The sequence below is a fragment of the Cervus canadensis genome, chromosome 31 (assembly GCF_019320065.1).
Source record: "Cervus canadensis isolate Bull #8, Minnesota chromosome 31, ASM1932006v1, whole genome shotgun sequence".
In the NCBI taxonomy this organism is placed as follows: domain Eukaryota; kingdom Metazoa; phylum Chordata; class Mammalia; order Artiodactyla; family Cervidae; genus Cervus; species Cervus canadensis.
Genome location: NC_057416.1, coordinates 42,189,555 through 42,261,643, shown reverse-complemented (window position 1 = coordinate 42,261,643; position 72,089 = coordinate 42,189,555). Strand labels below are relative to the sequence as shown.

General features: G+C 41.7%; 2 long non-coding RNA genes across 2 annotated transcripts; one reads left to right on the top strand and one right to left on the bottom strand.

Annotated features, from left to right (window-relative positions):
- Positions 1 to 27,639: 27,639 nt before the first annotated feature.
- Positions 27,640 to 39,233, bottom strand: LOC122432559. The gene is made up of 5 exons (XR_006266876.1): positions 39,030 to 39,233; positions 36,026 to 36,110; positions 30,952 to 31,142; positions 29,443 to 29,552; positions 27,640 to 28,361 (listed from the first exon to the last, which is right to left on the bottom strand). It is a non-coding gene; the product is annotated as an uncharacterized LOC122432559 (long non-coding RNA).
- Positions 39,234 to 41,008: 1,775 nt separating this feature from the next.
- Positions 41,009 to 61,944, top strand: LOC122432618. Its single transcript, XR_006266902.1, has 3 exons — positions 41,009 to 41,116; positions 43,733 to 43,914; positions 59,807 to 61,944. It is a non-coding gene; the product is annotated as an uncharacterized LOC122432618 (long non-coding RNA).
- The last annotated feature ends 10,145 nt before the right edge of the window (positions 61,945 to 72,089 follow it).

Here is a 72,089-nt window from a genome sequence, read left to right as displayed (position 1 = left end):
TTTCATTTGAGACTCTGGGGCTAGTTAGCAATTCAGATATGCTTTTCAAAAACTGGTAGTGTCTCTTTGATGTGCCTGAAATGGAACAAGCTCTGTTCCTAGATGGTGTCACCTGTTTATTGCCACAATTCAGTATTTGAATTATGCAATGGAAAAAAAAATCCAGAAATTGCACAAAAAGAAAACAACCAACCAGAGAATCCCAATAATGAACATACATGATGACTCAGACTCTCTCTCTACCTTTGCCTAATTCCATTTCTTAACCTTATTTCTTGGGTAAAGTTATTTTTACATCACTATCAAATTAATACTTGGTATGGGTGATTGTAAAAAAAATAGGTTCCTGCTTTGGAAGAGGATTCTAATGAGCTGGAGTGATTACTCTGGGGTCTGTGAATATTTCGGTGATGATGGAGAATCTGTTAACTTGAAAGTTAGTTGGCAAATGCTGAGCTACAGAAATATTCACACTGACTTCATGATGAATGATTAACATCCCAAAGGTTCAACAAGCCAAGATGTTCCCTCCTAAAAGTTTTTTCCAACAGTTCCTATACAGGCAAAATCCTTTCTGAAACCACTGCCCATCACCAATATAAGCCAACTCTTTTTCCTATCAGGTTATCACTGACAATGTTGCCTTCCTTGATGTGTAGTTCAGATAGCTTTTAGAAGACAATGTCCTTGTGGCTGATGCTTTTACAATATTTTTTCTTCTGATTTCTGTATGGACACTTGAAAAGTCCTCTCTCTGCGTTCACTCCCCTTCCAGCCCCCTCCACTTTCTGACTTCAACCATTGGTGAACATCCTTAAGGTTTCTAAAAGATCATTATTTTTGTTCACAGAGGAGTCAAATCATAGGTGCTTTAGTCTTAAATTCAAGTCTATGTGTTATAAAAGAGAAAGCAAGCACTATAATGAGTGTAAATATAAAACATATTAAAAATAAATAATAACACAAGTGGAAATTCCAGCCATGGATTCATGCCTGGGGAGTGAGTCTGAGTGGGGCAAATGAATCACGCTCTTAGCTGTATCTTCCCTGATTTCTCTCAGAATGAGAACAATAAAGGCTGAATAAGATGATACTTTCAGGCAAAACCTTCGAAAAGGGTGTATGAATGATTTTAAAGTATTCAGTACTATTAAAAACAAACAAAAAGCAACCCCACATGTTTTAGTTTAGCCAGGAAAGTGGGTAGATCATTGAAGAAACTTATGAAATAAGATTCCAAGAGAAATCTAAGTGAACAAAGAATTGAGATTATTGGCATAATTGTATAGGTGAAGTCATGCTGAGTAGTTGCAATAATTTATTTTACAGCAATATATACTAAAGCCTGGCTTTCAAAATTTTGCCTACTATAATCTAACCCATGCCTCTCACTTCAAACTCATCTGAAACACTAAGTTACTTCTCTTTTATCTCAAAGATACCAGATTTTAAAAACAAAACTACAGTAAAATTGATCACAATATTATGTTAGTTTCAGCTGTACAACATACTGCTTCAGTATTTTTATGCATTAAATAATGATCACCATAATAAATCTAGTTACCATCTCTCACCACTCAAAGTTATTCCAATATTATGGACTATATTCCCTTTGCAGTACATTACATCACTGACTTATTTATTTTATAACTGGAAGTGTGTGCCTCTTAATATTTCCCTCACCCATCCCACCCTTCTGGCAACCATAGTTCACACTCTGCATCTATGAATCTGTGTCTGTTTTGTTGTATTTGCTCATTTGTTTTGTTTTTTAGACCCCCATATATAAGTGAAATAATATAGGTTTTGTCTTTCTCTGTCTGAGTTACTGCACTAGTATAATACCCTCTGGGCTTCCCAAGTGGTGAAGGAGGTAAAGAGCCTGCCTGCCAATGCAGTGAGACATATGAGATGTGGGTTCAATCCCTGGGTGGGGAAGATCCCCTGGAGAAGGGCATGGTGACCCACTCCAGTATCCATGCCTGGAGAATCCCATGGACAGAGGAGTCTGGTGGGCTACAGTCCACTGGGTCACAAAGAGCCGGACACGCCTGAAGCAACTTATCGTGCATACACACGCAATACCCCAGGTCCATCTATGCTATCTTAAATGGCAAGGTTGCATTGTTTTTCATGGCTGAGTGACATTCCATTGTGTGTGTATGCATGTATATTCCATATTCACAGTATCCCATTGTGTATACATCCATGTATACATTGTGTGCTCTGCATAGTGTGGTTTTTTATAATAAGAATAATTCTTTCAATCCATGAGCATTGTGTATCTTTCCATTTGTCTGTCCTCTCTTCAGTTTCTTTCATCAGTATCTTATAGTTTTTAAACAGATTGTTTACCTCCTTGTTTAGATTTATTGTAAATGAGATTGTTTTGTTAATTTCTCTTTCTGATAGTTTGTTGTTATTATATAGCAACACAACAGATGTCTGTATATTAATTTTTTCTAACAAACCTGAATTTTTACTCCCCCATTTAGTAGTATTTAGAAGTCATATTTCACATTATTTTGTTTTGTGTATCTTTTAGCTACTTATTGTGGATATAGCTGTTTTGACTACTTTTGTCTTTTAAACTTCTTACGAGACTTTTAAGTGGTTGATCTGCTACCTTTCTTGTATGTTTGCATTCATGAATGAGATTTTTTTGTTTGTTTTAAATTTTCCTATTTTTTAGTTGTGATCTTTTCGATCTTTTCTTTTCTACTTAGAGAAGTCCCTCTACATTTTTTTTTTTTTTTTTTTGTAAAGCCACATCAGTGGTATTGAGCTCTTTTCACTTTTGCTTGTCTGTAAGACTCTTTACTTCTCTTTCAAATCTGAATGACAGCTTTGCTGGTTAAGGTATTGTTTGCAGGTTGTTGTTTTTTTTTTTTCATCACTTTGAAATCATGGCAATCCCTTTTGGTCTTCAAAGTTTCTACTGAAATGCCAGCTGATTGTCTTATGGGAGTTCCCTGGTATGTAAGTAGTTGCTTTTTTGTTGCTGTTTTTAAGATCTTCCTCTGTCTTTAGTTTTTGCTGTTTAAGGACAGTGTGCATTGATATGGTTCTCTTTCAGTTTGTTCTGTTTGGGACTCTCTGTGCGTCCTAGACCTGCACGTGAGTGCCTCATTACCCAGGTCAGGGAAGTTTTCAGCTATTATTTCTTTAAGTAAGCTTTTGCCTCTCTCTGTCTTCTCCTGGGAACTCCACAGTAGAATCTTTAGCCTGCTTGATGTTATCTTACAAGCCTCTTAAACTATTTCTATTTTTTAAATTATTTCCTTTCTGTTCAACTTGGGTGATTGACACGACTGTCTTCCGGTTTACTGGCCTGCTTCCTGAGTCACCTGATCTAGCCCCTTTCTTCCCTAAGGCATGTTTTATTTCAGTTATTGTTTCTTCACCCCTGTCTTCCGGCCTGCTGGTGGCTGGCCCGGTGAGTCCCAGGGATGGCGTTGGCCCGCTGGTGGGAGGGCCCAGTCCCAGGGTAGCTGTCTGTAGTTCTGGCCTGTTGTGGGCAGTAAGCCCCTGGCACTGATAGGTTAAGGGCATGACTCTAGAATTGCACTTGTCAACACCAGTGTCCCTGTAGGAAACAAGCTCCCAGAAATGGCTGCCACCAGTCCATGTCCCCAGGGTGAGCTCCAGTCACCTACTGCCTCTCTGGGAGGCTCTATGAACCATCAGGTGGGTCTGACCCAGGCTCCTTTTAAATGACTGCCTCTTCCCCAGTCCCAGAGTGTGTGAAATTTTGCACTCACCTTTTAAGAGTAAAGTCTCTATTCCCCATAGCCCTCTGGCTGTCTTGAAAGTAAATCCTATTAGCCTTTAAAATAAAACATTCTTGGGGCTCGTCTTCACAGTGCAAGGCCCCTGGGCTGGGGGGTCCAATGTGAGGTTCGAACCCCATGCTCCTTGGGGAGACCTACGCTGCTGTGATTACCTTCCTGCTGTGGATCATGTAGCTGGGGGTATGGGTGTTGATTATACCACGTCTCCACTGCTCCCTCCAAGGCCACACTGTTGTGGCTTCTGCTTTATATCTTTAATTGTGGAAAACAGCTTCTGCTAGTATTCAGGTAGTTCTAATAGATAGTTGCTCTGTAGTGATAGTGAAGTCGTTCAATCATGTCTGACTCTTTGCGACCCCATGGACTATAGATTTCCAGGCTCCTCTGTCCATGGGACTCTCCAGGCAAGAATACTGGAGTGGGTTGTCATTTCCTTCTCCAGGGGATCTTCCTGACCGAGGGATCAAAGCCACGTCTTCCATGTTGCAGGGAGACTCTTTGCCATCTGAGTCCCCAACAGTTGCTCTGTAAACGGCTGTGATTTTGGTGTGTCTGAGGGAGGAGTAGGGCTCACAGTCTTCCTCCTCCACCCCCAGCCACACAGCTCCAGATTTCATACTTAATGTTCAAAAATTAACTCATAGTTTACTCTTTTTCCCTGTACTGCCCTTACACACACATACACATTCTTGTTCACAATTCAGATTACAGTCTATAGATCGCATTTTCAAGGTGGCTCAGTGGTTAAAGAATCCACCTACAGTCCAGGAGATGTAGGAGACACCAGTTTGATCTCTGGGTCGGGAAGATGCCCTGGAGGAGGGAGGGTAACCCACTCCAGTGTCCTTGCCTGGAGAGTCCCACGGACAGAGGAGCCTGGTGGGGTCGCAAAGACTCAGATATGACTGAAGTTCTGAGCATGCATACGCACCCCGAAGGTAGCCGGGGTGCCTCATAGCTCTCTCAGCACGCTGCACGTTCCTCTTACAGCACTTCCACAGTTACTGGCATCGGCTTTTGGTGACATATTTCCTCTCCAGGTGGCAGTGAGTTCCACAAGGGCACCATCACAATGGTCTCCATCACCTAGTGCAGTCCTGCAGTGTTGTAGGTTCTTTGTAGGTCTAAGTGAAAAAATAAATGCTTCAAAAATATTTTCTGAGTAAATGTATACTCTTCTGTTTAAAGGTAAACGTATACTCTTCTGTTTAAAAATAAATGTTTTATCTTCTGAAAATGGATTTTCAGTGCTAAACAAATCCATTGTGCTATGAATTGTGTGGTCTGTAGAATCAAAAATTAAACAACTGTCAGTGTATCTACTACTTTTTTCATCCAAAAGAAATTGGAGGCTCTATTATATTAATTGCTAAATAAAGAAAACTGGAAAGATGTGTTTTTCTGATGGGGGATGAGAGAGTAGTCATCAGTGTTAATAAAAGCTACTTTTTCTTTTTTACTCTTAAAGTAAAAGATAAGTATGTTAGACTATTAATGTGCAAGAAAATGAGTGCCTTAGGGGTTTATTTAGTGCCAAATAGTGAGCAGATATTAATAAAATAAAAAATGTGGTCTTTCAAACTCTGCAAAATAATGAAGGAAATCTAGTCTTGACTGTCAACCTATGCGCTAACTCTGTGTTTTGGGGCAAGTCACTTGTTTTCCTGTCCTCCGTTCATTTATGCCCAGACTGTGAAGACTGTGTTTAGTGATGCCTGAAGTAGTCACAGATGAAGCGTTGAGGCATGGGTGGTCTGGCGTATCTGCCCCTAATGGAGGCTGACGTGAGCATGCAGATTCCTAGGCCCTTGCACAGACCCAGCAAAGCAAAGTGAAGGGTGAGGAGTGGGGTGGAGTTCAGAAATCTTTTTGCTTTTGGTGGAAGGGATGAGATATCTTTTTATTTTTTAATCTATTTTTCATTGGAGTATAGTTGCTTTACAATGTTGTGTTAGGTTCACCTGTATAGTGAAGTGCATAAGCTATATGTATACATATATCCATTATTTTTTAGATTTCTGTCCCATTTAGGTCACTACAACTCATTCAGAAGAGTTCCCGGAGCTATATAGTAGGTTCTCATTATTATCTATTTTATACATAGTATCACCATTTGGTGATGTCCATAACCTTTTCGTGATGGATATAACCAAATGGTCATGGACAAGGAGATCAAACCAGTCCATCCTTAAGGAAATCAACCCTGAATATTCATTGGAAGGACTGATGTTGAAGCTAATGCTCCAGTACTTTGGTCACCTGATGCGAAGAACTGACTCTTTAGAAAAGACCCTGATGCTGGGAAAGATTGAAGGCGGGAGGAGAAGGGGACGACAGAGGATGAGATGGTTAAATAGCATGACCGACTCAATGGACGTGAGCTTGAATAAACTCCAGGGGATGGTGAAGGACAGGGAAGCCTGCTGTGCTGCAGTCCATGGGTTTGCAAAGTTGGACAAGACCGAGCAACTGAACACCACCACCGTACATAGCATCAGCGTTGATGTGTACCAATCCCAATTCACCCCACCCTCCTCTCCCCTTGGTCACCATACGTTTGTTTTCCACATTTGTGGCTGTATTTCTGCTTTTCAAATAAGTTCATCTGTACCATTTTTTCTAGATTCTACATATAGGTGATATTATAAATAAACAAAAACAAACCCCATCTTCAGGTAAATCATAAGAACATTTATGCTGAGGAATGATTTCTCATGTTTTCAGGACTTCCCAATATTAGATATGAGGATATTTAATTTTTTGGTAGACTTGGGAAATGTTAAACTAAGGAACTTCCAACACTTTTAAAATACTAGGGGCAGGAGAAACTTGACTCATTTGTCTGACCTCCTTTCTTCAGCACTCAAGTTGAAATATTAGAGACACAACTTTCTTCACATAATTTTTGTCAAGTTCAGGTCTTACAGCATTAAGGTCTTACAGTCATTCAGTCAACACCAAAACCTGCAGAGGGAATAGCCTGTGGAGACATACTCTCACACCCGCACCACTGTGTGGATTTGGGCTCCTCTGTCTCATCCTGTCAGGTATGATGGGAAGCAGAGTGGTGACTAAGCCCGGCAGTGACTGTGTTCTTGGTGTGAAAAATATGTCATTACAGTAGCCATAATGCAAGGAGATCCAACCAGTCCATCCTGAAAGAGCTCAGTCCTGGGTGTTCACTGGAAGGACCGATGCTGAAGCTGAAGCTCCAATACTTTGACCACCTGATGCAAAGAGCTGACTCACTGGAAAAGACCCTGATGCTGGGAAAGATTGAAGGCGGGAGGAGAAGGGGACGACAGAGGATGAGATGGTTGTATGGCATCACTGACTCATTGGACATGAGTTTGAGTAAGCTCCTGGAGTTGGTGATGGACAGGGAGGCCTGGTGTGCTGCAGTCCATGGGGTTGCAAAGAGTTGGACATGACTGAGATACTGAACTGAACTGAAATAGATATTCACCCACATAACTATCAGGTAAAGACACTTGGACTGCCTCTCACATCTCCAATGTCATTCCTGGGGTGCTCTCAGCATTAATTTTTATCTTCTTTATGGGCATAAGATATGTGCTAGGAAAGTTGAATGATCCAGAGTTCTGCTTTGCCAGGAGAATTCCCTGCAAACCACTTTCATACAGAAAGTACTTTGAGTTGATGTCATCTAAACATGTCCATAAGATGGACAGCACAGCCACTGCATCTCCATTTGACCAATGAAGAATTTCCATAACTATAGGCTTTTCCAATTTGATGTAGAACTGAACCAAAAAAAATTTTTTTCAAGTTTTTCAGCTCTGAAATCAGCACTCTATCTTCCACACCCTATTCATACCACAGTTCTGAGGTTTTGCCATATTTTTTTAACTTCAGTCTTGTAATCAAAACCATCTGCGTATCCTTGCAGTAAAGGAAGTAGAGTTATCATGCTGACTTTATTGATAATTTATTCATGCCTCCCCATATTGATGGCTACCGAGCTGACCCCACGGTGTGAAATCACTAGTAGAAAGTCGACTCCCGCAGAAATGAGGCTTTAGCAAGTCCATTAAGGAGATCCCAGGGAGAGAGAATGGCATAACGAGATCTCTATTTGCTTAGGAAGAAGCCAGTGTTCCTTTTAAAGTCAAAAGAGCCTGTCGGTCTGTTCTCTGGCCTCCATTCCTTCTGCCACTGCTTCAGTCTGGGGGCTGTTCGACTTATCTGACACCCAGTAGGCACCAGAAAACAAACATTTCTTGAACGAAGGAATGACTGAACTATATAGCAAATGCCTCTGAATTGGTTTTAGCCTCCTTTCTTTCTGAAAAATGCTTGGAAGTCACAACACCAAGACTGTAACCACGGTTAGAGGGGTTCAGGGTACAAGTTCCCAGCACTATGCTCTGCTCACTGAGTTCCCAGATCACTGGTCCCCTTGTGGTGTACATAACAGACTTGCAGGACGTGGTTGTTTCAGCACCAGCAAAGACTTTCGTACGCTTTAGATTTATAATTGTAAAATTCAACTTCCTACAACTTACCTGGTGGCTTAGAGGGTAGAGCGTCTGCCCGTAGTGCAGGAGACCCGGGTTCAATCCCTGAGTCGGGAAGATCCTCTGGAGAAGGAAATGGCAACCCACTCCAGTACTCTTGCCTGGAAAATCCCATGGATGGAGGAGCCCATGGGGTCGCAAAGAGTCGGACACGACTGAGCGACTTTACTTACTTTACAACCTCCGTAGTACATTTGACTACCATACTGGAATTTCCTAGGCAAGAACATTACCATAGTCCACGTGGTTTTTAGTCAGATTTCTGGTATTTTTTGAATATTTAGCAGCTGCTTCTTTTATTGTTTAGATCTTGAGCTCTTAAAGAGGAATCATTAAGAATTGAAGATTCAGTTCTGTGAGGAGCCTGGCACAGCCCTGGATGCAGCTTGATATGCCCACCTGCTGTCTGCCTGGGGCACTTTCAAAGCTCTTCCATCACTCTTTCGGGGAAACAAGGGCCATTTTATGTTCCTGTAAAACCCGCAGCCCTCTCTGCAGGAGAGTGACCCCATGGAGCCCAAGGGAAAGCAGGGCCGGCCGAGCTTCCTTTGGCTGCCTTGCTTCAGCTGGTCACTCACAGCCATGCCTGGGAGGGACGCTGGGTAAGGATAACAGGTCCCTATAGGCCATGTGCGTTAACATTAATTACAGGCACTAGTATTCCACGGACATTTTGCTGACCACCAGCCACCCCCCCGCCATGACTCTGACTTTGAAAAGGGCTCAAAGTCATTTGGATTTGGAAAACACCACTTTCAGTTATATGGATAGAGTATAGATATGATATATATTCTATATTTGTATATCATATATGTGTATATTGTATACCTCTGTTTATGTTGGTGTGTTAATTGCTTGGTCATGTCTGCCTCTTTGCGACCTGGTGGACTGTAGCCCACCAGGCTCTTCTGTCCATGGAATTCTCCAGGCCAGAATACTGGAGTGAGTTGCCATTGCCTTCTCCAGGGGATCTTCCCGACTCAGGGATTGAACCCGGGTCTCCTGCACTGCAGGCAGACTCTTTACCATCTGAGTCACCAGGGAAACCCCTACATCTATGTATAAATCCCTTTAATAAGAATATGATATTGTGTGAGGGTTTCCAGATTAATACAACTTAATCAAAGAAAGAGAGACCTACTCTGAAAGTGCTTTTTTTTTTTCTTTTTCTTTATGTCACATTTGTTTTTTGGGCAATATAAGCCTCAGCATTGCCCAAAACCACCCAGCTGGAGACTCCTTGTGCCCTGCTGTGGCCCTTCATTAAAGTCTGGCTAGTGAGTTCTGAGTATAAGTAACACAGGCAACTAGCTCACCACATCTCTAAAACGGAAGTAGGTAAGGCAGGTAGCCCTGCGTTCTCTTTTTCACTGTCTGGTCTCAGCTCCATCGATGGTGCTGAGGAGTTGGCTACAGCCTGGAGGAGGAAGCCAGCACTTTAAAGTATATGTGTCTAACGTGCACCCGATGTTCATCTCAGCACTGTTTACGATAGCCAGGACATGGAAGCAACCTAGATGCCCATCAGCAGACAAATGGATAAGGAAGCTATGGTACATATACACAATGGAATATTACTCAGCCATTAAAAATAATACATTTGAATCAGTTCTAATGAGGTGAATGAAAGTAGAGCCTATTATACAGAGTGAAGTAAGCTGGAAAGAAAAACACCAATATAGTATACTAATGCATATATATGGAATTTAGAAAGATGGTAATGATAACCCTGTATGTGAGACAGCAAAAGAGACACAGATGTATAGAAGAGTCTTTTGGACCCTGTGGGAGAGGGCGAGGGTGGGATGATATGGGAGAATGGCATTGAAGCATATATATTACCATATGTGAAACGAATCACCAGCCCAGGTTCAATGCATGAGTCAGGGTGCTCGGGGCTGGTGCACTGGGATGACCCAGAGGGATGGGATGGGGAGGGAGGTGGGAGGGGGGTTCAGGATGGGGAACACATGGACACCCGTGGTAGATTCATGTCAATGTATGGCAAAACCAATACAGTATTGTAAAGTAAAAAAATAAATAAATAAAACTAAAAAAAAAATAATAAAGTATATGTGTCTAAAGAAAGCAGAGTGTCTGCCACTAGGGAGAGCAGAACTGCCCGCCTTTTGCTTACTTACCTACTGCACAGTTATCCTATGGTGTCACTTGGATGCGGAATCTAAAACATGACACAAATGAACTTATCTACAAAATAGAAACAGACTCGCAGATAACAGAACCAAGGTTATGGTTACCAAAGGGGAAAGGAGGCGGGGTGGGGATAAATTAGGAGTTAGGGATTAGCAGATACACATACTGTATATAAAATAGATGAGCAACAAGGTCCTGTTGCATAGCACAGGGAACTGTATTCACCACCTTATTCACCAACCTATAAGTGAGCTATACTCACATTAGTGAACTACATTCACTAACCTGCATGGAAAAGAATCTGAGAGGAAAATATATGTGTTTGCGTGCTAAGTTGCCTCCAACTTTCTGTGACCCTATGGACTGTAATCATAGGGTCACAAACTCCTCTGTCAATAGGATTTCCCAGGCTAGAATACTGGGGTGGGTTGCCATTCCTTCCTCCAGGGGTTCTTCCCGACCCAGGGATCGAACACACATATCTTATGGCTCCTGCATTGGGAGGCGGTTTTGTTTTGTTTTGTTTTTTTAACCCATTAGCTCTACCTGGGAAGCCTATAGATGTGTGTGTGTGTGTGTGTGTGTGTAACTGAATTACCTTTATTAACACCAGAAACTAAAACAATATTGTAAATCAACTACACTCCAATAAAAAGAAAAAGTTACTGCATCTTAGGAAAGTCGAAGAAAAAATTTTGAGTGTGGTTACATGGTGACATCATACATACAACTCTGAACCTGTTTTCTCACCCATAAAATAATGAAAATAATACATGTCTTACAATATTACTGTGAGGAATCAGATCAATAATGTAAGGAAATTATCAGGCAAAATTGTGAATTATTTTTCTTCCAACTTTTTAAAACATGTCTCAGTCTTTTTTTTTTTTTTGGTTTTGGGGCTGCCTAGAGTAAGTTTTATTGTAGTTAGACCACAAACTTTTATAAAGAAGGACGATTTTTCCTTGTTCATTAACTGTTCTTATTTCATGGTTTTGGAGTTGACAGAAAATAGTCCTGGGCAGGAATAGACAACAGCCACCCAGCAGTGCTTCCCCCCCTCACTTCCTGAGAACTAACTTCGTAGCCATGTGTAAAGGGGATGGGGCCTGGTGGTGTAACACAGTCACTTCTGAGGGCTGCCCTCACCATCATCAAGAATGCTCTTTACAGAATCCTTTCCAGAAAGCACCAGAGCAAATGAAAACAGACACATTCCTGCATCCGTCCACCACACTATCTACCCGTTTAGCTTTGGTGATGGAGTCTCCGCTGCTTGGGCTGGCCTGGCGGCTCAGTGGTAGAGTCCACCTGCAGTGTGGGTGGCCTGGGCTTGATCCCTGGTCGGGAAAATCCCCTGGAGGAGGGCATGGCAGCCCATTCCAGTGTTCTTGCCTGGAGAATCCCACGGGCAGAGGAGCCTGGCGGGCTGCAGTCCATGGGGTCGCAAAGAGTCAGACATGATTGAGCAGCTAAACACAACACAACTCCCCTAGGGATTTGCTCTGTTGGCAAGGGTGTGGAGTGTCTATCAGAGCTCATCTGGTAGTCTGGTTGACATCTCAACTCCCTGAATTTTATTTTTCATTTGAAAAAGAGTCGTTGCAATCTAGTCATTTCCTGTTTCCTCTTCGATCCCAGAAAAGCTGGGGAAGGTCAGCCTTGATTCGTCTGAGTGCCTGTGGTTCATCTAGGATGGATCTATGTATTAGGAAGAAAAATGGGCAAGTTACATTGCAGTGTACAACTTTTGATCAATATATATCAAGTTAGTCCTCCTGTGTGAGGAAGAACACAGAACAGTTAAACACCTGCACTCTGGAGTCAGACCAAGCTTATTTCCAATCCTGGCTCTCTCAGTTACCAAAACCAGGCATTTCCACACCGTCCCGTGGGAAGCTGCTCCGTAACTCAGGGCACCCAGGCTGGCTCTCTGTGCTGACCTAGAGGGATGGGGTGAGGGAAGGGGAGGGAGGCTCCAGGGAGAAGGGATATATGTATAATTATGGCTGATTTGTATTCTTGTATGGCAGAAACCTGGAGAAGGAAATGGCAACCCATTCCAGTATTCTTGTCTGGAGAAGCCCATGGACAGAGGAGCCTGGCAGGCTATAGTCCATGGGGTCGCAAGAGTCGGACCTGACTTAGCAACGAAACCACCACCACCACCATGGCAGAAACCAACACAATGCTATAAAGCAATTTTCCTCCAAATAAAGAAAGAAAGAAAGAAAAAATTTCTGAACCTCAGTTTCCTTGCTCAACTCTAGAATAGTTGATGACAATGTGTCTACATCAAGATAATAATACTTATCTTGCAGGATTTCTGTATCACGGGTTCAAGGACTCAGTATGTGCGAAGTATCTAGAGTAAATGTAAACACTCAAAGGGTGGTTGTTATCTATCTTTTTAGGCCACTTGCAACTGATGCACTTCACATTTAAAAAAAAAAAATTGCAGTTGTATTATAGAAGGTGAACCTGAATCAGCCTAAGCAAGGGAGCTTTATCTTATGCAAATAGAAATTCAAGACACTTTCCACAGCCAAATGTAAATGGTGGGTTTGTACTGCCTACAATTTTAGACTATCCATAATCCTGCTGTCTTTCACTGATGTAAAATTATGTATCTACATTCTCGTCTAAGCTATGAAATTATACTACATTTAAGATTCCTTACCTGCTATTTCGATGTAATACACAGTTCTTGAAATTCAAATTCATTCACTAAGTATAAATGATACTCAAGATTACAGAGAAATTTGAGACATAAACTATATATTGGTTAACTCAAAATCCATTTTCAATCCCTTCTCTCTTTCTTTGCTTACTAAGAAATTTAAACTGAACTGACAGCCTCTCTTGAAGTTAAGGGTGTCACATAACATGATTCTGATTAATAAATTGTTAGTAGAAGTCTGCCAGAAGCCTTTGGGGAAACACAAAATTTTAAGAATAGAAAAAGAGATGAGGATAAAAAACCTTGTGAAGATTTTAACCTACCATTTTCTTCCTGTCTGAAATGTGACTAATGCTAAATGTGGAGCTAGCTATTCTACAGCTCAAAATTCTAAATATAATCGAGTTAAAATATGGAAAGGACCCAAGTCTTGATGTCACCAATGAACATGTGAGTCAACACTTTAGCTCTTTATTCCACTTTAACCAAATGTTGATCAAATATTGATGTTCCCAATATTGTCTTTTAGATTTTGAAGGTGTCACAATGAAAACAACAGACAGAAAATCCTGCTCTCATGTATCTTACATTCTAGGGTGACAAGAGAGACAGAAGACAGGTTTATAGGTGTCTGTGTCTGTGTGTGTATGGTATGTCAAAGTGATAAAAAAATGCATCCTGCCTGAATGGGAGAGAATTGGTACATGTGTACGTATGGCTGGGTCGCTCGGCTGTGCACCCAAAACTATCACAACATTGTTAATCTGCTATACTCCTATATAAAATAAAAAGTTAAAAAATTCATCCTAAAGAGAAAAATAAAGCCGGGAGAAGATAGGGCGAGGAAGCGCTAGGCTATGAGCAGGTTTCACTGCTGAAAGACACATGCAGGAATCAGAATCCAGAAAGTTCTGGATTTGGGGCTTTATGTTCTACAGTATAAATTAAGAGCGCATGATTAAATTAGCCCCTGTGGCCACAAGGCAGATGGTGTGGGTGAACATGTGGGTGGGGAGGGCTTGCTGGGAGCGAGCGGAATCCTCAGGGCTCCCTACTGCCTGGTGAGGCTGATGCGGGTGGAGCCGACCACAGACAGAGAGCTGCAGGGTCTCCGCCCAGGTCTCCTCAACGGGTTAGCACTGCTCCACAGGAGGACCTTTTCTTTCTTTCTTTTTAATTTGTCGCTGTGCGCGGTCTCCACGGCTGCACGCCGGCCTCTAGCTGCAGAGAGCCCCGGGCAGACTCTTGGCTGTGGGGAGCGCGCTCTCCTTCCGGTGAGTTCTCCTGTTGGGCAGCCCAGGCTCCAGAGTGCAGGCTTCAGCGGTTGCGGTGCCCAGGCTGAGTCCCCTGCAGCAGGTGGGTCCCTCCAGGACCAGGGATCAAGCCCAGGTTGCCTGTGTTGGCAGGTGGATTCTTAACGACTGCACCACCAGGGAAGTCCCCGTAGTAGGACCTTGCTTATCTGTGTTACATATGGCGGTGTGTGTCTGTCAGCCTCAAACTCCCAATTACCCTTCCCCCACCTCGTCCCCGCTGGGAACCGTGAGTCTGTTTGCTATGCCTGTGATTCTGCCTCTATTTTCTAAATAAGTTTATTTGTATCATATTTTAGATTCCACATAGAAGGGATATCATGATATTTGTCTTTCTGACTTACTTCCCTTGGCATGGTAATCTCTAGGACCATCCATATTGCTGCAGAAGGCATTGTTTCATTCTTTTTATGGCTAAGTAAGGTTCCATTGGATTATGTACCACATCTTCTTTACCCATTCCTCCATCGATACACATTTAGTTTGCTTTCATGTCTTAGCTGTTGTAATAGTGCTGTGATGAATATTGAGGTGCATGCATTTTTTGAATTACAGTTTTCTCTGGATACATACCCAGGATTAGTCTTGCTAGATCACATGGTAGTTCTGTTCTTAATTTTTTTAATTAATTAATTTATTTATTTTATTTGGAGGCTAGTTACAATATTGTATTGATTTTGCCATACATTGACATGAATCTGCCATGGATTTACATGTGTTCCCCATCCTGAACCCCCCTCCCACCTCCCTCCCCATCCCATCCCTCTGGGTCATCCCAGTGCACCAGCCCCAAGTACCCTGTCTCATGCATCGAACCTGGACTGGCCATCTGTTTCACATATGATAATATACAAGTTTCAATGCTATTCTCACAAATCATCCCACCCTCGCCTGCTCCCACAGAGTCCAAAAGTCTGTTCTTTACATCTGTGTCTCTTTTGCTGTCTCACATATAGGGTCATTGTTACCATCTTTCTAAATTCCATAAACTCTACCATTCCAATACTGTGTTGGTGTTTTTCTTTCTGACTTACTCCACTCTGTATAATGGGCTCCAGTTTCATCCACCTCATTAGAACTGATTCAAATGCATTCTCTTTAATTGCTGAGTAGTATTCCACTGTGTATATGCACCACAGCTTTCTTATTCATTCGTCTACTGATGGACATCTAGGTTGCTTCCATGTCCTGGCTATTGTAAACAGTGCTGTGATGAACATTGGGGTACACGTGTCTCTTTCAATTCTGATTTCCTCGGTGTGTATGTCCGGCAGTGGGATTGCTGGGTCATATGGCAGTTCTATTTCCAGTCTTTTAAGGAATCCCCACACTGTTTTCCATAGTGGCTGTACTAGTTTGCATTCCCACCAACAGTGTAAGAGGGTTCCCTTTTCTCTGCACCCTCTCCAGCATTTATTGTTTGTAGAATTTTTGATAGCAGCCATTCTGACTGGTGTGACATGGTACCTCATTGTGGTTTTGATTTGCATTCCTCTAATAGGTGATGTTGAGCCTCTTTTCATGTGTTTGTTAGCCATCTGTATGTCTTCTTTGGAGAAATATCTGTTTAGTTCTTTGGCCCATTTTTTGATTGGGTCCTTTATTTCTCTGATATTGAGCTGCATGAGCTGCTTATATATTTTTGAGATAAATTATTTGTCAGTTGCTTCATTTGCTATTATTTGCTCCAATTCTAAAGGCTGTCTTTTCACCTTGCTTATACTTTCCTTTGTTGTGCAAAAGCCTTTAAGTTTAATTAGGTCCCATTTGTTTATTTTTGCTTTTATTTCCATTACTTTGGGAGGTGGATCATAGAGGATCCTGCTGTGATTTCTGTCAGAGAGTGTTTTGCCTATGCTTTTCCTCTAGGAGTTTTATAGTTTCTGGTCTTACATTTAAATCTGTAGTCCATTTTGAGTTTATTTTTGTGTATGGTATTAGACTTAATATTTTAAGGAAATTCCATACTGTTCTCCACAGCAGCTACACGGATCTATACTCCTCCTAGCAGTACAGGAGGGTTCTCCTCTCTTCATGCCCTCTCCAGAATTTATTGTTTGTAGATTTTTTCATAACGGCTGTGTTTATGGGGGTGAAGTGACGCCTTATTGTAGTTCTGATTTCACTAACAATTAGATGTTGAGCATTTTCTCAAGTGCCTGCTGGCCATCTATATGTCTTCTTTGGAGAAGAGCCAGTTTAGGTCTTCCAAACATTTTTTGGCTGAATTGCTTTTTTGTTATTGAGTTGTGTAAGCTGTACACAGCAATACATGAACAGTATATTATGGAAATTAAGCCCTTGTGAAACCAACAGTTATTAGCTGTGTATATATGTCTAACACTAGGCTCATCCATATACATGTCACTATCACTGATTTTCACCATTATTCTGTAAGGCAGATAACTTTTATTATCATTTTATAGATAAGGGAAGTAAGGAACTGGTTCTAGCCTTTAATTAGTAAGTGAAAGCCTAGATTAAAATCTAGATATTTGCATGTGAACAGCACCCATGCTTATTTTCTTATTCATTCAGTGAAAAATTAATTAATGAGTATCTTTTATGTGTCAAGCATTCTGCTAGACACTTGACTCAGGAATAGTATGATAAACAAAAGAAAGTCCTAGTCATCTACAGATCTCTAAGTAGTGAAGAGAATGAACATAAACATAATTTTAAAATTAAGTTTAGTTGATTCACAATTTATGAAGTGCCTCTTATGTTCTAGAACCTATGCAAGGCATGGGTGTATCTGTGAATGAATTCACAGAAGTCTAATAGGTCAAATCCATGCCTGTTTTATCATCCATTGGGAGAGTTAGGTCAGAAACAAAAACTTCCAGTAAGGATTGAGATATCTGTTTGAAGAGTTAGGTGAATCATGGAGGAACCAGAGCAGAGATAGTGGTGCTGGAGAATGAACAGGCAGAGAAGGTGCTGGTATTCTTGGCGGAGAAAAGTCATGTGATGGAAATTAAAGAATGAAAAGACCTCGAACCATGGAGCTGGATGTTTCAGAGTGAAAGACGGGACTGACAGTTGAAAAAGTAGCTGGGGGCCAATAGCGAAGGTCAAATGGGTCAGCTAAAATGGTTGGGGTTTTCTGCTGTACACAAAAGTTTTGAGCCAGGTGGTTGAAATCATCAGATGTAGTTTTGGAAAGGTAAGTATGCCAGATGCAACAGGCAGGCACATGTAACCCTGTTTATCCTCCTGCACTTTGAAATCCCTTCTTTTTATACAATTCAGGACATAGTCTTTAGATAGCTCATCCTTTAAAAAAAAAAAAAAATGCTTATCCTTCATAGGATGAATTAACTCTTCCCATTATTAAACAGTTGTAAATTTCAGCAGTCTTAAAATTTCCAACTTCTATTACCTCTGAAACTGTTTGATATGTCATCCCCTTTCTTCTGGGAAAAATTTCAATTAGTCTTTCCTACATGAATAAAGGGGCCATTCATAATGTTAGGGGAAAAGAGGAGAATCATTCATTTTTTGGGTGTGCAAATCCTTCATGTTCAATCTGAGCAGCTTCCTGTCTTCTGGTCTGGTTATTTTTCTCCCAAATGTAAGTGTGTAATGAGTGCATGATGTGTTAGACCACAGAGATAAAATGCAGTGTGTTCAGAATATTATTGCCTTCTGTTATAAGACATAAAAGTAAACAAAATAAAAACAAAGGCCAACTCATGCATTTGAAAATAGCAAGGCTTCTGATGTCAGTTTTATCCTTACCAGGTAATCTCCTGAGGCCCTGGATCAGCTGAGATTTGCCACTCTCCATTATCTCCTTTTATGAGCATCAGAATTGCTTTATTGTAGCAGTGCTTGGCAAAATACTTCTTTTACAAGTAATCTAGATCCGTCAAACTGTCTGTTTCTACTACATCAGTCACTACTCTGTGGTTTATTTGGTGATACTGACTGTCAATAAAATAACATTGTAAAATATTCCAGTGTGAGGAGGCTAATCCAGTGCAGGTTAATAAAGCTACCTTGCCAGGTAGCGTGCCTTTTATGTCAGACTCCTTTTAGGTGGATAAGCAAAATCACATTGAGGTTTAGCTGGAATTAATGCCATACCTAGAGGGTTACTTAATTTATATATTTGCTTTTTTTTTTTTTTTTCAGACCCACATTTGGAATAAAGTGTATAGGCTGCTCTTTGGGATGATAGAGTATTTCCAAGGGTGAATTTTGAACAGGCTGGTGAATTCGGGTCGTAAGGCCATGGCAGTCTGGGGCCCGTTTGACAGTTCCTTCTCTTTGAATCTATGCAAAGCGGAAGTGGGACCCGAAACCTTGGAGTCAGTGTTTAAGCGGGCTTTTCCAGAACTTGCTCATCAGTGTTTTTTTCCATGAGTGTTTTAATGACCTCAGTTCAAGCCAAGAGCAATAAATGTCTCAGAAAGAGGCTGTTAATTGAAAAGACTGGCGATTTCAGAGGGATTAATATTACTGTCAGATTCCACTTGCCTCCTCTCCCTTTTAATTGGGCCTTCTGTTTCAATTTACAAACAGTCATACAGACTGGAGCTTTCAAAGGCAGGAGCGGAAGTGGGGAAGAGAATATGCCTGGAGCACCTTGGACCAGGGTTAAAATGCCCGGGTAGCGACCTAGTCTCAGCTCGGTCATTTTTCTTCTCTCCTCTGTAAACTGGGTATTCTAGAGTACTTTTTAGAATCACTATAACATTACTGTGACAATCCCTTGTCTGATTGATAACAAAGGGCTTTTTTAAACCATCTGTAAAATAAAAGTAAAGTGAATAAAGATAAAAGATAAAGAAATAATGTAGAAAAATGTTTAAAAGATAAAATTAAGGTAGTATATTCACTTTCACCAGCTGGAAGTACAAATAGGTTCAGATCCTTTTCTTATCTCAATTAATTACTTGAGTTCTCAGATTCTACTGACAAATAACCGGATGCTTGAAACCCTCCTACCTGCTCCAGCTCTCCCACGTGGTATAAACTTCAGTTGCTGACTCAGTCCGGCACCTACTCCTGGTCTGCTGCTGTGGCTTCTGCTGCTGCTGTGACGTGGGGTCACTGTTGCAAAAGCCTCATGCAGGCCCCAGGGAGCGACCCCCGCTGCAGTAATTGATGCCTTAGCCGCGCAGACCCTCGCCCTGGCTGCAGTGGCGCCCACCCTTGGACGACCGAAGTGGCAGCCCTTTTGAGCTCTGCGCTCGTGGGCAGAGCCACTGTGTGGGCACCGCGCAAGGTCCAAACGGGCTCCGCAGGCAGCCCGCGCGCTGAGGCCAAGGCACGTGCGAGCTGAGATGGGGGTGGACGGGGCCTTTTCACGCTGAGGGCCACCGAGGAGGCTCCACGCCCACCGGGTCTCTGAGCGGATTCTCGCCGGGTCCCCCTCAGCCGGGTCCGCGCCCCTCGGCCTGTGTGCACGTCTCTCCCGGAGTTTCTCGGGTCCCAGGTAGGCTGGGAGTCGGTCCCCTTGCCCCGCGGAGGTGGCGTCGGCTCTGCCCACACTCGTCTCCCGAGACACTGCCACTCCACTCTTTGGGTGAGTCAAAGAAGGTGCCCAGGAGGAAGACATTCCCGTAGACAAAAATCATTAGTGCTTATTTCAATGAAAGAAACCTGTAAGTTGCTCTCTGTGAAGACTTCTGCTCTACAAGCAAACTTTTTTTTTTTTTGCTGTTTTTGTTCTATTTTTGAGTCATTCTATGAGTATTCCTTTTCTGCTTCAAGATACAGTTCCAAAAAAACCTTTCAACTTAGGTTTCTCTAGACAAATCTATGGAGAAGGAAATGGCAACCCACTCCAGCGTCTTGCCTGGAGAATCCCAGGGACGGTGGAGCCTGGTGGGCTGCCGTCTATGGGGTCGCACAGAGTGGACACGACTGAAGCGACTGAGCAGCAGCAGCAGCAGACAAATCTAAGGGCTTCCCTGGCGGCTCAGTGCTGAAGAATCCGCCTGCAATGCGGAAGAATCAGGTTCGATCCCTGGGTTGGGAAGATCCCCTGCAGAAGGAGATGGCAACCCACTCCAGCATTCTCATCTGGAGAATTCTATAGACAGAAGAGCCTGGCGGGCTACAGGCCCTGGGATCGCAAGAGTCAGACGCCACTGAGTGACTAAACCCCCACCAGAGAAATTTAAAGGATTTCTTTCTTACTGTGAATCCCCATTCCCAATGCTGGGGCTTGGTTTCTTAACATACATGTAAACTTTGGGGAAAGCAAGTTATGTAGTAATGAATGTACACATGTGGCGCTGAATCTAGTGTGTTAGTTACATGTCCTGCGTTGCAAGTTTGCAGCCTACACAAGAGAGGTGCTCAATTACTTCTACTCCAACATGGGCTGGAATCCAGCCCTCACCCCATCCTGGTGGTTTCCTTGAAGAAAATATTTAATTTGATAGAGCTTATTTCTTCTTCTATTTTTAACCATTAACCACTGACATTTCTTTTTTGTTTATTCCCAATGTTTCTTAAAACTTATGTTTTTATTTCCATCCTTCATTCCACAGTGAAATTTCAGCTCTTCATCATCTCTTGTCCAGACACTACAAGGTTCTCCTAACAGCTTCTCCTCCCTGGCTTGCTCCTGTCCATTCCATCTTCTGTCCTCTAGAGAGTGGTCAACTGAGAAGGCTAATCTCACTGTGTTCTTTTTTTAAAAATAAAATTTATTGGAGTATAGTTGCTTTACAATCTTCTGTTAGTTTTTGATGTGCCATAAAGTGAATCAGTCACACATACTCAAGTATCCCCTCATATATGCACCCCTGTGTTCATAGCAGCAATATTTAAAATAGCCAGGACATGGAAACAACCTAAATGTTTATCAACAGATGAATAGATAAAAAAATGTGGAGCATATATACAGTGGAATATTATTCATGGAAAGGAATGATATTATGCCATTTGCAGAGACATGGGTGGACCTAACCTTACCATGTTCTGTCTCTCTTTTCCGTGGGTCTCCATCATCCTCAGACAAAGCCACATTTCTCAGCAGGGCTTACCCCACTTGCCAGCCATTTCTCCCACTTTACACACTCTTTTTTTTTAATGTTTCCCCTTGCTTTTTAATATTTCTTCTAGATCCTCTGTAATGTCTTGTCTCCATTTTTTGGGAATCTGTATTTCTCCCTAGAATTTTCCTCTCCTTTTTCTTTGCTTAAGTCTTTCTATTTAAGCCTCAACTCAGTTAGCATCCCTTTCTCAAGTCGCACGATATCTTTGGCCTATTTTCTTTTATTGCACTGAGTAATTATTTCATTGTCGCCCATATTTCTCCTGCATTAGAGGATGAGTGATTTGAGGTACAGATTCTCATTTCAAAGATTTCTCATCAAAGATTAGCACACAGTAGTAGTTCAACAAGTGTCAGTTGAGAGAATAGACCTGCAATGTGGAAGTCATCATGCCTACCTCAAAGTTTCATCATGAAATTTCAACGATATATCTGCTGAGGTGGCCAGATTCACCTTTATCACCTGGTAGACATTCAGTGGGATTCCCAAGTGGCTCAGTGGTAAAGACCCTGCCTGCCAATGCAGGAGATGCAGGAAACTCAAGTTCATTCCTAGGTTGGGAAGGTCCCCTGGAGAAGGAAATGACAACCCACCCCAGTATTCTTGCCAGGAAAATTCCATGGACAGAGTAGCCTGATGGGCTTCAGTCTGTGGGGTTGTAAAGAGTCAGGCACACCTGTGTGACCGAGCATGCACGCAGGCATTCAGCGCCTGTTTTATTTCCTTCTGCTTACAAGGAGTCACACAAGGCATAAATCGCTTAAAGTTCATGAATGGAGGTTTGAAGTGAAGCCATGTCTTCTATCTGTATTTCTTCTAAACCCTACTGGACATTTTGACTACTAATTTTCAGATGTACCTGTTGGAAGACTTTTTAAAAAATATTGTTCATAATGACATTGCAGGATGGATGTTTTATTGAAAGGTGGTGAACCCTAAGTTGATAGTTATTGGATCCTGTTTCTCTCCTTAATTACCATCATCCCTTTGGTCTGTTTCCATATCCAAGTCTGACTGTGTTCCGACATGAAAGAGAAATTGGTTTTCAAGACTGCTGTGTGGCTCGAAGAGTTACTTTGTGGAGTGCAAGGTAGGATGAGTCCAAGGTAGCTCCAGGTAGCTCAAACTAGCCTGTGGCGAAAGATTCAAGCACTTGGGAAAGTAGGGACACTTGTTTATCTGAGTCATTTTTGTGGCATTTCTGTCTCTCTTTTCAATTTTTATTTCTTCCAAGAAGCAGAAGGAATGGTACCCTTCTGTCTCAGGACATGAACTCTACCATTCACCAGCTGTATTACTTTGGCAAGACCTCTTTCATGAACTTCAGTTTCTATTATAAATGGAATAATTATGCCCATCTTATCTACTCTACAAAGTTATTGTAAATGTATGAAAATCTTTGTTAAATCACAAAGCAAAATGAACAGGTAAGGAGCTATTATTAAGGTTTTTCTTTCAAGAAAATCCCTTTCTCCCACAATATCTCGAAGGTTTTTAGAATATGGATTAAGCCATAAACTGTCTTTCATGAATTCTGTAAGCTGGCATATAGAACATGATCATAAATGGTAAATAATCACAAAAACATTGTCTCAGTATGTAAATTTGCCCACTAAAATGTCTTTTGTGTAGCCAAATGTTGCCTTTTATCCAAATGTCTCATAGCATTTTGTGAACAGATTATGTATGACACATACCAAAAATAATTCTGTCCCCATCATTCTAATAGCACCACCTTTCAAAAGAAAGTGTTGTTTAAAACCCCAGGCTACCGCCAATCAGGAGAGCAAATAAAGAATATTTTCACCTCCTTGAAAATGGTAGCAGGCAGCTAGTAACCAGCTAATACTGGAGCCAATACTTTCAGCAAGATTTATGTTCCAGGCAGCATGAAAGCTTTATAAGCATGCATATTAGCTTTCTAAGAAAGTTTAGGTGTGTATATCTTTATTTTACAATGGTAAGATTGGGAATAGTAATTTACAATAGTAAGACTGTCTGTGAAGGACAGCCAGGAGGAAGGGCTGAAGACTAGCTGGGGCCTGCAGAAGCAAGACGGTTTCAATGTGCTTGGAGTCACTGCCCCTCCTGCCAGTGCTTGTCAAGGTCACAGCTCATAGGCTGATGGTGTCACAGTGCCAGAACAGTACTGGCGTCACTGACCAGAGTGGAAAGCCCTCACGGACTGCAGGCTTATTTCTAGAGCCCTTTGTCTTTCTGTCCTGGTTTCCTGCCTTTTCTTAAAGATAAAAGTATCCCAAGGAAAATCTTTTTCTATTTTTATTTTGCCGGCTGAGCAAAAAATGCAGGAAGTGAAGGAAGGGAAAAGGTAAATATTTGTGATAAGCAATTTGCCTGAACATTTTCCCATCTTTTAAGTCATTCCCTCTTGTGTCTCTAACACCTCTTCAGTTTTGCTACTTGCCACTGGTCCCAAGGAAGAGGGAGTTAGAGCAGTGAGCCTCAACCTTGACTTTGTGTCAGAATCACCTGGAGGATGACTGAGTGGGACAGACCCACCCTTGAGACTGTGACCTGGGGGGTGGTATCGGGTGGGGCCTCATAATACACATTTCCAGCCAGTTCCTAGGTGATGCTAATGCTCCCAACCCTGGCCCCACACTTTCAGAACCACCAGTTCACAGACCACTGGGCAAAGCGCCGGCTTTTTCTTTGGAGGAGAGATCAACAGCAACGTAAGTGGTTTGACCACGGCTTTTTTTCAGTAATAATTTCAGCTATACAGAGAGAACTTCAGACAAGTGACCAGTAGTCCCTCAGGTAATTAGGGTCTGAATACAGAGAAGTCTCCTGAAAGCAGGAGCCAGTTGACAGGTGTAGCAGTGAATAGAGCCGGCCCACTCATACTGCAGGGGCTGTTTGCTCTACCTCATCTGTTTATCTCAGTTCTAGAACGTTTGTGGTCGGACCCTTCAGCCAAGGACCCCAGAGAGATTTTCGGTCTTGGATTTGGTATCATGCAGACCATTCATGATGGGTTTTGTTCTTTTTTTCGCCTAGTAGTGTAGTCGAAATGTCTGCCGTTGGAAGAGAAAGAAGCCCACTGCTCCTGCACGCTTTCCCGTGGTTGCAGACCTGGGGAAAGAAAAAGAAACTGAGGCATCAGTTAGGGTCAGGGGTTTCCAGCAATTTAAGAGACAGCCTTTATTTATATAATATCTTCCTCAAAACCTCAAGATCAAAACCTGGTAAATATTTGATTGCTTTGGTAAAGCAAGTAGGCAGAGCCCCCATTGCCCAGATGGGTTTTAGACTCACAGCTAGAAAGCTCTGCAGTTTCCAAATGGAACCAGGCCCTGGTGAGCAAGCAGTGGTTGTTGTTTTGTAGATAGTGGGAAGCCTAGGGGGATTTTGAAGTCAGGATCAAGGGCTCATTGAACACTGCCCAGGTCTTTCCGTATTGAATTATACATGGAGATCAGCAAGGTCTTGTAGCTCCTTCCTCAGTGAGTGTAACATCCTCCCACAGAGGTGTTTATCAGGACAAATGGGTGAAGAAGATGTGCTACATTATACAATGAAATATTGGGTTTTGTTTAGTCGCTCAGTCATTTCCAACTCTTTGCGATCCCATGGACTCTAGCCTGCCAGGCTAGATGGGATTCTCCAGGCAAGAATTCTGGAGTGGGTTGCTATTTCCTTCTCCAGGGCATCTTCCTGACCCAGGGACCGAACCCAGGTCTCCTGTCTGAGCCACAATGGAATATTACTCAGCCATAAAAAAGAATGAAATAATATCATTTGCAGCAACATGGATACAATGAGAGATTATCATACTAAGTGAAGAAATCAGAAAGAGAAAGACAAATACCATATGATATCACTTGTATGTGGAACCTAAAAATATGATACAAATGAACTTATTTACAAAACAGAAACTGATTCACAGACTTTGAAAACAAACTCATGGTTACCAAAAGCAGAATGCTGAGGGGAGAGGTGGATCGGGAGCTCGGGACGGAGGTGTACACACCGTTATGTGTGCGTGCATGATCAGTTGCTCCAGCCACGTCTGGCTCTCTGTGACCCTGTGAACTGCGGCCTGCCAGGCTCCTCTGTCCATGGAATTCTCCAGGCAAGAATACTGGGGTGGATTGCCTTGCTCTCCTCCAGGGGATCGTTCCCAACCAGGGGATCGAACCCCCAACTCCTGCATCTCCTGCATTGCAGGTAGATTCTTTACCACTGAGCTGCCAGGGAAGCCCACACATTACCATACGAAAAATAAATAATCAACAAAGAATACTGTATAGCACAGGGAATTCCGTCCATTATTCTGTAATAACCTAAATGGAAAAGGAATTTGAAAAATAATAGACATGTGTATGTAAAGCTGAATCACTTTGCTGTACATCTGAAACTAATACAACATTATGAATCAACTATGCTCCAATATAAAATATTAAAAAGAAAGCTAAATCCAAGGGAGAAATGCAGGAGCCAGGATCAGGAAAGCCAGTTGTCAATAATCTCAAGAACATTCTTTTAACAGCAATTATTATGAATACACCATTTGTACTTAACTTGAAACTGTTGATTTCCATAGGTTTTCAACAGGGGAAAAGTTGAAAGCAAATGAACTGTTTAAATCTTCTAAGCAGCAACATATTCAACTTTTAATTAAAAAATCAAACATGCTACCTTGAGTGAAATAAAAAAATAATTGAAGAGGGGCAAGTATGCAATCTTTCATTGGTTGAAATTGAGAAAACTGATGTTTAAGAATTGGCTAAAACATTTTGATGAATCCATTAAAAAAAGACAAAATATACTCTCTAATTAAAGATGTTATGCTTCACTCAGAATACAACTTTGAAAATATTAAAAACAAAAATTGTAAATAAATGTTAACATAAACACACATGCAGAGAAAGGAAATTATTTGCATCTGGTTTATTCAGATCATCGTTGCCACTGGGACACTTGGAAATCACTATCATGACTCATATTTACTAAGTAGGAAGTTGAGAGGTTACAAATACCATGATGAAATTTCACCAAATCCTTAGGGGTTTGGTATCTGAAGTATGACTTTTGAATACATGCATTTTATTTGAAAGATACTAACCTGTTTGTAGGATAAGAAATTTTTGTTTGTTTTTATTATCATCATTGACTGTTAGTTAAATAGCATTTCTGTTTATGATCTTCAAAAGGCTCTTGAATCTTTATAAACGAATTCTCTTTTAACCCATTTCAGATAAATGCTTCCTTAGCAGCTAGTATTTGCAAACAGCTTTGAGAGATGTGGGTAATTAGAGAATATTTCTTAGCATTGACTTCCTTTACATTTGCTTTGCCAAAATGATTCTTCTACTCTTCAGGGGAACTCCTAACCTGTATGTGTCATAACAGTTTTGAGAGTGACTTTTCTAAAACCATTTCTGGAGCAACTCATGCCTTTTTGCATTTGCATACTTTGCATTGTTTATCTGGAATGTTGAAACCTTTCTCATTTGCTGGCAAAGTTCTGCCTGAATTTCAAAACTCAACTAAAACATCGCCTTTTCTGTGAGGCTCTGCAGGGAGGGTGTTCACCCTTGCTCTGATGCCTACACCTTAAATGAACACCCACCCTGCCTTGCTAGGAGGCAAGTTTCCTGGAAACTTGAAATTGGGTCATAATCCCTGTTGGGATTGAGCAGTGGCATGAAACCAGAGCACAGAAGGCCGTGCTTGCTCAACTGCAGACGCATCGAGAAAAGTGACCCGCAGGGAAAGAGAACAAAGCCAGCCTGGAGGAGCAGAAAGCTGAAGCTAGGTGAGCAGAGGAACCACGGGGGAAGAGTCCAGGAGAGGGAGAGATCTGCTGCTTTCATTCTTGGTGACCTTTCAGAGCACAGCCCCATGCCTCTGCAGTTTTGCTTCTAGTTTCATAAAATGTAGCTCTAGGCTCTCAAGAATGTCTCTGTTTTGTTCAGGCTGTGTGCTGTGCTTAGTCATTCAGTCGTGTCCTACTCTTTGTGACCCCATGGACTGTAACCCACCAAGCTCCTGTGTCCATGGGATTCTCCAGGCAAGAATACTGGAGTGGGTTGCCATGCCCTCCTCCAGGGGCATCTTCCCAACAAAGGGATGGAACCCAGGTCTCCCGCATTGCAGATGGATTCCTTACCATCTGAGCCACCAGGGAAGCCCGAGAGTACTGGAGTGGGCAGCCTGTCCCTTCTCCAGGAGAACCTCCCAATCCAGGAATTGAACCGGGGTCTCCTGCATTGCAGGCGGATTCTTTACCAGCTGAGCTATCCAGCAAATGAGCTAGCCTGAGTGATTTTTGTCATGAAAGCAAATAATCCCCCATCACCTGTTAGACAACCTCATAGAGGAGGCTCTTCTGCATTTCTGCTATTTTAATTATCTGCTTTTTCTACAATATACTGTATTATACTATGACTCTCCACTAGTCTGTGCTCTCATTAATCTATAGCACCCTAAAAAAATCAGAAACAACAACTCCTTCGTATGCTGTCAGCCTCTAACATAGCACTTGACCTTTAGGTGTTCAATCAATATGTACTGAATACATGAATAAATGCACTATTCATTCTACAGAAATTTTGTCTGGGGGAAAAACCACAAGAGAGGCCGATGATTAATCAGAATGAAGTCTAGTAATTCAGGTGGTGGCAGAAAGCTCTGAAAATGTCCGGCTTTCCTCCCCGGGTTTTCTCAGGCGTTGAGGGCTTGCAGTGGTGCAGCGGTGTTCCTGCCATCTCTTCCTGGTGCTGCCGTGACTGTGAAGGAAGCTTGGCTTGCCACCGTTGTCTCTGAACTCCCTGGTAGCAGCCCGCTTATCTGTGCAATCTGCAGCTTCAAGTCGTAAGGCCGAAGTATTTATGGTAAAGAGCCTGAGATGACAAAGAAAATGAATGGAATTAGACATGCTTGGAAGTCTCCTTCCACCTCCCTTTTAAAACACATAGTTTATGAGATGAGATTGGACGGTTTACTAAAGGGAACAAGAGCTGGCTGAGCTCTTCTCTCCGTTGGTGTGGACAGGGCCGCTTCTGGAGTCTTTGGGCAGTATGCAGGAGTCTCTGAGATGGAAACTTTGTTGCTCCCATCCTCCCCTTCCTCTTTCTGCTGTTCCTTCTTCTTTGCTTATTGTAGTGTAACATGCAGGCAAAAAGTTGTATATATTGTAAGTGTGGGCTTCCCAGGTGGTGCTAGTGGTAAAAATCTCACCTGCCAATGTAGGAGACATAAGAGATGCGGGTTCGATCCCTGGGTCAGGAAGATCCTCTGGAGGAGGACATGGCAACCCACTCCAGTGTTCTTGCCAGGAGAATCCCACGGACAGAGGAGCCTGGCGGGCTATGATCCAGGGGGCCACATAGAGTCGGACATGACTGAAGTGACTTAGCAAGCACGCATGCATCGTAAGTGCAGAGCGCGGGGACTATTCATAGACAACATATGTGTCCAAGCAGCAGCCAGGAAGTCCTCCTTACACTTCTTTTGTCACTATTACCCCATCCTCAAGGGTAATCACCATCCTTCCAACATTTTGCCTGGTTTGGTACTTTGTTAAGTAGGAGCACACAGTAATACTCTGTCTTTTGTTCAGTGTTATGAGGTTCATCCTTGGTTTTGTGTGATTGTTTGTGTTCACGGCTATGTATTACTCCTGGTTTGAATACACCATAATTCATTTATCCATTCTACTATTGATGGACATCACAGGGCTATTTATTACAAATAATATTGATATCCACAGCTTTAGTACATGTTTTTGACACCTGACTTTCTTTTCCTTGATCTGAAGTCCCCCCAAATACCTAATCACTTTGAGTCACCATCACAATCACTGTAAAGAAGACATGCAATAGTTTTCTAGAATATTCTGAGTGAGATTCATTGCTTGAGGAAAACTTATATCCAATATCTGCTTCAGCCGGGGGGTGGGGGGGGGGTGGAGAATGTGCTGACCTCAGATTCCAATAGGTCCCTGGAAGATTCTGCTACTCGAATATCACGCTTACAGAAGATGTACAAACTGCTAAGAGACAAAGGAGGTGCTTCGCAGAAGGCCGGGTTACCTGTGGTTGAAAAAGCAGGAGAATGTGACAGTTTAGAAGGCATGGAGCTTTAGGTAAGGGCATGATCTGTGACCATTATTTTTGCTGCTCCAACATGTGTATCAAGTGGGCTTCTGGGAAAACTAAGCAAAAACAAAGAACTGTTTGATGATATCACACTTTGCTTATCATGACTCCCTTACTCAGCCCTTAACTGGGCAGGATAAAACCCCACTCTTTTAGAATTAGCTTATGGGAGGAGGGTGACTTAAGAGAAAAAAAAAGCACAAAAATAGAATTTGAAAATAGACTCCTGAAATACCATTTATTTTTTAAATTAAATTTTATTTTATACCAGAGTATAGGTCATTAACGTTTTGTTTGTTTCAGGTGTACAATAAAGTGATTCAGTTTTGTGTGTGTGTGTGTGTGTGTGTGTATGTGTCTATTCTTTTTCAAATTCTTTTCTCATACAGGTTGTTACAAAATGCTGAGCAGAGTTGCCTCTGCTATACAGTAACCTTCAGTATAATTTAAAGTGAGGTATGATTAAAAAGAGGTGATGGAGTTAAGTCTTACTAGAATCCTCTGGGAAGCTTCTTTAATTTGAAGATTCTGGGTGCCTCCCAGTTGACAGGAGCTGTGTACTTCCTCAGGCCCTCATGTTTCCAGAGCTGTCCTCTGTCTGACTCTGGGTCCCTACTTCTTCAGCTGAGACACCCGGGGTTAGGGACTTAGCCAGGTAAGATGCTACAAGCATCTAAAACCCACTATAGAACACTAAGAAACACAATATGAGTCACAAATGCAAGCTTTATATTTGGTTTCACATTTTCTAGTAGCCAAACTGTTGTTTTTGTTTAGTTGCTAAATCATGTCTAACTCTTTGCGACCCCATGGACTGTAGCATTCCAGGCTCCTCTGTCCATGCAATTTCCCAGGCAAAAATCTGGAGTGGGTTGCCATTGCTTCTCCAGGGGATCTTCTTGACCCAGGGATGGAATCCACATCTCCTGCATGGCAGGCAGATTCTTTACCACTGAGCCACCAGGGAAGTCCCATAGAATAAAAAGAAACAAGTATGTAGAATATGTAGTATGTAAAACAGTTATGCAGAATAAAAAGAAACAAGTAAAATTAATTTTAATAGTGTATTTCATGTAATTCAACATATCCAAATTATTGTCATTCACTATATAATCAGTATAAAAATTACTAACGAGGTCACTAACAGTCATTCATTTGTAATAAGTGTTTGAAAACTGGGGTGTATTTTATAGTTATGGAACATCTCGATTCTAGTTACATTTCAAGTGCTCAGTGGCCTCCTGTGGCTAGAGGCCACCGTATTGGACAGCACAGATGATCATCTAATAAATAGTCTAGAGAGTCAGATCAAATTATCAGCTAAATTGCTTACTAAATAAATGAGTAAAATCCTGAAAGTCACTCCTCTCAGCTGCTCACGGTCCCTCCTCGTCCCTGATGCTTGGAGGTGGAGAGGTCATAAGGATGCGCTCGAAAGAAACACTGACCAAAGGACGCATGCAGCGGATTCTCATTTTCAAAGCTTCTGTCTGTCGCCATTTTTATGTGTTTCTTGAATTTTTCCTTAATGAATGGAGAAGGGAAGAAGGAAGAAAAGGAAGGGGGAAGAAGGAAGGGAGTTGCATCAGAACTGAAGGATTAAATATAAACTTTTAAATTTTAATCAATTTCATTACAGCAGTGACTTTTCAATTATCACGTAACCCCTAGTCACCTAGAGAACATTCTTAAAATGCAGTATTATGAGCCTTGGCCCCCAAAACAAATTAAAAGTAGTAGGATTTGGATGAGCCTTTTAACAAACACCCCAGGCAGCTTTGATGCAGTATATGCAGGCGACAATTTTAGGAGTATTAGGTTAAATACAAGGTCTAGGACAGGTCCATTAGAAACCATAACTTTTCCATTATAATGAGTTATTCTATGGCGAGAAGAGAATGGCAGTTATTTTTCAGTGCACCAGAAAGCCACAATTAGAGGGAGCACTAACTGGACATAGTATTTCTTGAGTAGGACAAACCTTGAAGAACCATATTATGCTGTTGCTGCCTTGGAAATGTCATCATGAAAGAAAGTTTTTTAGTGGGCAATGAATGATGCAGAGACGTTCCTCTTAGAGCAAAAACACTCATTCTGAAATCTGATAGAAGTATCAGGGACCATTGACATTCATTGTCCCTTATCTTTGGAATTTAATGGATATAAGTATGCTTTGGCTCTTGCAGTGCAATCAGAGTTAGCAAAAGAAGGAAGCTCTTCACAATGAGACCTGGAGAAGCATGGACTTCTGGATGTCCGCCAAGCAGCAGCAGCTTCACACAGCAGGTGCCTCATTAACGCACACGCCCCTGGACAAACTCTAACACCAGGCAGTGTACAAGATGCTCAGTCCTGGTGGTGACCGATGTGGAGCTACAGAGGCATAGAGGAAAGGAAGAGACTCGGGAAGACTTCCTGTAGGAGGCATCGTGGGAACTGTCCTGGAGGGTAGGAAGGATGTCTTCAGGCACAGACAGGAGGGATGTTTGGCAGTGGAGAAACCTAGGGCCATTCTGGGGAAAGTGGTTACAGTGACAGAGAAAGAGTGTGGGAGTTAAACAGTAATTCACCATTGGTGAGTCCTTGTTTTCTGTCCTGAGCCCATATTTGGGTAAAGGTATTACATATCTAGGGGTCATTTTGTCTCAATTTGCATCAGACAGACCTTCCCTGGGCTCCTCATCCTGGTCAAATTGTTACTGTGGTGACTTCATTCTCGTAAGAGTCCTAATTCAGATATAAACTGCACAGTCGCTCTTCGGTGATGGAAGGGCTTTCTCACTGGTGGTGCCTCAGGGAGAAGTGGGTGACTTAGCACAGACACCTGAACTGCGTTTACAGGTCACATGATTTTGCATACATGCCCGGCTTTCACCCAGCAAGGGTGCTTGCACCTGTATAAACAGTTGCTGAAGAATAGACTATTTAACCTCTATGAGTCAATTTCCTTATCATTAAAGTTCAGATAATAGTGTTACACGGCCACAATCTCTTATCCAAAAACCTTGGAGAAAGACAGATTTTGAAATTCAGTATTTTCCAGATTTTAGAAAGGTATTTTTATTTTCAGATTTTGAACAATTAATTATGTACCTCCCTTCCCAGGATATATGGCACCTTATAATCATCACAATTCTATTTCTGCAGCAAATGTATGAATATTCACACAAAGTAGAATAAATAAGCCTGTTGTTGAAATGACTGACAAGGATTAATCTCCAAAATATACAAAGAGCTCATGCAGCTTTATGTCAAAAAAATAAACAACTCAATCAAAGAATGGGCAGAAGACCTAAATAGACATCTCCCTCTAAGTGAGACATACAGATGGCCAAAAATGTACATGAAAGGATGCTCAACATTGGTAATTATTAGATAAACGATAATCAAAACTACAGTGAGGTATCACCTCACACTGGTCAGAATAACTATCATCAAAAAATCCATAAAGATTAAATACTTGAGGATGTGGAGGAAAGGGCGCCCTCCTACACTTCTGGTGGGAATGCAAAGTGGTTCGACCACAATGGAGAACAATATGGAAGTTCCTTAAACACTAAAAATAGAACTACCAAATGATCCTGCAGTCACCCCCTTGGGCATATATCTGGAGAAAACTAATTCAAAAAGATAACATGCACCCAAATGTTCACTGAAGCATTATCTACAAAAGCCAAGACACAGAAGCAGCCTAAATGACTATCAATAGAGGAATGGATAAGGACTTGTGGCGTGTGTATACACACACACACATACACACCCCGGACACACACCCCGGACACACACACACGGACACACACACACGCACACAGACACACACACACACACCCCAGACACACACACACACACACACAGACACACACACCCCGGACACACACACACACACACACCCCGGACACACACACACACACACACAGACACACACACACACACCCCGGACACACACACACAGACACACACACACACACCCCGGACACACACACACACACAGACACACACACACACACCCCGGACATACACACACGGACACACACACACGCACACAGACACACACACACACCCCCCAGACACACACACACACACACACCCCGGACACACACACACACACACACACACACACACACACACCCCAGAATACTGCTCAGCCACAGAAGAATGAAACAGTGCCATTTGCAATATCGATGGCCCTAGAGACTGTCCTACTAAGTGAAGGAAGTCAGAGAATGACAACTATCATACGACATATCATACATACATGTCACTCATACATGGAATCTGATTTTTTAAAATGATACAAATGGACTTATTTACAAAACAGAAGCAGGCTGACAGGCATGGAAAGCAAACCTGTGGTGACCAAAGGGAAGCATAGTGGGGAGGGATAAAGCAGGAGCTTGGGATTAACTTACACACACTACTATACATAAAACAGAGCACCAACAAAGGCCTATGCACTTAATATTCATGATAATTCTCATATCGGTGAGAAAATGAATTGAAAAATAATATATGTGTGTGCATAACTGAGTCACTTTGCTATATACCTGAAACTAACACAACATTGTAAACCAACTATGCTCCAGTATTTCTTTTAAGTGGAAAAAAAAATAAGTAAGTCTGGTATAGCTTCAGATCAGTTCTGCTCATGTTCTGCCATGAATAGGTTTGCCAAAAATTTGTGGGAAAAAGTTATTTTGTTTAGTTTTTACAGCTCATGAGATGTCAGAATTTCTGACAAGGGGTTGGTTGTAGAATTGTATTACACACATAGAGTGATAAATATATTAAATTAGATTTTCCATGTAGAGTGTTAGTAGAATATTCCAGGACTATGGGCTACTAACAATTATTTTAGTAGGAATATTTCCTAGAGAAAAAGTTGTGAAACTTAACCTGCACCTGTTTCCTGCTTTAGAATATCCCTGTCTGCTCAGAATCAGAATTCCTCAGATGACCCCAGTCTCACAGCTCCATCGTCCATCAACCAGAACAAACGCTGACCCTCAGTTGGATTCCTGAGTCCAGACTCCTTAATTGGATAGTGAAAATAAATAAGGTCCTATGCAAATTCGATTAAAATCCAATCAAGGAAAATAAATTGCAGACATCTGCTCTCATCTGCCAGTTCAGTGTCATTTGAACACTGTCTTCTGGTCTTAAAAACAAGAACAAAGCAAAATAAAAATTAAAAAAAGAGACCGCTAATTTTTTTTGAGTGCCTGCCAGGTTGGCATTTGAACATTTGATTCACTAAATAACTATTTGAACAAGAGCAAGGTGAAGGACACATGGCTATATATTATTTGAATCCTGTTTCTCACTCAGAAGTGTATTGTTTGGTAAGCTTACTTTTCTTTCAGATAATAGTAAATCAGTGTTCTTGAGTTTTCTTTTTTTTTGAAATGTTCACCCAGCTCTGTAAATCTACCAGCCTCGATAAAAAAAAAAGTCATTATGGATATTTAAAAAAAAAGAAAAAAGAATACGTCTTTATTGGGTCTGTCTGGGTGAAGTAGGTATCTACTCAGCTGACCTCTGGTGGATCCCATCTGGGAAAAGCGTTCCTCTTTCTCTGCAGTTCAGCTCAGAATAGTCTCAATGTGATTTCCACGCCAATAACTAAGAAGGTACTCAGTGATGTGTGAACATCACAGCCAGCCACCGTGCTGGGACAGCAGAGCTCGGCAGAAACAGCCTGCCTTCGTCAGTTCATGCTGCCGTAACAGAACAGCACAGACGGTAGTTAAACAACATGCATTTACTTCTCACGGTTCTGGAGGCTGAGGTCCAAGGTCAGGTGCCAGCCCGGTTAGATTCTCGGGGAAGGCTTCTCCTGGCTCCCAGGTCAGAGAGTAGAGACTGATGGGGGTGGGGGTGGGGTCTCTCTTTTTATGAGGGCGCTAATCTCGTCACAGGGACACCCCCTCATGACCTAATCACCTCCCAAGGCCCCATCTGCAAATGTCATCATATTAGGGCTTCAGCAGATGAATTTCAGGGGAGACAAACATGCAGTCCAGAACACATCCCCAGGACCTTGGACCCAAAGAGTTTAGACATAACGATGGTTCAGCCCAACTGGAAACCCTCAGCTGACGGTCCAGTCCAGACAGGTAGCCTCTGAGAGGCCACACACTCCCGCCACGCTGTGACCCAGTCACATTCTCCACTGTGGCCTGAGTATCTGCTCAGGACCAACTGACCACTCGCTCGTACTGACAGGGCCCAATATGGAAGACCAAAGGCCAGTCTACACCCTAGCTAGGTGGTCTTACCCCAGCATTCCAAAGCCGTGGACGGCAGCCCTGATACCCTCACCGCTCGGGGTGACTGAGACACACCGTCCAGACTCCGGGTGACGCCGGCCCACTCCCGCCTCCCACGGTGAGCCGGGGGAGGGCGCTCACCTCTCAGACCACAGAGCGGCTTCCGTCCGTTCTCACGGCCTCTCAGGGTCCCAGGGGACTCTGCCAGTCCAGCCGAAGGTGTTCCCTGCAGGGGAAAGGACTAAGATACGTTTCTCTTGTCCTTACAATCCCTAAGACTCAACTGGGAGAGCTAAACAAAATACTTTCATTTATTCTAAGACTTGCACGAGCTTCTTGGTCTCTCACAGGGACAGATGTGAACCACTTTGTATTTTATTTTAAGGGATTGATCACTGAACACAGACTATTGTGTCTGGGAAGAATGAGATTATTAATTATGCTTATAATACAGTACACATTAATGATACAGCATTTTTAATAACTGTTAAGAACTCCTCAGATGGCTTATGTTGTGCCGAGTAGTTGAATTTAATAGCAGAATACAGATAAATCGACAAAATAGAAAGACAAACATAAAGCACCAGTGTTTGTTTGCTAGTTGGCTTCTGTTCTACCCAATTATTAAATTACTTGCCCCAGTTCACCAACTGGCTTCTTCTGTGTAAATATATTCTTTGTCAAAGCAAATGGTCTGCCAAAATGTGAATCGTTATAAATCCATTTAGCAAAAATCCTCTGTGAGGGTTTAATAACTAGTTTCCCTGATGATTTGTGCAACTGGGTAGAATAACCCTCTTCTTATTCAATTCTCCTCAGACCAACTTCTGATTTGTGACTGTGGGGTGGGAAGGATTGGATTTGCACTCAGGAGATTGGCCAGGTCTGGAGACATTTTTTAGTTGGCAAAATCAGAGGATGGGAATTGGTTGCTCCTGGCATCCTGCAATACACAAAATACCCCATATAACAATCATCTGTCCCCAAATGTCAATAGTGCAAAGGTTGAGAAACTCTGTAGTACATAATAAAACAAAATGCAAAATTTTCATGGCTGGTTCCGTAAACAAATATTCTGACAATGCAATGACCTCCATCTTCTCAGAGATGGGAAGGAGGCACAAAAGAAAATACAACAGCAAGAAGGAAGCTAAGGATTATGTATTTTAAATATAGCAATGTGTACATGTCACAACAATAACAAAGACCTACGGCAAAACACAGGGGACTCTCTTCAATATTCTCTAATAGCCTAAATGGGAAAAGAATTTGAAAAAAAATGGAAAAAAATAAAAAACATAAACTTTTTTTTTTTTTTTTTTTTTACAAAAGGGAGTAATTCACATCACAAGCCTTTGAGGCAGAAGATGTTAATGTCCCCATTTATACAAATGAAAACCCGAGACTCGGAAAGTTGAAAGACTTTTCCAAAATTCACTCTGAGTGATTGGTGAATCCTGCTTTTGAAGGCCGTGCCTTCTCCCACTCCGCAGCCTCACTGCCTGCAGCAGGGGGGGCAGAAGTGCTGGGCTCTGCACGATGCCTCGCTGGATGCTCCAGACTCCAGCGCACAGGGGCGTCTGTCTGATAGCCGTGAGGTCATGAGAACTCACTCTTGGCACTTTGGTGAGTGAGGAGGAGGCAGCGGTGACATATCACCCTTTGCAAAAAATCTGTCCGGTGGCCAACGTGGTGGGAAATCTCCCGTTTGCCCGTCTTATCTTCAGATATGTGTACAGAATGGTCAGCATAAGGCGCCATAAAAACAATTTGAGCTCTAATTTTACTACCATGGAACCCTGGAATCATAATACTTATCATGGTTTAAGTTTTTGTTTTTGTTTTTTTTTTTCATCTATAACCTGGAGATGAAGACCACAATTTCTGGTGCTATAGGTCTGGGTTGGGGGCCGAGAGTTTGCAGTTATAACACGTGCCCAGGTGATCATGGTGCCACTGATTGGGGATTCCACTCTGAAAGCCACACTGACTTAGGACATGGGGATTAATTCTACTAAGGAACCTCAGGAGAACTCACTGTTGTTCAGCCGCTAAGTCATGTCTGACCCTTTGCAACCCCGTAGGCTGTAACCTGCCCAGCTCCTCTGTCCATGGGATTCTCCAGGCAAGAAGACTGGAGTTGGTTGCCATTTCCTTTCCCAGGGGATCTTCCCAACCCAGGGATTGAACCCAGGTGTCCCACATTGCAGGCAGATTCTTTACTGTCTGAGTCACTAGGGAAGCCGGAAGAGTTTCCTCAAACTCATGCCCATTGACTCCGTGATGCCATCCAACTCTATACATGCTGGCTGCTTTTCCCTCCTAACTGTCTGCCAGCCTCATTCTCCACTTATGTGCTCATTTCCTGCCCCCTCGATGAAACCTGGCAGGATGCATTATCCTGCACAGCTTCTTTGGTCTGGATGGGTAAGGTGGCTTTGAATCTCGGGGCTGCCACTGTTATTTGTCTGCATGCTGCTGCATATTTTAGCTCCAGGGTATTTCTCTCTCCTGTTGCTCATTACCAATATGGAGTGTCTGTGGCTCGTTTGCCAGGCCACCTGCATCTTTTCCACAGATTGAGGCTCTGACTGTAGAGTATCCTGGTATCACTTATCCAATTTGCCTTCAACACATGGTGCTCAGAAGCCAAAAAGTAGGAAATGCGGAAGGCTCAGTCACACTCCAGTGCCACATACATCTTTAGCACCACTCACCGCCTGCTTTTAAAAAGGAAACAAACTCCTCTTCTGTGTGCACTAATAATCCTTGAGCAGGGAGAGAGAGCCTTGCCAAGACCCCTTCCTCTTAGCAGCCTCTCTGAAAAGGGTCTAACTCAGAGTGTCCCTTCCTCATAAGAATTCCCTACTTACATGACAGTCATGAGTGTAAGAAAGAGAAGGCAAGGCTAAGACCTACTGCTGAGACTTCTCAACTTCTAACTTTCCATGTCATCTACCCAGTCCTTTCAGGTTCAGCAGAAATTCCATGATACCTGTATCAATGAAGGTCTAGCCAGAAAAGTAAAATCACCACGTCAAGTCAGCCAATAGAAGAAATGCAGTATGGAAAATTAGTGACAAAGGGTTCAAAGAGCTGAAAAAGCACACAGGGAAAGGAAGAACAGCCTAGAAGACGGCATTACCAGAGGCTGTCATCAGCTGGAGAGACGGAGGGGGGATAACCACGGGTTACAGCCTCCTGGCCGAAGCTGCAGCCACAGTGGGCCAGTCTGCTGGGAGCTGGAGCAATGGTGAAGTCACAGGCGCTGCTGCTTGGAGAACGAGGACACCACTCAGAGAAGAGAGAGGAAGAGAGAGATCCTGGCTTCTCTCCTTATGCCACATTCCCTCCCATCATCCACCAGCAGATACTTCCGTTTAGCCCAACCTAGGCAGAAAGAGAGTCTGGGAAGTGTAGTTTGCAGGGTCAGCCTTGTTTGATGCAAAGCAAGAGAAGGACCACAGTGGATCTGAAGGCAAACAGGCAGATAAACGTTACAATACCCAACCCCTTCAGCTTCAAATATACCCCAAGTTAAAAACAGCATTTAGTAAGTCAGCTTTCATCCTGCCTTGTGATCAAGTTACCTGGTAATTTATCTCTTTTCTACTAGATTTCATGAAAGGTAGCCATTGTAACTGGGAGTGAATCCTATCTCAGCATTTATGGGTTTTGGGAATTTGGCCAGAAGGCATCCTTGACTCCCAATGTCACCATGTGTATAATTGAGGTAAGAAGTTGCTTTACGTCATAGGGTTTTTGCAAGGATCAAATGAGACTGTTTATAAAGCACAAAGTCTAGCACAGAAACGGCACTCATTATTAAAAGTGAGTGGACCTTGTCACGTGTATTTTATGTCTCTCAGCATCTTGCATAGACTCTCAAATATTTGTTGAAGACACAAGTCAATATAGTGATACCTGCCTTTCTGTTTTACTGTCTAACTATATTTGTTTTCAAGCAGATAATTCTTTATTCAAGAGGGGCTGTGATGCAGAAAGTACCAAGGACACGGGGATGTTCCAGTGCTTCAGAAATGTTTTACACAGAGCCACCCTAGACCAAATCTAGTGCTGACTTGAATATTTCCTGATGAGCTGGTCTTTAAGGTAGAGACTCACAGCAGTTTCTGTGAAAAGTGTCATTTGAATATCAATTATATTGTCCTTGCTGCTATTATTTAAGACAGAAGAGTCAATTTTGCCTTTGTTTGCCCAAAGAAACAGAGCCAGTCAGGAGGAGTGGGTCACCACTTGTGTTGTTTTGTTTGAGAAATGCACAATGAGCCTGCTTGTGAGGCAAAACAATAAGCACCTCTAATTGCAGCCTCTCCTTGTCCTTGGGCGTCAATTCCTGCCTTGGGTCATTCACTTAAGCATTTAAGGCTGACTTTCAGCTTTAGAAAGGGAGGGACAACCTGTTTTATTTATACAAAGATAAATTAAAAGCAAGAACTATCAAGGGGCCACCTATCCTTTCTTTGGGTTCCGACAGATCCCAGAGTCATTTATTTTGGAGCAACTTGGGTAAAAGCCAACACAATTTTGCTGTTTTATGGCCAGTCATTGGCAGGATGATGGTAAATGAATGGGAAAATGTCACTGCAAAAACCAGAGTAAAAGTGGAATTTTAGGTTGTTGAATTATAGTTGTTTTAAGATGAATGCTACAGCTAAAACATTTTACTCTCATTTATATTAGCATATTCATCTAGGTCAAAGGCTCACTTTTTATTCTTAATGTAACATTTTTAAGAGATCATATTTGACAGATTTAGAGAAAGGTCATTCAAAGTTGAGATAACCTGCAATTTGGTGAATGCATGGCTATAATTGAAAAAAAAAAAAAAAAAGACACATTAAAGGTCCTGAAGTTAAGTACAAACTATTGATGCCTCAAATTTAGAATCCAGCTTTGCATTTTACATGCTATGCAGAGGGAGCAAGTTCCTATATTTGAACTGGGTTCCACAAAGATGCAGGAGGCATTATGCTGTTGCACTTCTGGGTCTTTTGTTTTCTTACCTGCAACAGACAGTCGGACTCAGCAGGAATTGAATCCAAGGCTTCGTGCGGCTCCAAGCAGGCTGAGCACGGTGGGTCTCGGACTCGGGCTCCGATGCCGGCACCCCGTTTGCTCTCCTGGATCCTGAGACGCCACCGCAGGGCTGCCCTGCGAGGTCTTTTGGAGAAAGCTGTTCTCTGTCGCCACCTGCAATTGAAATCAATGGTATCATCATTATTAATGTCACATATTCTTATTTTTACTAGTAATGATCATTCAAGGCATCAAATGTTACACTCTGGAAAAATCATTAACTGGTTTATAGGAAAGTGCAAGTTAAAAGCTTCATTTCATACAAAAACTCAATTCAGCAATTAGTTCTTGATATGTTTTAGTCAGAGTGACTGTCCTGCCTTAAATATCTCTAGTTGCCTAAGATCTAGTTGGCTCTGATTTAGCTAGTATCATACCTAATCCAGAGCTTGGTTACACTGAGCATTAAGGCTGATATTTACCCTAAGTCTATTTAACGTTTACTATAAGGCATTCATTAATCGGAGAACTGACCCTCTGGTAGCTCAGACAGTAAAGAATATGCAATGCTCAGGAGATGCAGGTTTGATCCCTGGGTTGGGAAGATTCCCTGGAGGAGGAAATGGCTACCCACTCCAGTATTCTTGGCTGGAAAATTCCATGGACAGAAAAGTCTGATTGGTTACAGTCCATGGAATTGCAAAGAGTAGGAAATGACTGAACAAGTAATACTTTAAAATGCATTCATTAATCTAAGCATTAATCCCTTTATTTGCGCACTAATTCATTCAACAAGTATTTATTGACCCTCATTAAGTGCTCAGTTCTCTAAGAGACACTGAGGATAGACTCTCAATATACTTTGCTTTTCAAGTAAATCTCAACACTGTACCTGCCTTCATGAAGCTTATAGTGCAAATTGCATTTTTAAAACATGATCACACATGTGAATTTAAAACTATAGCTGTGGTAAGTTCACAAAGAGATCTTTGTTGTGCTATGGAAAACTAGAATGTGAGAATGTGGCCAATCCAAGGGAGTGAGAGATTTATTTAAATGCATTAGATAAAAAATAAGTAGGAGTCAGAGCAGGATGTTTTAAGCATAGTGCAAGGTCTTGCACTGGAAAGTGACATGCATATGTCAAAGAGCTAAAAGAGAACCAGTGACTAGATCATCAGGGATGAGAGAGAAAGACTGCCGGTGATTTTGCAGTGAAAATCACAGGTGTGGCTGAAAGGGCCTTGTAGGCCACTGTGGGGATTTGGGCTTTTACTCTAAGACCCTAAGACTCTAAGACCAATGCGAAGTTGTGTGATTTAACCCAGGGTCATGGAGGGATGAGCAGTTAGTGTGAGGATTAGAACCTAGGTGGATATCATATTCAGATGTATATTTCAGAAGGATCATTCTGATTGTTTTGTAGCCTGGGTCCACCAAGGTGAACACTAGAGCCCTAGTGGAAGATAATAACTCGATCACTCGCAGTGAATTTTAAGAGATGAAATCATGGATTAAATATGGTGAAGAGGGGAGAGAACAAAGATAAGGATGCCTTTGGGGGCATGGCCTGTATCCCTGAGTTCATGATGGTGCCATTCACGGGGACACGTAGCACTGGAAAAGGGCTGGGGCCATCTTGCTTGTCCACCACCCTCTGTTCACACCAGACCATCTCCACATACACCTGTTAGTTTAAATCACCAAACATGAAGAAGGCAAACACAGTGACCACTGATGTACCGTACAAGTGAGACTGATTTTTATCAGAGCACTGATACTGATGCCGCTGATGGAAAAGAGTTCAGTTGTTCAACCAGAGTCGCATGGGCTTCCCTGTGGCTCAGCTGGTACGGAAGCCGCCTGCAGTGAGGGAGACCTGGCTTCCATCCCTGGGTTGGGAAAGTCCCCAGGAGGAGGGAATGGCTTCCCACTTCAGAGTCACACAGAGGAAACAGCATGAGCTTTGTAGTTTGTAATTTGCTTGGTTCTAGATATGCCTGGTTCTAGATCCTGGTTTACCACCTCTTAGTTTTGAAAGAGTGGACACTTTATTTAAAGTCTCTCAGGCTGGGCTCCATTGGCATTTTTGGTTGGGATAATTTTTGGATATGGGAGGCTGTTCTCTGCATTTTAGGATGGTATGCAGCTTCCTTGGCTTCTACCCACAAGATGCTGGTAGCCACACCCCTTTGTAATAAAACCCAAAAATATCTCAGTGAAGTGAAATTTGCTCAGCTGTGTCCGACTCTTCACGACCCCATAGATTATACATTGAATTCTCCAGGCCAGAATACTGGAGTTGGTAGCCTTTCCCTTCTCCAGGGGATCTTCCTAACCTAGGGATCGAACCCAGGTCTCCTGCATCACAGACAGATTCTTTACCAGCTGAGCCACAAGGGAAGCCCAAGAATTCTTGAGTGGGTAGCCTATCCCTTCTCCAGTGGATCTTCCCAACCCAGGAATGGAACTGAGGTCTCCTGCATTGCAGACGGATCCTTTACCAACTGAGCTATCAAAGAAGTGCAAAATGTCTCACGGAATTGCCAGATATTGGGCAGGAAGCAAAACCTCCTCAGCTTGAGACCTTCTTTACCTTCTCTGAGTCATAAGTATATCATTTGTGAAATAGCTGTGATCTACAGAGCTCCTTGTCTGATACTTACTTGGCACATACAAAATTAGAAATGCACAATTAGATACAAATGTGAATACTTTGAATAATCAAGCAATCATAGCAAATCATGATTTTTGAAAGCCAACTATCATTAACAACAAAAAAATATCAAACTTTTTTCCTTTTGCTAGGGTTCCTTGGAAAGAAGGGCCTGTGCAGGTGAAGAGCCCTGAACCTCAGCGATCTCACAGAAGGCTGATCTCTGAGCAGAAACTACCAGGTTTGGAAGATGAGAATGGATAGAACCAAAGTCATTGACGACAAGCCCTGCCTGGGGTCTTGCCGGCAGGACCCACGCTGACTTTTCTCGGAGGTGAGCCCGTTCCTTTGTTCTAGTTCCCCTGACCGCGGGTGGCCTCAGTGACGACGCAGAGTGGGCTTGGGCTCCCGCCCAGAGACTGAGGCCCGTTTGCAGCGGTGAGGGCACCAGACCCTGGCCGCTAGACCGGTGCTCAGTGACAAGGGCCCTGGCCTCTGGATCTGTGGGAGAGAATTTCCGCAAAGAACGTAAGGAAGCAAGTAATATACTAAGAGGAAAAGGAGTGTAGTATGTGCGGATGAACACCGAGGCAGACAGAGGCCGAGTCGCACCCTCGAGGGGGTTTGAATTACTCTCATGGACACTCCTGGTTTTCCTTGAGTCGATCGTTTTGCTTTGCTGGTTCGCAGCCGGTGTTTGGTGTATCTCAGGATCCTCCGCTGTGTGCACGATCTCTTAGCCAAGAGGGAATCTACTGCAGAGGCTTGTGGGTAGCTTAACATCACTCATCACTCCCCTTTGACCTCCAAGGAGCCTTTCTGGCATGCGTATTGGAGAGGTCTCCTGACTTCAAGAATGAGGAATATGTGGTCGGGGCAGGGCCCAGCCTCCCTCTTAACTGCCCTGCGAACCTTGTCCTGGAGTTTCCGTCCCCAGGGAATGAATCTCCAACCGCTTTCCCCTGGTCGGGGCGGGGAATCTACCTCCTGCCTCATCCCTATACTGTGTGTTACAAACATCCATAGCAAACGTCCTTTAATTACTGCAAGTAGTTATTATATGCTACAAGAGGATATAATTTCTATCACCCAATCTGTCTTAGAAAATGAACCGTCAGTTATTTTAAGACACTATTTAATTATCAAGTTACAGGGCAGACCCTCCTTAAAAGCCTGTTGATTGGAAGATGAACGGTTCAGTGGCTGAGTAACCAGGGAGCAGGCTGTAAACATTAGGGGCTTCATTGTAAAGTTTAACATGATCCTATCACGTTAGAAACAACTTCCTCTATGGCCTTTTTGTGGGATTCGTTGAAGAAATAATTACCTGTTCTGAAATCTGTTGAAATTAGCACTGGCATCTAAAGATCTATTAAGAGATTAAGGTTTCAAGACTATGCAGCCCCTGACTACCAAACATGTCTACATGGTCAGAGACTTGGTTCCCATAGAAATGACCTCGCTCTCATTATACGTAAAAGAAACTGTGCTCATCAGGATTTCTCCTCTAGGAGAACTTTCTCCTTTTGGAACAATTAGATGTGTAACTAGTTGCATAAACATTTGTTTTGGCTTAATAGAGCTTGTGGGGCTTCTCTGGTGGCTCAGTGGTAAAAAAGTTAAAGTCGCTCAGTCATGTCCTGCTCTGTGTGACCCCATGGACTATACAGTCCACGGAATTCTCCAGGCCAGAATACTGGAGTGGGTAGCCTTTCCCTTCTCCAGGGGATCTTCCCAAACCAGGGATCGAACCCAGGTCTCCCGCCTTGCAGGAGAATTCTTTACCAGCTGAGCCACCAGGGAAGTTCTTGTGGTGAAAATCTGCCTGTAGTATAAGGATGTGGATTCGATCCCTGAGTGGGGAAGATCCCCTAGAGAAGGAAATGGCAACCGACTTCAGTGCCCTTGCCTGGAAAATCCATCCCATGGACAGAGGGGCCCACATGAGAGTCAGCTCGCATCTGAGCGAGTGAAAACAGCAGCAACAGGGCTTCTATTGACTCTAACCTCCAGCTGTTCTTTTAATTTCAAGTAATAATAGTAACTGTATTTGTTTACTAAGGCTGCCATACGAATGTCTCAGACTGGGTCACTTAAACAATAGAAGTTTCCTTCCTCTCCATTCTGGAGCTTAGGCCAGGGTGCCGGCAGCACTGGGTTTCTCTTAGGTCTCTCCCTGGATGTTGTCTATTCATGGGCTGGTCTCTGCACGCACACCCTCGGTGTCTCCCTGTAGATTCACGGGCTGGTCTCTGCACGCACACCCTCGGCGTCTCCCTGTAGATTCACGGGCTGGTCTCTGCACGCACACCCTCGGCGTCTCCCTGTAGATTCACGGGCTGGTCTCTGCACGCACGCCCTCGGCATCTCCTTGTTGGTCCTCATCTGTTCTTCTTTTAAGGACACCAATCAGATTGAATTAGGGCCTACCCTGGTGGTCTCATTTTAACTTAATGACCCTTTTAAATGGCCTATCGACAAATACATTCACATTCTGAGGTCCTAGCGGTTAGGGAGAGATACAATTCAGCCCATAACAGCAACTCTGTGTATTTAGATGGAAATCACTGTTTAAAAGATATGTTTTCATATATTATTTCAACAGCCTAAATATCCTTAAACTTGTAGTGATTATGACAAAGAGTAATTCCATTGTCCCAACATTGCTTGGGAAAATTAAATCCTTCAAATTCATAGTTTAATATGATATAGGCTCAAAGCATGTGTCATGGACCCATATCTAGTGTGTGTAGTAGTCACTGGTTAGTTTATTGCTATGAACACATTATAGTTGCCTACTGCTTTGAATCTGAGTTTTTCATGATAAAAGCAGCCAGTCGATTTTTTGGTTTATGTTGCTTTGTGGGAGAGATGGATTTTGGCAGTGACATATGAGCAACTATTATGATCTCCTAAACTAAAATCAAGGCCTGATTCTGAGCTGTTCAGGGTAACTTAAAGGGCTCATCGTGTGCCTGACTTAGTGAAGGACAGATACTCCCTTGCACTCTGAATTCTCCCTCTTTGAAAATTTGATATAAACATTATGGAAAAGTTTTCTGGACATTTATTCACCACTCACAAGAATCTGTTTTAACAAATAGGCATGTGCATATGACTACAAACATTTAGGTTACACCTGAGGTCTAGATAAGACCATATAGAGTGCACTGAAATTAATTTAGTTGTTTTTCTCAAAGAATTCAATGTCTTGTTGTTGTTGTTCAAATGTAGTGTACATCATCGCTATTATTCTCCTATATTCATGTGATTCTATCTTATGAGCAGGTGGAGATGCTTTTAAAGAAAGTAGATGAGCATAAGAGACCTAGAAAAGCCCATAGATTAAAAGGAAAATTGGAAATGATAAGAGCTACTGAGAAAAGTGTGAATGGAAATTGGACAAGAACCAAACTAACTGAGACTTTGTTAAGGAGTCTGATATAGTGAGGTGGACAGTGAAAATACTGAAAAACCATTAACATCCAATAGTGAAGGAATCATTATTGAATTGATCAGTCAGTTTGATGCCCAGCATTGCTCCAAGGAAGAGGAAGATGAAGAGCAACTCTTATGTAACTAGAAGACATATATATATATATATATATATATATATATATATATATATATATATATGGAAGGGTATACAAAAGAGTCTTTGTGAATGAGTGTGATTCTGCTCTGAGTAAAAACATCACATCCAGAAGTTGCAGTTGTAAGTGTAGCCGTGTGTTATCAGTAGCACATGGAACCCAAATGTTGCTCTTTGGAAGGTCTGCTGGTTTCTTTGGTCCATTGCTTCACAAGTTGCTTTATTCAAAGATTCATGGTCATTCCCTGACAGCTCAGCTGGTAAAGAATCTGCCTGCAATGCAGGAGACCCTGGTTTGATTCCTGGGTCGGGAAGATCCCCTGGAGAAGGGACAGGCCACCCACTCCAGTGTTCTTGGGCTTCCCTGCGGCTTGGCTGGTAAAGAATCTGCCTGCAGTGTGGGAGACCTGGGTTTGATCCCTGGGTTGAGAAAATCCTCTAGAGAAGAGAAAGGCTACCCACTCCAGTATTCTGGCCTGGAGAATTTCATGGACTGTATGGTCCATGGAATCACAAAGAGTCGGGGACGACTGAGTGACTCACTTTTATGGCTATTCATTTCCAGAGTCTTGAGAACCAAGAAGAAAAAATTACCTCTTTCTTCCTAGATTCAGGAAGTTGACACTTTCTAGTTTTACTTTGCCCTTCCATGGCTCATTCTGCTGATCCTCAGCCCAGCCAAACAGCACGTGTGACCACAGACTCCAAGCCTCTCTTTCTGCCACCAAACCCTTTTCCACTTACAGAGAGCCATGCAGAAGTACTTCACTAAGGGTGGTTTTCCAACCTAGTCAACAGTAGCATTATTTCACTGTATGTATGTATGTTCATTTTCACTGAAGTATGGATGGAAGGTATAATTACACCTGATACTGGGCAATACCTAGATGTCTTACTATTGCATAATTAGGAATTGATATTTGGTGGCTCAGTGGGTAAAGAATCTGCCAGCCCATGCAACTGACCCAGGATTGATCCCTGGGTCAGGAAGATCCCCTGGAGAAGGAAATGGCAACCCACTCCAGTATTCTTGTCTGGAGAATCCCATGGACAGAGGAGCCTGGTGGGCTACAGTCAATGGGAGGCAGAGAGTCGGACACGACTGAAGTGACTGAGCATGAACGTACGTCAGTATTTAGACATAGTAGGGAATCCTACTTTTGATGAGAGAGAGAAAAAAAGGGGGAAAGGGGAAGAAAGGAAGGAAAGGAGGAAGAAAGAGAGAGAGAGGGAGAGGAGGAAAGAAAAGCACGTTTCTCTAACGTTGCAACTTCTGGGCTACCTGAAAACATCATCTTTGTAAGAAACTTTCTTTCTACGATGAAATGTATTCAGAGTTACAGGCATTTGTTCACAGAAACCCTGCAGCACAAACTTGGCGTGCTGTCCCATTCTTCATCAGAGTTAGCCTCGCAGAGTTTTCTGGGATTCCTCTGTTGAGACCTGTGCTGTTTCTTTCGTCCCCGTCTGTGATTGTTCATTTCAGTGCCTGGTGCTTCCTGTCGGAACTGACTGTGACGCCCAGCTGAAACTGCTCCTGCCCCGGTGTCCCTGACACGCTGCCCTCCAGCCAGAAGGGCACGCGGGCGCAGTCTAAGGAGTCGTGCACAGTTCCGGGCTGCAGGCCCGGCTTGCAGGATGACCCAGCCTGCCTTCTTCAGACCCATGCTCGGGCTGCCGGCGGCCCCGCGCCTCCCAGGCAGACGGCTCGCTCCCCGTGAGGAGGAGAGCTTGTCACGAGCTTCTCCGGTGCCCCGGTGCCAGCCTTCTGCTGGGGTGTTACTTCATCTCTGTGCGCTCTGTCCTCTGGGGCGTCTGACAGGAGGATGTCTTCCCCTCAACGCCACAGCTATCTGTGGTAAATTTCGTCCTTCCTGTTAGTGTTGAAGGTAGAAATGGTCACTCAGATTTGCAATACAATAAAAAAAAAATTCTCAAGGCTTTTTGGAAAGGCTAGTAGACGGAATTTCTCAGGAAATTATGCAGGAATTGACTTATTTCTACTTATTTATTTATTTGGGGGGGTGTTTTACAGGAATGGAAAGTCATCAGATAAGTGTGCTTACCAAAACCATAATGAAACAAGTACTTTTAGTGTGTTCTAGAGCTTTATTTTCTTCCCTACCTTTCTCGCCATCTCATGGGCTGGGAAATTATTTCTCATTTTAAATCTTTCATGCAAAGTCTTGTATTTCTATTTATTTCATTTTTTCTTTGTCACTTTTATTGACTAAGAGTTGTGAAAAGTTAATAGGAACTTACAGTTTTTATTTAATAGAAGAGAAAATTATATAAAGTTAAACACAAATAGCTTCTTACAGTGTCAACATATATTTTGAAACTCTTCATCATAAACTAACTCAGAAATATCTATAGAAATTATGAACTTGGCATTATTTATCAATTGCTAATATCCCAAAAAGGAAAGCAGTCATTTATCATGTGGCTGCAAAGAGAAGATCATAATACTGCCTCCAAAATATTCTTGCCAAAAAATTAAGTCTGCATTTAATCAAATCTACATCTATCATTTGCCAGGAGATACAAAGACAGACGCAAGTATTAACACTACAGGAATGTGATCAGCAAAACTTAGAGCTTGTTTATTTAACAAATAAATTGCGAGGAGGAACAAAAAAGGAGTTGGAGGGAAATCTATAGATTTTAAGAGATTCAGGAAATGCATCAACCCACTTTTGACTAGATTGCACAAGAGAAAGATTTGGAATTATTGCCCAAATTCTTAGTTCAACTGATGAGGGACTGCAGTCTTAGAAAGGCCAAATCTCTTGGCCAAGGTCACATAGCTACAAGAAACTCGACTGTCAATGCTGTTGTTCCCCGGTGCCATATGTCTTAACTGCATGGAGTATCTTACAATGTACATGTAGGTCATGATTTCCAGCTTACACAGAGCTCAGAGAGAAAGTAATAGAATAAAATTCTACTTGGTCATAGAAGTAAATGGCAATATTTCTTTTCCTCAATCCATTTGACTTTTATTATTGGTCATATGTAACAACTGTAATAGCCTATCATGTTTCATGTTTGAAAAAAGAAATTAAAATAAAATGGAAGCACAAAACACTTTGCACTTCTTTCCCTCAGAGATTAGGTGTGCTCTTTGCAGTGCATGACATTAGCTAGGGACGAGGTGCCAGTAATGCTGGCCAAATGTCTTTGAACCACATGTGTGTCAAGCACACATCACCCAGCCGAAACCAAAACCACTTCATTTGACTATCACTTTTGTTCAAGAACTAAAGTGACAGAAACCAGAAGTTTCCTAACTCCTTTTCATAAGTATATTTGAAAGTTGGGTCATAGTGTGCCATGTAAGGAGACAAATTTTCTCTTCATTTAACTGAATTAGCATTGAAACAAATCTCTTATGTTAGTTTTCATTGCTTATACTTTCCATGAGATGAGCAACTGGAGAAACTTAACTCTGGGAAAGTGAATATTCTTCAGAAAAGATGTGGTGTGACAATCTGTTTTTTTTTTTTTTAATGTGTTTCTGCATTGACACCTATACCGCATTTGTAAGATGTGGAAGATTTCAACATGAGCCGATGCAAAGTATGGATGGGGGAAAGATTTTGAATGTTTTATCATGTCGGCAGAAGAGAACAAGTATCTTGCAAATATGTAAAAGAGCACATGTTTGTTCTTACCACTCTTCTCCCATTATTTCCACTCTGTCGTTACAGTTTGAACTTGGTGAAGTGTCTGTGACTGCGTTTTAGTCACATACAGGAGATATAATGGTGTCCTCAGTGGGGCAGTCCAAACTTAAGGCACATCTCTCTATCAGTCATGTTGTGGAAGGGGTGGCCACTGATACGTAACACAACCTCTTGAATGTAAAGATGCGATTCATTTGTTGAATAATTTGGCTGGTTTATCTTAATTGTGATTTTGTGGTACTGAAATCAGGAAATACTCAATATTTAATATCAGACAATCTAGAATTACTTTGAGGTAAATAAATTAACAAACTTAAACTGAGCACCTACTATGTGCCAGATGCAGAGTTATGTATGCCCCTTTGAGAGAGCGAAACGGGTAAGACAGCATTTCTAGTTAACACTTTCCCCCCAGTTTTTTTAAGATATAAATGACATAGAGCATTGTATAAGCATAAGGTGTATGGCATAATGATTTGACTTATGTGCATCATGAAATGGTGACCACAATGGGTTTAATGAATATCCATCATCTCATATCAATACAACATTAGAGAAATAAAAAAATCATTTTTTTCCTCTTGATGAAAACTCAAGGTTTACTCTTTTAACTTTCATTTATAATGCATAGCAGTTTTAATTATCTTTATCATGTTGTACATTACATTCCTAGTATTAATACTTATTTATCTTATAACTGGAATTTGTACGTTATGACTGCCCCAAACAATTTGCACTCTGCCCACCGCACTTCTAGTAACCACAGTTCTGATCTCTTTTCCTGTAAGTTTGTTTATTTTCAAAGTATCATTGACCTACTAAACAATGTTAGTTCCTGGTACCCAGCATAATGTTTCAATACTTTTGTACATTTCAAAATGATCACCATAAGACTAGTTGTCATCTGTCTCTGTGCAAAGATATTACATAAATATTGACTATATTCTCCACTCTGTACACTTCGTATCTGTGGTTCATTTATTTTGTAATAAAAAATTTGTGCCTGTGAATCTCCTTCATCTATTTCTGTCCTTCCCTGACTTCTTTCTCCTCTGGCACTACCTGTTTGTTCTCTGTATCTATGACTCTTGCTTTTGTTTGTTCATTTTTTGATTTGTGTTTTAGATCCCACATATAAGTGAAATTATATGGTATTTGTCTTTCTCTGTCTTATTTCACTTAGCATAACACCCTCTGGGTCCATCCATGTTGTCATAAATGGCAATATTTCATTTCTTTTTCACGACTAAAGAATAGCTCATTATATATATATATATATATATATATATATATATATATACACACACACATATATATACACACACATATACACACATGTATATATAATAGGCATACATATAATACATACATGTACACATATGTATTATATGTATTACATATATATATGTTTGCATCCATATCATGGCTTAGTTTGCTTCCATCCATATCTTGGCTATTGTAAATAATGTTGCAGTGAATATAGGTGTGCATATATATTTTTGAGTTAATGTTTTCATTTTCTTCAGAAAAATACCCAGAAGTGGGATTGTGGGATCATATGATAGTTCTGTTTTTAGTTTTTTGAGAAATACCCATACTATTTTCCATGGTGGCTGCACTAATTTACATTCCCACCAATAATACGTAAGTGTCTCTTTTTCCCACTAACACTTCTTATTTTTTGTCTTTTTGATGATAGTCATTCTGACATTTGTGTGACATTTATCATCATCCCAGTGATATTTCATTGGGGTTTTGATTTGCATTTCCCTTATAATTACTGATACTGAGTATCTTTTCATGTGCTTGCTGGCCATCTGTATATGTTCTTTGGAAAAATGTCTCTCCAGGACCTCTGCCCATTTTTTAAGAGGGTTGTTTTGTTGTTGGTGATGTTTTGGAGCTGAATTGCCTAAGTTCTTTGTATATTTTGGATATTAACCCCTGGTCAGGCAAATTGTTTGCAAATATCTTCTTCAATTCAGTAAGTAGCCTTTTTATTTTGCTGATATCTTCCTTCACTGTGCAAAACTTTTGTAGTTTGATGTAGTTCCACATGTTTATTTTTGCTTTTGTTTCCCTTGCTGGAGGAGACATATCTATAAACCATTGCTAAGACTGATGTCAGAGAGCATACTTCTTGTTTTCTTCTAAGGAGTTTTATGGGCTCAGGTCTTACATTTAAGTATTTAACCATTTTGAGTTTATTCTTCTTTATGGTGCAAGAAATCAGTCCAGTTTGATTCTTTTGCAGATTGCTGTAAAGTTTTCTCAAAACCATTTATTGTAGAGACTTTCTTTTTCCTGCTGTTTATTCTTGCCTCCATCATTGTAGATTAATTGTTCACAAACATGTGTGGGTTTATTTCTTGGCTTTCTATTCTGTTCCATTGATCTGTATGTCAGTTTCTGTGTCAGAACCATGCTTTTTGATTGTCGTAGCTTTGTAGTATAGTTTGAAATCAGAGAGAGTGAATATTTACTGTTTTGCCTTTCTTTCTTAAGATTGTTTTGGCTATTTGGTGTCTTTTGTGTTTCCTTTCATGTTTGGAATGATTTGTATGGTGAAAAATGCCATACAAGTTTACATTACATAAGAAGCTGAGAGAATAATTTTTCAAACTTGAAAAATTATTCTCTCAGCTTCTTATGTAATGCTCGACATTTTACCAGAAACAGAATAGAGTGAAATTAGGAGTCATGTGACTTAATGTATTCTCATTCTACATTACATGTATGGTGACCATAATTTCAGATTCATAATAGAATAAAGTATCTGACAATAGAATCTGATATTGAAAGTTCAGCAGTGACCACAGGACTGGAAAAGGTCAGTTTTCATTCCAATCTCCAAAAAAGGCAATGCCAAAGAATGTTCAAACTACTGCACATTTGCACTCATCTCACACGCAAATAAAGTAATGCTCAAATATCTCCAAGCCAGGCTTCAACAGTACGTGAACCAAGAACTTCCAGATGTTCAAGCTGGATTTAGAAAAGGCAGAGGAACCAGAGATCAAATTGCCAACATCTGTTGGATAATCAAAAAGGCAAGAGAGTTCCAGAAAAACATCTTCTGCTTTATTGACTATGCCAAAGCCTTTGACTGTGCGGATCGCCACAAACTGTGGAAAATTCTTAAAGAGATGGGAGTTCCAGACCACCTTACCAGCCTCCTGAGAAATCTGTATCAGGTCAAGAAGCAGCAGTTAGAACTGGACGGGGACCAAAGGACTGGTTCCAAATCTGGAAAGGAGTACGTCAAAGCTGTATATTGTCACCCTGCTTATTTAACTTATATGCAGAGTACATCATGTGAAACGCCAGGCTGGATGAAGCACAAGCTGAAATCAATGCTGGGAGAAACATCAATAACCTCAGATATGCAGATGGCACCACCCTTATGGCAGAAAGCAAAGAAAAACTAAAGACCCTCTTGATGAAAGTGAAAGAGGAGAGTTTAAAAGTTGGCTTAAAACTCAACATTCAAAAAACAAAGATCATGGTATCTGGTCCCATCACTTCATGGCACATAGACGGGGAAAAAATGGAAACAGTGATGGATTTTATTTTCTTGGGCTCCAAAATCACTGCAGATGGTGACTGAAGCCGTAAAATTAAAAGACATATTCTCCTTGGAAGAAAAACTTTGACCAACCTAGACAGCATATTAGAAAGCAGAGACACTATTTTACCAACAAAGATCCATCCAGTCAAAGCTATGGTTTCACCAGTCATGTATGGATGTGAGAGTTGGACTATAAAGAAAGTTGAACACCAAAGAATTGATGCTTTTGAACTGTGGTGTTAGAGAAGACTCTTGAGAGTCCCTTGGACTCAAGGAGATCCAACCAGTCCATCCTAAAGGAATCAGCCCTGAATATTCATTGGAAAGATTGATGGTAAAGCTGAAACTCCAATACTTTGGCCACCTGATGCAAAGAACTGACTCATTGCAAAAGACACTGATGATGGGAAAGATTGAAGGTGGGAGGAGAAGGCAAGGACAGCAGATGAGATGGTTGGATGGCATCACCAATGCGATGGACATGAGTTTGAGCAAGTTCTGGGAGTTGGTGATGGACAGGGAGGCCTGGCGTGCTGTGGTCCATGGAGTCCCAAAGAGTCAGACACTATTGAGTAAATAAACTGAATTGAACTGATTTGAAGTCAAGATTTATACAATTTACTTATTTATCAGATAAGTCCACTTATTTATTATAAGTTTTCTACTTTCGTCACTCTGGGACCGTTTAAACAAAGAAACATTTCAGAAAAACACTAGAAGCATGAGATGAGGAGACTGAGGTCTGCAGAGCTCAATACTGTGTACAAGAATCAATTGTGAATATTTTCTAATGGGGCTGTCATGTCTGTCTTAACCCTGGAGAAAGAAATGGCAACCCACTCCAGTATTCTTGCCTAGAAAACCCCATGGATGGAGAAGCCTGGTGGGCTACAGTCCATAGAGTCACATAGAGTCAGAAATGACTGAGTGACTTCACTTTCACTTTCACTATCTGTCTTAAGTCAATCAAACTATGTGTCTTAACTTGCCCTACTCTTGACACATACTATATTTTAAAAAGTATAATTATCTGCTGCCCAAGCTAGTAAAGGTTTATGGTGAAACGAATCATCTCCAACGTAGACAGTCATGAATTTTTCTCTAGCAATTCCCTCATTAGCTGTATGTTTGAATGACTCTCTTATGCAAAGTAATAATGACCCGTCTCTTTTCTTGTCGCTTCCTAATTTCCTGTCTGCTAAATTCCTTACTTTTTAGCATAAAAATAACTAAACTTGCATCTGATCCACCTAAAAGATTTATTGTTTTTTGCCTTCGCTTCTGTGTCCCTATTTCTCATTCTTTTTACAGACTTAAAAAATAAATCCATATTTCAGTATTCTTATTTTCTGCTTATGTCAATTCATAACAGATTGTAAATTTTCTGGATTTTACTATGAAATTGAGGTTGCTAAGGGAAACAATAATCTAATTATTATTCAATTAAAAAGAACAACATATGGCACTATTAAATTGCCTCCTTTGTTGATACTACCTTCCATTGACCTATGCAGTGGAAAAGAAAAATTAAAGCATTTTACCTGTGTTCCATCCTTTCTCCATTACCAGGAAGGCAGGTGGGATACTCAGGAAGGAAATAAGGTGGATGAACTTGTCGAGTCATGAAAACATGATAAGCCGACTGCTTGTCAAACAGATTAATGATATTTACTAAGAAGAGAATCCTTACTTATAAAATGTTTTTAACAGGATGTTCCTGGTTTGCAGTTGCTATGGATCAAGTTTAAAATCTAGATAGATGGCTAGCTGGAAAATATCACACAACTAGTGGGCCATTTGAGATTAAAAAAAATGGAAATGTTTATAATCTAAACTTTTCACACTGTGTGAGATAACCTTCATAAATCATTTGGAGTTCTTACCTACTTTGAACTGGGAGCTGATGTCCGTCATGGGAAGAGTGTAACCACGGAGTTACCTCCAATATTCCAGGTGTCTCCCTGCTTTCCCTGTGACTCCTCTTTGACTGAACCTTCAGATTATGTAAAGGCTGATCTTGGGGAGAATCACTGATTGGTGTCAGCCAGATTTGATGATCCAGCTTGTGTGTTAGCACATGCATGTATGTGTTTGTTAGTTTCCCTCCAAAATCCTTACAAACTCTTTCTCTTCTCCTCATAAATGTCTGTTTCCCCCAAGCTTTCCCCTCTGCCATTTAATACACAATTGATGAGCTGCCACATTGCCCCAAATGGCATCCAATTGCCACCATGACTCCCCTGATTTTTCCCAACCCTGTGAATGCCCCTGCCGTCTCCCCAACGGTGGATGAAACCAGATTCTTCCATCTCAGTTACTTTTCACATTCATGAAATCACAACATCGTACAAATCCAACTCTCATGTCTCTTTTACTGTTCCTATCAATGCCATTCCCAGTGCCACTAGTTTAATTCAGATGTGGTCATTCTTGTCATGTATTAATGGACTTTTCTTATACCTAATTGTTTTTTCTGTGTGTGTTTTTTTCCCTTTAGTTGGTTTCTCTGTGGTCTGTCTCTTGCACTGCTGCTGGAGTCAGCTTGATAAATATCAGTCTAATCAGATTATACCTGTGCTTAACGTTCTTCCCCGGTACTCTCTGGATATCAAGATTTTGTTAATACAAAACCCTTCGTGATGTTTCCTGTTACCTCTCTACTCTCATCTTCCAAAAGTAACTTGTATTCCTATTGTCACTCATTATGCTGCAGTTCCACAAATAGATAAAGCTATTTTCCATGGTTTCCGTGAAAGTTTACAGGATGTCTTTTTACCCTCTGTTGAGATAATTGTTTTATATTCCCTACACTGCCTATTCTCTTATGTATTGTATTCTCTTAGTAAATTTCTTAATAATACAATGCCCTTCCTTTTTAAAAATAAATCTTGCTTGGTCAGGATGAATAATTATTTTAAAGTATTTTTGAATTCTATTAATGTTCCCTGTTGAATGTTTTTCTGCACCTGTGTTTATAAGGGAGCTGGACAAAGGGTTAGTTCTCTATTATTTTGCTGTTATTTCTGGATTTTGGTATCAAAATAATGCCGTCACATTAAATGAATTAATATTTTTTATCTTTATCTTTTAAAATATGCTGATATACTTTATATTAGATTAAATTGGCTTTTCCTTTAAAATACAAAAGAACTCAACACAAAATGATCTGATACCTAAGGCTTATTTGGAGATAATTATTTTACAACTTTTCAATTTCTATGTATATTACTAATAATTTTTCAGAGCACTACTTCTTTTAGAATAATTTTAGAATGATATATTTTCCAAGGATATTGTCTACTTCATGGAAATCCTTTTAACTTTATTTGAGAGTATTATTCCTTTGTACTTTTAAATTCCTTCTGTATTTATTGTTACAATCCTTTTGTGAATTCTCTTTTTCCTTGATGAGTTTTATCAGAGATATGTTCAACCGTCTATCCCCTTAAAAGTCAGCCCTTGAATCTAATTATAATTGCCAATATTTTGTTTAGTTTTTAATAGTTAATTGTATCTTTACATTTATTATTTTATCACCTTATTTTCCTTTTCTTAAATTTTTAAATTAAGTATTAAGATAATGAGCAAAAATATAAACAGTGGAAAGAAAAAGAGTAATAAAAATAATAAAAATAAAATAATTTGAAAAATAAATATTAATAGTAACACATTAATATATCTATACTATATAGTATTATATGTAATAACATATATATATAAAGTGACATAAATAGACATACTACTTAAAAGATAAATGGGATTAGAATGCATAAAACATAAGGAAGTTTACAGAAAAAAAAAAAAGAATGGACTAAAATTAGGCAAATGTTAACCAGAAGGAAACTGGTTTAAGTATCTAATTATCAGGCAAAATAGATTTTAAAGTAATTATTGATGACAAAGAAAGTAATTATCTACTGATAAAAGCTTCAATTCACCAAGAAAAATATAATAATTTATAATTTGTATACCTCTGATATAAATTCAGAGTGGAAAACTGCAACACACCTTTCTTGTAATCAATAGATCAAATAGATAAAAGATCAGTGAGAATATGGAGCCTGTGAACAGCACAATTAATAATTTTGGTAGAATAAACATACACAGACTACTAAAACATGAAATGGAGAACACTCTTTTATTTGAAGCACACCCTTGAAATATTTATGCAAATCAACTACAAATTATATGAAAACTTTAAAATTTCAAAGAATCTAGTTTTATCTCAAAATCTCTCTTCTCCAAAGGGTGTATGTCCTTCACTTTTCAGGAGTCTGCATCCAAGAGCTTAATTGCACTGTCCTTCCACCACTGGAGACCTTTTCTTTTTGAAGAATGTTGCAGATGTCGTTGAGGGTGTAACCCACCACTGGGGTATCCTGCCTTGGATTCACTATCCAGGATCGAATTTGATCAGAGCCGTCACTGAAAGGCTGGCAGAACCAGAAACTGAAATCTTCTGAGTTAATTCCCTGTCATAAGCCTGTCACAAGCCTGTCATGGCCAAGACAACTTCCAGGAGTCAGGGAAAGGACAGTTCACAATCGCTCCTTGAATTGGAGTCATCATGCAGATCTCCTTCCACAAAGTGAGGCTGAAGCGCTCACTGCACTCAAGTGGACGTGTCTGCAGGCTTTGCATCACAGCTGGATGGAATTCCAGCCCTCTGTCCCTGCCTTCATCACATAGCCAAGTTCTTGAACAGTAGCCTGCTGAGTCACTCAGGTCATACATACAGTAGAGCCCATTTCATAGCTATGCCATCCAAGATGAGCACTTTTATTCCAGCCTACCCTATGCACTGGCATCTGATATCTGTTTATACCTCAGGTCCATCTCAGCAAAGGGACCACACTCTTGAATTTCTGATTCTGTATAAGTCAAGTCTCAGTGAAACTGCAATTTCTCTAAACCATTCAACCCTAAATATGGCATACAGTCAGGAGATGAAGGTCAACATAGTTTTTTAAAGGAAATAAAATATTCAGTTATGATTCAAGAAAGCTACAAAATGCCACTGGATTCACTCTTTTTGTTACAAAGGGCATTATAACTTCCATGACATTTCCACTAACTAGGGGTCTCCAAGCATTTTCTGCCCTTCAACAAAAAGCATGTGCAGTGGGAGCGACTGGGTTTCTCGCATCCTAATGCACACCTTGGGAGTTTATTGAGGTTGAGCCAAGTGTTCACAATTCCATGCCTTCTGCAAGAGAAATACACACGATATTTGCATGCATTTTAAAACCACATAACCAGCAGAGAGGGCATAGGAAAAACTAGAATGTACTGAATCAGATAAGTGTTAGTAATACTCCGATGAATTCTGATGCCATTTCAATACAACTTGTAATTAACCCCCTGTTCTTTGCTTTGTTAGATGTCTGTTAGGATGAAAACCTGGAGTTCTTATGCCAGGAAAGTCATAGGAACAGGTCATGAAAACTGGATTATATTAAGTTATCCATTCCTGAACGGAAGTGCGCCTGAGATGCTCGGAGAATGCAGATACACATGGAAAACGGCCCCCTGAGACCGACCCGAGGCGCGGGGCCGGTGCTGCAGTGCTTGCTCCTGGACGCACCTCTTCTTGAGCAACAAAATGCAAAGAACTCATGTGAGACTAAAAGTAACTGTGTGAGCAACTAGGACAAGTTCTGGACGAACGATAGAGACAGAAAACCAACAGCCACTTCTGATGGGCACCGAGCAAAAGCAGGGGGCAGCGCACGCCCTCTGCACACGGCACCGCCGAGGGGCGGGCGGACCACCTGCCGCCTCCACCCGGACGCCTGCACACGCCTCCCTCTCCCCAGGAGGACCCGGCTTGCCCTGCTCCACCTGTTACCGGCCGTTGCCGTCCACTGCTGCGGCAGGGGCTCCGGGAAAACCTTGCCTGAATTTCTTAGCTGGCATCTGATCAATCTCTATTGATCTAGGAGGGCAAGAAGGGCTTGCCTGGCGGCTCCATGGTAAACAATCTGCCTGCCCTGCAGGAACCACAAGAGATGGGGGTTCCATCCCTGAGTCGGGAAGTTCCCTGGAGGAGGAAATGGCCACCTACGCCAGCATTCTTGCCCAGAAAATCCTACGGACAGAGGAGCCTGGAGGGCTACAGTCCATGGGGTCGCAAAGAGTTGACATGACTGAGCAGCTGAGCACGCGGGAGGCCGAGAACCCCGGATGGTGGCACTTCCGCAGAGAGGAGGGGCGCTCGTTAAAACAGGGGGAGGAAGTGGTGTTTGAACTAGACGCCTAAGATGAGTAAGATTAGGAAGCAACAGGAATGTTAGCATGAAGTTGTGTTCCCATAAAAAAAAAAAACTGATGTCAATACGTTGTAAAGAGCCCTGTGTATGTTTATTCCTTGTGTTAATTTTGGGTCCCTACAGCCTATTTGCCTTTCAAAAGGCTTCCACATGGGCTCATTTGTTCCTGTGTGCAACTCTGGGTGAATGACCTTGTGACATCATTATTCCTATTTTATAAATGAAGCGCAGAGAGATTTTGTGATTTCTCACAAAGCTCTTAGTAAACAAGTCAGAGAACTGACTGGGAACTCTGTGTGTGTGTGTTTTGCCATCTTGAGGTTGGGTGCTTTGCTCAGTACTCCGATCATTTTGTACCGTTCGTATTTTCCCCCGGAAACTATGAGCCATGATTAATAAGTTGGTATTGATCCCATTTAGTGCTAAAAAGGAAGTGGAAAAGCAGAGGCTGCTGCTGTCCTGTAGTCCGTTGTGTCCGACTGTCTGCGACCCCCTGGATTGTAGCCCGCCAGACTCCTCCGTCCATGGATTGTCCAGACAAGAATACTGGGTGGGTGGCCATTTCCTTCTCCGGGGAAAGCTGTGGTAGCCCTGTAGTCAAGTTAGACGTGTGTTTTGTAACTATTGAGAGTATCAGAAGAATCTGATGGTCATAAACATAAACATAAACAGCCCTTGTTAGGTGTCCATTTTTCTAGAAGTAACATTAGATGTAATATCAATTTGTGTGTCTCTCTGTGTGTGTCTTTATGAATTCAAACATATATGGAGAAACATAGATCCGTGTTCAGCTTCGTGAATTTCACTGAACGTACCTGTGGGGTAAACAGGCAGACAGAGACGCTGACCTTAGGGGTCACACACAGCGTCTCTGCGCTCTCCTCTCTAGGCAGCCAGTGCCCGCCGTTCTGACTTCTGACCTCACAGGCTGGTTCGCCTGTTTATGAGCTTTAGGTGAAGGGCCTGCTCTCTGTGTCTTTCTCTGCATCTGGTTCCTTTGCTCATCGTGATTGTGAGCTTTATCCGTGTTGTTGCATGTGGCTGTGGTTCACTGTCTCTCACTGCTGTTTCATGTACTATTGATATTTTTCTCCTACAGTGACGAGTGTTTGCTTTGGACTATGGGAAATAAATGGCATTGTGGACACTATTAGGCTGTCTTTTGTTTTGCCTAATTTAAAAGTCTTATGAAAAGAGCTTTATGAAGTAAGTTTAAAAAAAAAGCATGTCAACTTTGTTACAATGTTTGCAAGTAGTTCTGAAGTAGGAATGGAAATGGAAATGTTTTTTAAAAAGTGAGAAGGAGAGAGAAAGGAGGAAAAGGGAGCAATGGTCTCCCTGATTTCGATAATTATGAAAATTATGATAGTAATCTAGATGAACTATTTGCAGCAATATGGATGGACTTAGAGATCATCACACTAAGCAGGTAAGTCAGACAGAGAAAGACAAATATCATGTGATACCGCTTACATGTGCAATCTAAAATATGACACAAATAAAACCTATCTATGAAATAGAAATAGACTCATAGACAGAGAACAGACTTGTGATTACCAAAGGGGAGAGGGGGCTGGGAGGCAAGGACTGGGCGTTTGGGATGAACGGATGCAAAGTGTCATATAGGGCGGTTAGACAGCAAAGTCCTGCTGAAAAGCACAGTGAACTATATTCAACACCCTTGAGAAAACTTAATAGAAAGAATATATATATGTATGTATATATATGTAACTCAGTCACTCTGCTGTATAGCGGAAATTAGCATAGCATTGTAAATCAACTACACTTCACTAAAAGAAATTAAAAAGAAAATTCGATGGCCATGACAATACTACTTAGTATTTGATACATACCAGACACTCTATTGGGGCTTCCCTGATAACTCAGCTGGTAAAGAATCCGCCTACAATGCAGGAGACCCTTGTTTGATTCCTGGGTCAGGAAGATCTGCTGGAGAAGGGATGGGCTACCCACTCCAGTATTCTTGGGCTTCCCTATGGCTCAGCTGGTAAAGAATCCGCCGGCAATGCAGGAGACCTGGGTTTGATCCCTGGGTTGGGAAGATCCCCTGGAGAAGGGAAATGGAAAGGCTACCCACTCCAGTATTCTGGCCTGGAGAATTCCATGGAATGTATAGTACATGGGGTTGCAAAGAGTCAGACATGACTGAGCGACTTTCACTTACTTACTTACTTACTTAGACACTCTATTAAATGTTTTGAATTTTTCTCTTTTAGTCATCAAAACAACCTTATGACAATTTAAGAATAATTAGTCATGTTTTATGCAGGAAACTGAAGCTCACACATATCTTGCTTAAGTCACATGGCTAGAAAGGGATGGGACTGGGATTTGCACTCTGCACTGTGTCTCTAAATTTAGTGAGCTAAACTACTGTACTCATATGTCTTAAGATGTAGAGAACGTTATTCCTATTTTACACTTGAAGAAACTGGCTCAGAAAGAAACAAGCTCTCACAGATAGGAAGTGGTAGTCAGGATTGAAAAAGATCCACATGGAAGTGCAGCATTTTAAAAATTCTTAAACAGAAGAGCAGACAAGAAAAGATGAAAAAGAATAGAAAAAAACCACTAAGCACATTATCCACTGGTATACAACTGGAAGAAGAAAAATCTCCCCAATTATTTACAAACGGCAGAATTTAAGACAGAATGAGAGTCACGGGTGACAGCAGAGCCCAGCCAAATGGGGGGTGATGCGGGAACCCAGAGGCCAGCGCTGGCAGGGAGCCACCACTGTGTGCCCATCAGTGGGATTGCTGGGTCGCATGGTAGTTCTAGTCTTGGTTTTTATGGAACCTCCACACTGTTCTCCATAGTGGCTGCTCCCGTTTACATTCCCATCAACAGGGCAAGACGGTTCCCTTTCCTGTATGCCCTCTCTAGCATTTATTGTTTGTAGATTTTTTGGTGATGGCCATTCTGACCAGTGTGAAGTGATAACGTTACTGTAGTTTTGATCTGCATTTCTCTAATAATCAGTGCACAGCAGATATCGAGTGGGAAGCTGCTGTATCGCAGGGCCCTCAGGGCAGTGTGGCGACCGTGACGGGGGGTGGGGAGGAGTGGGAGGTACCCCCGGGGACGGGATCCATGTGTTCACGCAGCTGACTCACCTCACCGTACAGCGGAACCAACACAACTCTGTAAGCAACTATACCCTATTTAAAAACAACAAGTTGTACATATGCATAACTGAATATTACTCAGCCATTAAGAAGAATGAATAATGCCATCTGCAGCAGCGTGGATAGGCCTGGAAACCATCAGATTAAGTGAAATAAGTCAGAGAAAGACAAGCATCAAAGGATATCCCATACATGTGGAATCTTAAAAAGGGGGTACAAATGAACTTATTTATGAAAAAGAAACAGGGTCACAGACTTAGAAAGCAAATTTATGCTTACCAAATAGGAAAGGTCAAGGTGAGGGATAAATTGAGAATTTTACATGACATGTACACAGTGCTATATATAAAACAGATAACCAACAAGGCCCTACTGTATAGCACAGGTAAGTACTCAGTATTCTCTAATAACCTGAATAAAAAAAGAGTTTGAAAAAGAAGAGATGCATGTGCACATATAACTGAATCACTTTGCTGTGTACCTGAAATGGACACAACACTGCAAATCAAGAGTCCAATGTAAAATAACTTTTTTTCCCATTTATTTTTATTAATTGGAGGCTAATTACTTTACAATATTGTAGTGGTTTTTGTCATACATTGACATGAATCAGCCATGGATTTACATGTATTCCCCATCCCGATCCCCCCTCCCACCTCCCTCTCCACCGGATTCCTCTGGGTCTTCCCAGTGCACCAGCCCCGAGCACTTGTCTCATGTATCCAACTTGGGCTGATGATCTGTTTCACCCTAGATAATATACATGTTTCGATGCTGTTCTCTCTAAACATCCCACCCTCGCCTTCTCCCACAGAGTCCAAAATTCTGTTCTGTACATCTGTGTCTCTTTTTCTGTTTTGCATATAGGGTTATCATTACCATCTTTCTAAATTCCATATATATGCGTTAGTATACTGTATTGGTCTTTATCTTTCTGGCTTACTTCACTCTGTATAATAGGCCCCAGTTTCATCCATCTCATTAGAACTGATTCAAATGAATTCTTTTTAATGGTTGAGTAATATTCCATGGTGTATATGTACCACAGCTTCCTTAGGGTTAGGGCTAACCGTAACTTTTAAAAAAATAAATAAAAAGAAACTTAAAGAACTTACCCTGATTGCACATGGTAAGAGAAGCAGTGAATGCCAGCACTGAATCCTGGGCTCTGCCCTAGAAATTCTCGTTCACCAAGTCTCAGATGGGACCCAAGAGCTGCATTTCTGATGAGCTTCAGGTGTTGCTGAATGCAGTGGGCCCGCAGGAGGTACTTGGGGCAGGGCTGTTCTAGAATTTCTAGACATTCAGTTATTGAGTGGGATATTATGAGCACCTATTATGATAGCCACTGTATGTAATATCACCACCATCACCATAGCCCAGTCCTACACACACACACACACACACACACACACACAGCAGGGTTGGTATATGGTAGAAGCTCATTGATTAATTCAGTGACAAGTAACTATCTCTGCTAGTCAAAACTTTATTTTTATAACATTTTCCACTTGAAACTGGAAGTAAAACTCATCCAACCATTATCTTAAAGTCTTTTTGTGAATGTCTTAAGTCATTGTTGTGGTTCAATTACTAAGTTGTCTCTGACTCTTTGTGACCCCTTGGATTAAAGTATGCCAGGCTTCACCATCCTCAGCATCTTTATTTTTCAGACTATGATATTGTGAACTCCGATATATGATTATTTTAAATTGACCTAATTTCTTAATTTAGAGTTTGATGCTGGGATAGGCAAATGTTGATTTTCAGAGTTAGGTCCATGAAGGTTCTGCTTTATTGACTATGCCAAAGTCTTTGACTGTGTGGCTCACCACCAACTGTTCAAAATTCTTAAAGAGATGGGAATACCAGACCACCTGACCTGCCTCCTGAGAAATCTGTGTGCAGGTCAAGAAGCAGCAGTTAAAACTGGACGTGGAACAGCAGACTGGTTCCAAATTGGGAAAGGAGTACATCTAGGCTCCATACTGTCACCCTGCTTATTTCACTTATATGCAGAGTTTATCATGCGAAACACTGGGCTGGATGAAACACAAACTGGAATCAAGAATCCTGGGAGAAATATCAATAAGCTCAAATACACAGATGACACTACCATTATGGCAGATGGTGAAGAAGAACTAAGAGCCTCTTGATGAAAGTGAAAGTGGAGAGTGAAAAAGTTGGATTAAAACTCAACATTCAGAAAACTATGATCATGGCATCCGGTCCCATCACTTCATGTCAAATAGATGGGGAAACAATGGAAACAGTGAGAGACTTTATTTTCTTCTGCTCCAAAATCACTGCAGATGGTGACTGCAGCCATGAAATTAAAACAAACAAACAAACAAACAAAAAAACACTTGCTCCTTGGAAGAAAAGCTATGACCAACCTAGACAGCACATTAAAAAGCAGAGACATTAGTTTACCAGCAAAGGTCTGTCTAGTCAAGGCTATGGTTTTCCAAAAGTCATTTATGCATGTGAGAGTTGGACAGTAAAGAAAGCTGAGCACCAAAGAATGATGCTTTTGAACTGTGGCATTGGAGAAGACTCTTGAGAGTCCCTTGGACCACAAGGAGATCCAACCAGTTAATCCTAAGGGAAATCAGTCCTGAATATTCATTGGAAAGACTGATGTTGAAGCTAAAAATCCAATTCTTTGGCCACCTGATGTGAAGAGCTGACTCCTTTGAAAAGACCTTGAGGCTGGGAAAGATTGAGGGCAGGAGGAGAAGGGGATGACAGAGGATGAGATGGTTGGATGGTATCACCGACTTAATGGACATGAGTTTGAGTGACCTCCAGGAGTTGGTGATGGACAGGGAGGCCTGGCGTACTGCAGTTCGTGGGGTCGCAAAGAATCAGACAGGACTGACAACTGAACTGACTATGCGTAAGGCACTGTTCCACATACTTTATGTGTGTAGTGAATGCTCTTAATACTCACCACTTCCTACCAAATGCTGCTTTCAGAAAAAAACACCTCTGCTATCTATACTTGAGAGACTTCTTTCTGTGTGCAGGACCCCACTAATGCTACAAATAGGAAAAGATAGAAGGTCTGTAAAACGAATACCCCTGGAAACAGCCCTCAACTAATGTCAGATTAAGAACTGGTAGATAAGACTCCAGCATCCTTGCCCTCAGTCAGAATAACTCAGCTGTGTTCTGTACTTTCTCCCCGAGTTCCCCAGTGGAATCAAGTTCTAATTTATCACAGTAGCAACTCGCTTGACGTCACACCCTTAATACCCCTCCTCTCTTTCGCTGGCTTACTATCCTAATATCCTGCAATATTTCCTAAAGTCACTTTCCAACTAAAGTGTTCTCCTTTGAATTTATTTCTTAGAGTTGACATCAGGAAGAATGCGTCCTAGAAAATATGTTTTCTCTTCTATTACTTAAAATAATCCTCAAAGTGTCCTCATTTTACTGATGAGGAAACTAAGGTATAAACAAGTTTGTTTCTTTGTACAGGTCACAAAATTAGAAAACAACACAGGCAGAATTCAAATGCAGGCAGTCTTTTCAGTTCAGTTCAGCTTAGTCTATCAGTCGTGTCTGACTCTCTGCAACCCCTTGGACTGCAGCACGCCAGGCTTCCCTGTCCATCACCAACTCCCGGAGCTTACTCAGACACATGCCCATCAAGTCAGTGATGCCATCCAACCATCTCATCCTCTGTCATCCCCTTCTCCTCCCACCTTCAATCTTTCCCAGCATCAGGGTCTTTTCCAATGAGTCAGCTCTTCCCATCAGGTGGCCAAAGTATTGGAACTTCAGCTTCAGCATCATTCCTTCCAATGAATATTCAAGACTGATTTCCTTCAGGATGGACTGGTTGGATCTCCTTGCAGTCCAAGGGACTCTCAAGAGTCTTCTCCAACACCACAATTCGAACCCATCAGTTCTTTGGTGCTCAACTTTCTTTAATCAGTCTCTTAATCAGTCTCTATCTATTGAAAGCTATGATTTCTTCCTCCATGGTATATTGATTCATTTGTTGCATCTTTAATACTTTGCAGCGGCTCCGGTATCAACTGGCTGAGAAAGAGTAGTCAGGAGTGTGTGTGTGCGTGTGTGCGCATGTGTGCATGTCTGTGTTCAGCAGTGCAATAAACAGAACCAAGTGCACAAGCTCAGTGAGAAGCCATGTTTCTGCAGACACGCCTGCTTCCGAGCAGGCCTCTGGGGCAAGGTCTATCATCAACCAGTCTTGCTCCTCCTCAATAAGGTTGAACCCAAAGATGTTCAAGTTTCACCAGATGAATTGATCTCAGTTTCAAAATTGTGTACCCACTACTGGTCTTTCCTGTAGCTGTGCTTTCTGACCTAAGGAACTTGCAGGTATTTAGGAGCCTTTGGTTCATGGTGGTATGAAATTAAAAGGGGTGGTGGTAGCTATAAATTACTGAAGGTACTAAGTTTTGGGAGACTTAATGTGTCTAGAGTCAGTATGTTTTATTGTACTTGGAACCCATTTTAGTCTAGTGTATTGAGGGCAAACATCTCAAATCTCACAAGAAGGCTTGAAAACTTAGTGCTCCTTGTAAGCTGAAGAATATGATTGTTATCTTGGCCAAGTTACTTGATATATCTATGTTATAGATTCCTTATATGTGAGAAGGAAAATTAAGTGTTAGCTATTGTTGCTGAAAGATATGAATGTGTGATGTGATTTTGTTGAAGCATGATAAGAAATGGAAGGTAGCACTTTTTTTTCCCTTTAGCAGTGTTTCTAAGAAAGGGTTCCTCTCAATATCATTTCCAGAAGATAGTAAGAGAAAAGGTTTCTGGGGTCAAAGAAATTAGGGAAGTGTTGCACACACAGTGGCCTTTTCTAGGATATTCACAATGTATTTTTTTCTCATCCTTGAAAGTGAAAATGAAAGTCACTAAGTAGTGTCTGACTCTTTGTGACCCCACAGACTATGCAATCCATGGAATTCTCCAGGCCAGAATACTGGAGTGGGTAGCCTTTCCCTCCTCCAGGGGATCTTCCCAACCCAGGGATCAAACCCAGGTCTCCCGCATTGCAGGCAGATTCTGTACCAGCTGAGCCACAAGGGAAGCCCAAGAATACTGGAGTGGGTAGCCTTTCCCTTCTCCAGTGGATCTTTCTGACCCACGAATCAAACTGGTGTCCCCTGCATTGCAGGCAGATTCTGTACCAGCTGAGCTATCAGGTATATATATATATATATATATATTTTTTTTTTTTTTTTAAGTAACATGAAAAAGCTAGCATTAGGAGATTTTTTTTTCATTTACTTTTATTAGTTGGAGGCTAATTACTTCACAATATTGTAGTGGTTTTTGCCATACATTGACATGAATTAGCCATGGATTTACATGTGTTCCCCATCCCGATCCCCCCTCCCACCTCCCTCCCCATAAGTTTCAGGAATTTTATGATGTTACTCTCCGCTCATCACTATCTTGGACAGCAAGGAGATCAACCAGTCAATCTTAAAGGAAATCAACCCTGATATTCATTGAAAGGACTGATGCTGAAGTTGAAGCTCCTATCTTTGGCTACCTGATGTGAAGAACTGACCCACAGGAAAAGACCTTGAAGAAAGATTGAAGATTCAAAGCAAGAGGAGAAGAGAGCAGTGAAGGCTGAGATGGTTGGATGGCATCACAGACTCACTGGGCTTGAGTTTGAGCAAACTCCGGGAGATGGTGAAGGACAGGGGAGCCTGGCGTGCTGTAGTCCACAGAGTCTCAAAGAGACAGCTACAACTTAGTGACTGAAAACAGCAACGTCACTGTCTTCAACAACATTTGACCCTTGAGTAACATGGTGGATAGAGGCACCTACCATCTGCACAACAGAAAATTGATGTATAATTTTTACATTTGTTTTTAACTGGAGGATAATTGCTTTACAATGTTTTGGCTTCTGCTGTACAATGACGTGAATCAGCTCTAAGTATGCACATGTCCCTACCCACCCACCCCATCACACCCCCAGGTCACCAGCAGCCCCGAGCTATGCGGCAGGTTCCCACCAGCTGTTCCACACGTGGTGGTGTACGCATGTCAGTGCTACTCTCCCAGCCGTCCCACCCTCTCCTGCCACATTTTAACCTAAAAGAGGTTCTGGAAAGTTTTATAGTGAAGAGACTACTTAACCTAATATCTCCCAAATTTTTTTTTCATTTATTTTTATTAGTTGGAGGCTAATTACTTTACAATATTGTAGTGGTTTTTGTCATACATTGACATGAATCAGCCATGGATTTACACGTATTCCCCATCTCGATCCCCCCTCCCACCTCCCTCTCCACCCGATTCCTCAGGGTCTTCCCAGTGCACCAGGCCCGAGCACTTGTCTCATGCATCCAGCCTGGGCTGGTGATAAGATCTCCCAAATTTTTTCGACCACAGGATAGAATATTTTGTTCATCTAAGAGCCATTCATGTTCCACAGGGCTCATTTTCTGTGAATGCATCTTAGGAAACTTTATTCTGGAGCAAAGAATGGATTAGGAATGTTCTTTTAAAAATGTGTTTAAAGTTCATGTGCTATGAAGCATGTAGACTCAATTTGGTGACTGCAAATGATGAGGAAAATGCCTTAATGAGAAACAGCAGAGCAGAAGACATGAGAGACGACAATGAACTCATCTCCTGCAGTCTCGTCTTGCTTTGTTTCTGTAACCAGACACCAGGCCTGCCCGCATCGCGTAACGTAAGAGTATTAGGAAGGAATGCACTGTCTACTCAAGAGTTTGTGGAGCAGACAGAGGGCGGGTTTCCACCTTACACGCCAGCAAACATTCTTAGCATTTCAAGGCTTTCAGCTTGTGTCCTCAGAGGGGTCTTTACCCTCCCCTTCCAGACTCCATTTCGTCTTTCCCCAGATCCTGCTAGAAAAGTCTAGGTGTCTCTCCCATCTCCCCTGTTGATAACTCTGCTGTCTCCCCCCTACCGCTCCAGATTTGTATCCTCTTGTCCTTCTAGAAACACCCCTAGTTACTAGTTACTAAGATGCTTCCTGATGCAGGTAGCACTTGCTCTTTGTTTGAGCAAGCACTTTAGGCTCTCAGCCCCAGTCAGCTTGTCACAGTAACATTTTCCCAAATACATACAGAGTGTCTCCATTTAGCAGTCTAGTGAATGAAAACCTCTCTATTTCACCTTAAAATTTAGGAGCTAACCATCTTTTCTTGGGCTCCAAAATCACTGCAGATGGTGACTGCAGCCATGAAATTAAAAGATGCTTGCTCCTTGGAAGAAGTTCTATGACTAACCTAGACAGCATATTTAAAAGCAGAGACATCACTTTGCTGACAAAGGTCCATATAGTCAAAGCTATATTTTTTCTAGTAGTCATGTATGGATGTGAAAATTTGGACCACAAAGAAGGCTAAGCACTGAAGAATTGATACTTTCAAACTGTTGTGTTGGAGAAGACTCCTGAGATCCCTTGGACTGCAAGGAGATCCAACCAGTCCATCCTAAAGGATCATCCTTGAATATTCATTGGAAGGACTGATGCTGAAGCTGAAACTCCAATACTTTGGCCATCTGATGCAAGGAGACAACTCATTGGAAAAGACCCTGATGCTGGGAAAGATTAAGGGCAGGCAGAAAAGGGGTGACAGAGAATGAGGTGATTGGGTGGCATCACCAACTCAATGGACGTGAGTTTGAGCAAACTCCAGGAGATAGTGAAGGACAAGGAAGCCTGGTGTGCTGCAGTCCATGGGGTCACAAAGAGTTGGACGTGACAGAGCGACTGAGCAACAACAATCTTCCACAAGTTTCTCTTTTTGCCCTCCTCAATTATTTGAAGAAACGGGTGTTTGCATTACTTTTTAATAAAATAAAATGGAAAGAAAACTTTAACTAAAACTTTGGCCTCTGAGATAGTCTGTACTTAGAATTTGGTAAATTGAAGTCTCCCTTGGTAATGTCTTATAGGATTCTACTGAGATAAGACACCTAACAAGTTTCTCTAAAGTTATCCTGGGCAAGGTCACTGTAGCAACATTTGAATTTTGACAGTTTCGTTTCTCTCTCTTGGTAGAAAGTAGTCATTTAGCATGTCAAGTACAAGCAAACTAGAACATAATCCTTTCAAAAATCGGGAACTTCATCCAAATGCTCCTTAGAATATGTCTCTAGGTTTGTTCTGCCACTAACACTGCCGCTGTTAAAACACTAAAGAGTGCCTGTGTGAACTAGAAGTGATACCATGTCCCCTTAGACATACGGCATCAGTGAATGA